This window comes from Mytilus californianus, unplaced genomic scaffold (assembly GCF_021869535.1).
Source record: "Mytilus californianus isolate M0D057914Y unplaced genomic scaffold, xbMytCali1.0.p SCAF_19, whole genome shotgun sequence".
Lineage (NCBI taxonomy): Eukaryota > Metazoa > Mollusca > Bivalvia > Mytilida > Mytilidae > Mytilus > Mytilus californianus.
Genome location: NW_026262667.1, coordinates 9,084,464 through 9,156,552, shown reverse-complemented (window position 1 = coordinate 9,156,552; position 72,089 = coordinate 9,084,464). Strand labels below are relative to the sequence as shown.

Here is a 72,089-nt window from a genome sequence, read left to right as displayed (position 1 = left end):
AAGTAAGATATGCTGGATGTCACTGTGACTCTGAGATGAAAAACAGCAATACAAGCGTTGTTCTTTTGTTTTTTTGTGGTTTCGCTTTGCTTTTACTGACAAGGTTTTATGGATGGATACCCCATATCCTTTTTTATTCTATTGTTACCAAATAACTATTTAATGATCAATACCTGAGTATGTATACAATGATATTTACGATGACCGCTGTAAAAGTCTTGTTGGGGTTCATTCATTGGAACTAATATTTCACGCGACGTCCCATCTATCATTCCAACGACATTAGGCATTTCATGCCATTTTCCCCTTTTGTCAAGCCACTCTTCCGGCGTCGGCCATACTACTATAGATGAAAAAACCTCCCACAATTTTATCCATGTATGCCTTATGATGTGACTGATGGTTGATACGCTAAGTCCGAAATTTAGCGAAAGTAATGCATAGGTAGGATATTGACGAAGCCAAATTAATGTCATTAAGATTCTATTGTTAACTGACAGGATCTTGTTACCGTGTCCTGTCATGTTGCCTGCTACTAATCCAACTAAATCATGGAATGAGTTTGGATTTTCTCCGGTCAGCATCCAGAAATCATATGGTCTTCTGATAATCAATGAATAAACATCATTTATAACATAGTTTTCGTGTTCCCAATTTTCTATAATTTTGTTTCGAATAGTCATGTTGTAAAATGGTAGGGGTCTTTTTCTTTGTTTTGAGTATTGGTAAAATAAATTAAGTAAAATAACAAATCCAAAATCATCAGTATCACGAAAAAAGCAAGGTGGTGGTGGTTTAAGCAGCATCTTATATCTCACAAACATCATAAGAATAATAGCAAACATTTTTTTTTCTTCTTTCATTCATGATGTGACGTTGAATTGTAATCTTCAGGCGACTGATAATCAACTTATTGTTAAGCGGTCAATTCGATTTGTATACATTAGGTTAACTCTATTATTTTTTGTGCGAGGTCGGTTTGGTTTTTTCAGGTCAACTCGATCAACTAAAAGCTTATAACACACTGACCGAATAGAAAAAAAATGGCAACCAAAAAAACGCACTTAGAGGTAACACCAACAGAGGTTGATTTAATTTTGGATAGCTATTCCAAAAAAAAGCAGCAATTGGGTGGCTAGTCAAGCCGACGTTAGACGTCAAGTACATCTTCTTCCACCATCTGCCAGGAATCTATACGAGAACGGGAAATTAGACAAGGTGAAAAGACGCATGTCCGACCAGATCAAAAAGGCCATGAAGGAAGGTTTTGTCAGCTCTAGTGAAGATAAAATAGTGAAAAAAATAGTGGAGGACATTAGAGCAAAAAACAAAAGATACCAAACAAAGGAGCACCCTAGGGGGAAATCTAAAAATGAAAAAAAGAGGTATTTGAAAATATTGGCACATCTTTATAATTTTACTAAAATCCATTTCGAAAAAAAAACCAAATAGGTTGCCTAATTTTGGTACATTTATATCAATATATTTTTCTTATCTACAGCTATTCTTTTAATGTTTATCTTTAGGAATTGACAAAAATGGTCAGATTTGAACCACATATTTTACTCTGAGTACACACAAACCTGTGCAAATTCAAGAGTGTTAAGGCAAGGCTGAACCTAAACTAATACAATTAAAATGGTTTTTGTTTTTGTTTTTTTTTTGGGGGGGGGGGGGGGGCTCAGTGACCCAGTGGTCTTAGTAGTTGAACTACTGTATCAATAGCTTGTCAAACTAAGGTTATGAGTTCAAATCCCACACGAGACAGGTGCGCTGGACTCAAATCTTCATTTACTTGAATTGTCAGTTTTCCTACCGAAGGTCGGTAGCTCTCCCCGTGCACTGTGGCTTCCTCCGCCAATAAAAACTGAACGCTACGAAACAGAGCAATAGTGCTGAAAGTGGAGTTAAACACCAGTCAATCAATCTTTTTTTTTACAATTATCATTTTTTTATCATGATTTATAATACTATTTGAATGTGTTGATTATTTTATGAGTCCTTTGTTAATCCTTCTTATCCACCTATGGTATCTACCCCACTAAATAAATTAAGTGCCCTTTTCTTCGGGATAAAATATGATAAATAAAACGTAATTCTTGTACTTTTTTGTAGGTTGCAGCACAAAAACAAGAAACCGACATTCGTCAGGCTGTCATCAATCCGGACGCCGATGCGGATGTGCCAGATTTGGAAGATGAGGTGGTTGAGGAGGATAAGGAGGATGCAGAGAAAGAGGATTCAAGCGATGAAGAAGTTGTGAGACCCAAAGAACCTGACAATCAGGAAAATGCAAAAAATAAAGAAAAGAAAAGAAAATCAACCACGGAAATGGCAAGGGAAGCCTATGAACGCTACCTTGACGATTCGGATCGTGGAAGGCCATAAGAGGCAAAGATGATGAGGTGCATGGACAAATTTTTAGACATGTGATCTGCAGTAACTTGTTTGTTTTAATTCCATATTGCTAAGTAAATCTGTATGGTTGGAATAAAATAATTTAATTTATAAGTTATGCACAAATTTTTTTTTTTATTTAATTCAGAAGAAGCTTCAAAATATGACAGTAGGCAGCCTATGAATAAAATACATTGGTTTATAACATTTACGTGTTATTTTGTATATGGTTGTGGCTACTTCTCTCCAAATTCTAGTCGACCCTTGCAAGAAATATATCTCATTTTGTTTAGAGTTTTATTTAACTTTATAATATCGTTCAGATAATCAATAGACAATAATTTCAAGGAGTATAAAGGAATGAAAATACATATAAAAAAAAAGAAACGAGAAACACCTTTGAAGCACACCTACAAACGACAACCACTGAACAACAGGCTTAGGACAGTTGCTTGTTTAGCGACAGTCTTGCCAAAAAAATAAGGTAGTGTGTTCCATTCGTTTTTGGGTCAGGATATAAGTGTACTCTGTACTCGGATCCATGTCGGAGTGTATAAGGAATAAATCGAAAAGAGAATGCATGATAAGCATACTAAAGCTTTGAAGAGAAAATAGAAAATATGTGATGGACAGACTGGCGGACGGATGCGGGTACAATATTTTGTCAGTGTATGTATCTTAGATGCTAGTGGTAAGGAAGTCTAAATCAAAAATGGGGTAGTCAGGAATCTGATTACAGTAGTTGTCGTCTGTTTATGTAGTTCATACGTGTTTCTCGTTTCTCGTTTTTATATAGATTAGACCGTTGGTTTTTCCGTTTGAATGGTTTTACACTAGTAATTTTTTGGGGCCCTTTATAGCTTGCTGTTCGGTGTGAGCCAATGCTCCGCGTTGAAGGCCGTACCTTGACCTATAATGGTTTACTTTTATAAATTGTAACTTGGATGGAGAGTTGTCTCATTGGCACTCATACCACATCTTCCTATATCTAATCTTTATTTGTTAAAATATTTTATACTATTTAGAATAATAATTGCATTTCTACTGAATATTAATAATAGCAAGTCACAAGGAGAATGGAAGCTATGAAACACCATTTTACAATAAAAACTGAGTTTTTTTATACAAAGAAACAAGCAAAAAAATCAAATAAATTATGCAACAAAAAGTGTTATCAAAACAAAACAAGTGTTGCTAGAATAATAATATATGCACATAAATCATAAAATATATAAACAGGTTTTTATTAAATATGGGATTGACTGGTAGCAGGCTAGCCTCGATTACGGGTTCAATTATTTTGTTGGACCCCCTGATCGAATAAATGGAAGACTGGATTTTTCGGCTTCTCCACCAAGCACGATGCATTCAGGAGTAAGAACAGGTATTGGTTTACTCGAAGAAAGACAAGTGTGTTTTTGTAGCGGATACGCTATCTTGTTACCTAGCATATAAAAATGCTACTGTAAGTGTTGGTCATGTACAAAAAGGTATATTCATTTATCATTATCATTTCATCATCCTTAATATATATGTAATATTTGTCGCTGGATATAAGACATACATCAGTATCATCATCATCATCATCATCATCATCATCATAAGTATTATAGCTTGAGGCTAAATATTCGTCGTAAGTATTATAGTTTGAGGCTAAATTCTTATCTGATATTTTAGCTAATTTATTTCGAGAACTTATTTTACGCACGCATCTCTATGCTATGCTACATATTTTTTATAAATGTCCAAGTTAAAGCCAATAGAGATCATAGAAGTATGTTTATCAAATGATCATGTCTACTGACAATTAAAACAGTAAGAAAAGGATTGACTCGTCCGACTGAAACGAAGCACAAAAACAGCAATTACTAGTATTTCCAAATAAACTCCATGTACCGATCTGAGAGTATTCACAGCTACTGAACACTATCTTAAAAAACAACTACAACTAAAAAATAAAGAACAATTATCCAGTCTAGAATATTAATCAATGATGTCATACTGTTACACCACTGTCCCAGGTAAGGGGGCCCGCTAACATGTTTAACCCCGCCACATTATGTATGGATGTGCCTGTCCCAAGTCGGGAGCCTGTAATTCAATGGTTATTGTTTGTTGCTGTGTTTTCGTTAATTTTTTTGTACATTAATTAGGCCGTTAGTTTTCTCGTTTTAGTTGTTTTACATTTGTCATTTTGTTGTGGCCTCATAGCTGACTATGCGGAATGGGCTTTGCTCATTGTTGAAGGCCGTACGGTGGCCTACAGTAGTTAATTTCTGTGTCATTTGGTCGCTTGTGAAGAGTTGTCTCATTAACAATCATACTTTTCTTCTTTTTTGTACATATCACAAATTAAGTATAAAAAATTCATAAACAGTATATAAAAGTAATTAGACCTTTTGTCATGTCAATAGCACAGAGTGTCTGTAGGACCATTAGTGTTCATAACTGTAAAGCAGATTATATGAAGTTCTCTATAAAATGAAATGATAATTTATCGGCAAAAGATACATGATGATTTGTTAGTGGAATTAAATATAACTATATAAATAAATAAATAATATAAGTGCCTATAAATAGCAACATATGACATACAAATCTATGGGAGTGTGGATTAATCAGTACAGAGATTAATACAATTACACAAATAAAATTATAGATTACCTAACAATGTAATTTTAACACACTATTTAGTATGTAAATATTAGAATGTTTAAAATATTTAAAATAAATAAATAATATATATATATATTTATATTAAAAGAAACATCAGAAACAAGAATATGTGTCCATTAGATTACACGTCAGTATCACATTTCCGTGTTAAGAGAGCTACTAAATTCAGGAAAAAATCCAATTCAGTATGTAGTCTTAAACTTTTAAATCTCATGCGAGATGTATGATGTTCAAACATTGTTGTTTTTAAAACATATTTATCAAAGTCAAACGACAATCATTTATTTTTTTTGTGCAATACAATTTGTGATTATGGCCGGATCCAAGATATTTGAAAGAGGTCGTAGTTCCCGATGATTGAATTTATACTGCCGAGCAGGGCGATGCGAAAAAAATTGGACGATTGTATACCAAAAATTTGTATATATAACGTAGAAAACATGAGATTTTCAAAATTATTTGGCGATCGAAAGGGGAAGGGAGTACGCCCTCTACCCACCCCTGTATCCGCGAATGCACGTTTAAATATACATGGACAAAAACCTCGTCCCATGCATTATTATAGTTAATGACGAATTGTACTATTTGATCAATGATTAATTTCTGCCCACGTCAAATTATTCTGAATTAAATTATAAAAAAATATTTTTTTTAAAAAGTTAGTCGCGTACACCTTTTACATTCGGGTGTGTTCGAATCTACTTTTTAAACGTTAAAACTTATAAAAACAAAAAAAAGATAACCTTCTCGCTTCGGAATTCATTATTTTAATATTTTCATGCTAAATTTTGACTTGGTAGTTTTTAAAATTCATATTTTGAGAAGAACTGAAATATGGGTCAAGTGAAATGACAAGAAATGATGGGGGTATTTGATTACAAGTTACTAGCTTACTTATTCCATTAAAATATTTTTGTCAATGAATTATTCAAAATTTAATAACAAAATATTTAAAGATTAAAAAAAGTAGTTGGGTTGATTTTTACTTTAAGTCTATTCCAGCAAAAAATGCGTGTTCAAAGAGCAAAATATGCATGCAGTGTATGCTCCCCTCCGTCATGCTTCAATGGAATAGGACGAAATACGTTGAGTTAGGTCGGTTATGTCGAGTAAAGTCATCTTATTGGAAATCTCTGATAGGACCCGACACTACTTTAGTGTTTCGGCAGTTAAAGCTTGGGATGGTCATCTTAAGATGCATTATTTTAATATAATCAAATATGAAAATTATTCATGTATATATTGATATATTCATATTTTAATTCTTCGTCAATAGATCTAGATATTATGACAGATCTGCCATCATCAGGGGTCCAACTGTCGAATTTATGTCAAAGTCTTTAACTTTGATCTGCAAAGCAAATTTCCTACACTTTTATGTTTGCTATAAGCAACTATTGGTGCAACATTGAATATGTGTACACAATCTTTGTCAAACTGCAATAAAACCCAGTGTTTCATGATACGTTTTTTTTTTATTTTACGTATATATGGGTTATGTTTAGTTATTAAAACTAACGGAATATTTTCTGTTTCTTTCGATTTATTTTGTTGTAATAATTCAGTACGGTCAATTAATGAAGCATCAGTAATACTATCATCTATTTCGACGTTATCTTTTGTTATTATAAAACACCCATACAACCACGCATCCCATATTGCATGATAAGACCCGACACTACTTTAGTGTTTCGGCAGTTAAAGCTTGGGATGGTCATCTTAAGATGCATTATTTTAATATAATCAAATATAAAAATCATTCATGTATATATTGATATGTTCATATTTTAATTCTTCGTCAATAGATCTAGATATTATGACAGATCTGCCATCATCAGGGGTCCAACTGTCGAATTTATGTCAAAGTCTTTAACTTTGATCTGCAAAGCATATTTCCTACACTTTTATGTTTGCTATAAGCAACTATTGGTGCAACATTGAATATTCGTACACAAATTAATGATTGTTCCACCATAATTTTTTTATATTTTCCTAGAACAATGTAGAAGTTTGCAAATATTTTGAAAAATAATAATCATGATATTATATACCTGTAGTAAAATAATTACAATGAGGTGTCGGGTATAATAATTGGTCAGTGAGAAAGAAACACAACAATCCAATAAACCAAAAGACACTTAAGTATTTTACATAATTTTTCATTATGGAATTCTAAGAGTAGTTTAACATTTATTTTGTGAAAGACTTAAAAAGTTATTTTTATTCTTAGCCCTTTTATACATTCATTCCAACTAAGTAAATGTATAGATTTATAATTTTATAATGTTAATGCTAAAATAATTCCAAGATTTACAAAAGAGAGGCGAAAGATATCAAAGGAATATTCAAACTCATAATTCGAAAACAAACTGACAATGACATGGCAAGGAGTACTTTCATATCATTTTAACAAATGTAAAATTAGCTCAGAATGTAGTATTATTTAACCAACTCGGCAATATATTTCCACAATGGACGAAATTTCCCTGTTCACTTGAAAATAAATTGGGATTGATCAGATTTCTAGGTGATTATACACTCGAGCTTTACAATAAATTCGCAGTGCATGACCAAGACGAAATATTCTTATCTCGATTCTTTGATAAATCAAGAGACTGGAGCAATTTTAAATTTGTGCCGGGACTGTCATTGCCCGTTCTCAGTTGTCTTGTCCACAGGAAGGGGCAGACAAAAGACTTTATTCTACAGTCTCAGTTTCCAATGAACCAAATGTTATTAGTAATTATAATTACAATGGTGGTTTTATAATAACTTCATCAGATACTAAAGCTTTATAACTTTGTGTACAGTAATTCTAAATAAGTCAAAAATTGTGGTTCTAGAATGGTTGCTTTTTTTCAACACAAGACAGTTTATACCCGTATTCATGATCTTAGCTATACTATTGAGCCAGTAAAATACACCCAACGCCATTACAGGGACAACACGGATTCTTTTTTCTGCATTTCCAAAAAGGAAAATTCATAAGTCGTTCAAACAAAACCCATACAGGTATCAAAATTGGTCAAATCTAGATGGTCCAGATATTGACACATCTGTTGAAGTGTGAAGACAATTCATTGCTGATCTGTATGACTCATAAACAAAGTTGAATCCGTACATGGTGAACCCAATGCGCAGAATGACGTCGGAGTTATCTGAAGGTATGCTTCTTTTCTGACATCATTCAGACAACAAATTCTTCGAGAGCTCTGCTCGATGAATGCTTATATTGCCAAACCACCATCCCGACCACCTTTCGAGTATGGATGAAGAAGGAGAGCTTGCTCTTTAGGTCCGTTATATTCCGACTTTTTATAGGAATTTGTTTAAACATTTGTTGTTAACATGACGATACTGATTGTAGAATTCAGCTAACTCACCAAACTTTTTCAAAAGTTGCTAAAAAGTATAATTACAAAAATACCGAACTCCAAGGAAATTTCAAAACGGAAAGTCCCTTATCAAATGGCAAAATAAAAAGCTCAAACACATCAAACTAATGGAAAAAAAACTGTCAGATTCCTGACTTAGTACAGGCATTTCCGTATGAAGAAAATGGTGGATTAAACCTGGTTTTATAGCTAGCTAAACCTCTCACTTGTATGACAGTTTGGGATATTGATTGATATGTATTAGAACATGTGCTCAATATTTCATTCATAGTTTAAACCTTTGACTTCAGTTTTCATACCTGTGCAACACTTAAGGTTTTATCGACGAACATTATATTTATCTTTAAAATAAAACCAAAATTAGCCTTGAGGTAGGTCTGTCCATTATTTTTTTGTTTACCCATCCTTTGTCACTGTACAATAACAGCAGAGTTTTTCTTCAAAAGCCTGTTAAGCCAAACATATCGAGCTTAAAATAATGAGCTTAGAAAGCAGGACAGTATAAAAGTATTAACAAAGTTACTGAACTGTTAGGTAAAATAAAAAGGGGGAAAAAGGTAGACTATGTCCACCAACGGAACAAATGGAATATGTCGTATTCCTGACTTGTTCGGGCATTTTCCGAACAAAATGGTAATAGCTAGATAAACCTCCCACTTGTATGACAGTTGTCTATAGTTCCGTTATATTAACAAAATTGGGTTAGCAACCCAAACAAACATAACTTGTTAATTACTTTCCGTTTAAACTTCCACTGAGGGTAAAGAAATATATCAGCAATTTAAAGTCATCAGGTTTGTTATATAATTTCTTGAAAGACGTATTGTTATTAGAACACAATTCGCCTTTTGTATACATGTGTATAAGTAATAAAGGAACTTCACAAAAATAGACACTAAACACACATTCTGTTTACTTTCTTATGACATTACCTTATACGAAAATGGACGTGAATAATACCAAATTGGACGACACAGATTATTGGAATGCCTACTTCATGCGTTTATATATTCCGTTAGATATTCTTATGATTTTGTTTATAATCACAGGAGTTACAGGGAATGGTCTTGTTGTATATATCTATGGATTCAAAAGGAAAACTATAAAAGACGGTCAGTACTTTTTACCATTTCTAGCTGTTGCTGATTTACTAGGAAGTATTATTTGTTCTCTGAATGGACTAGCAATGACTCTAATGCCATTGACGAATGAATTTGATTTACTTTGTAAATTTGGAGGGCTGTTGGGATCTGCGATAATTTGTATGTCTGTTTGCCTACTTATAATGATTGCAATTCAACGGTACTTGAAAGTTTGCAGGCGAAAGGGTCCTGTAATGACATTAAAATGGAGAAAAGCAATCATGATATGCGCTTTGTTTGTATCAGTTGTTCTCGCAGGGCCATCCATGGTTGCCTATGGCTCTATCCCGCTTCAAAGTATAAACAGAAACGTCACTGGAAAGATATGCGGGAAAATAACTGGTACTGTGTCTGCCATTTATGATGTTGTGTTGAGTGTTGCTTATATCCTATTCTGTGGGTTATTAATTGTACCGTACTGTTTAATAGCTCGGAAAACATGTACACACCTCAAAAAGGGAGTCCAAAGTGACCTCGAATCGCAGAAACGTTCTAAAAACGAAAATTATGAAAACCAAACACAGGGGTATTCAATTTCAACACTGGACACTGAACTGAAACCTGACTTTAGCATTTCTGTACCAAGTAACACTCAACAATCTAACAAAATTTTAGTAGATCTGGAAAACAATTCATTGAGAAATTACAGTAAAGTTTTACAACCAAAGACAAATCAAAGGATAATTAGCAAAGTTACAAAAATATCCCTGATCATCACATTAACATTTCTTATTGGTTCAATTCCTAAAATAATACTTTCAATACAAGGGATAGTTCCAACCACTTTCTGGGAGAATGCAACCGATGTGGAAATATTGGTTTTAATGTTTGTAAATCAAGGCTATATTTTGAATTATATTGCTAACCCTTTCATTTATACATTTTTCGATAAAACATTTAAAACTGAGATAAAGAATATTCTCTGTTGTTGCATATGCACGAAGAAACGGTAATATTGTACCTTAATTACTAGCTGAAAGAGGATGATTTTATTGATACAATATCCAAAATCTGGATTGTCATCAAAGACATAACAAAACAATAATTAATTATTAATATGATGAAAATAATAAGAATAAGAAAACTGTATTTTGTTTTTACAATTTAACTGCGGAGGTCAGGCTTAACGTAGAAAATAAAATATTAAATCAACACTTTATCACTGATCATATTATAATATTACAGTATAATAGTTAACGATAATTATGTTAATAGATATCTAATTTTTGCATCTTACTTATACCTTTAATTCAATATTTACTGGCATCAAAATCATTACTAAGAAATCCAAGTTGAAATGTTACAATAGTCGTAACGACCTCCTTTTCCCCGAATGTGACCTACCGATTTAGACTTACCACCGGGTTTGTACTTACATGAGTAACACTACGGGTAACATGTGGAGCAGGATCTGCTTACCCTTCCGGAGTACATGGGAACAACTCCAGTTTTGGTGGGGTTTGTTTTGCTCAGTCTTTAGTTTTCTTTGTTGTGTTTTGTATACTGTTGTTTGTCTTTTTGTCTTTTTCTTTTTTTTTTTGCCATGGCGTTGTCATTTATTTTCGACTTATTAGTGTGAATGTCCCTTTGGTATCTTTTGCCTCCCTTTTTCAAGGTATGAAAGATTATGAAAAGAAGGTATAATATCTATATAATCTATTTCTTAACTCTTAAGTACAGTGTATATACAAGTGTAATTCATCTTCCTCCTCAGATAGCAAAGTGGGCATCAACGGTTTTCTAAATATATTTATCACTAAATGAAAAGAGGAAATTCCTTCCAGTTCAGTTTTTTTTTTCTTGGAGATCGGTATTTTTGTTGTTTTACTTTTTGTTATGCTTGTCGTTTTTAATCAACAGCTTAATATTAGTTATTTTGAGTCTTACAACATTTGAAATATCGAATTGGGCATTATCTACTTTCAAACAGTCTTCCATCTCAAATTTCTTAATTTGTTTCTTTTTTTTCATTGATATTTTTTTAGAAAAGAGTAAAACAAAAATACGGAACTATAAGGGAACATTAAAACGGAAAGTCCCTTATAAAATGGCAAAATCATAAGCTCAAACACATCAAACTAATGGAAAACAATTGTCATATTCCAGACTTGGTACAGGCATTTTCGTATATAGAAAATGGTTATCGATTAAGCAAACACAAATCCGGGTAACAAACTAACACCGAGGGAAACACATGAACTATAAGAGGAAATAACGGAACAACAGAAACAATGAACTAAGCAAACGCCAACATACATAGAAACGGACTCTCTGATAACAACTGCCATATTCCTGACTTGGTACAGGACATTTTAAGACAAAATGGTGAGTTGAACCTTGTTTTGTGGCTAGCCAAACCTCTTGCTTTTATGGCTATGTTAAAAATACCGCTAAAATGACAACACTACGTGACAGGAATACAGTACAAACAAACGCAAGAACACTCAGCACAGAGAAATACACAAATAAATAATATGATATAATAGAACATTACAATTCCATTATATTGACTTCAATGTGTGAGCAAAAAAAGACATAATAGGTAAAAATGTCAAAAACTGGCCTTTGTTTGTCTTGTATGTTTTTTAATGTTAGTTCATTTATATGTTTTGGAGTTTACGAACTTTTTTGATCCAAAACATTCTTATTTGTTTCAAATGTTTAAAATACAATTTCACAAAATTAAAAAATTCCATCTTGATTGTTCCCATGGCAACTATTGGTGCAACATTAAATATTCGTACACAAATTAATGATTGTTCCACCATAAGTTTTTTATACTTTCCTAGAACAATGTAGAAGTTTGCAAATATTTTGAAAAATAATAATCGTGATATTATATACCTGTAATAATATAAATACAATGAGGTGGCGGGTATAATAATTGGTCAGTGGGAAAGAAACACAACAATCAAAGAAACCAAAAGACGCTTAAGTATTTTACATAATTTTTCATTATGGAATTCTAAGAGTAGTTTAACATTTATTTTGTGAAAGACTTAAAAAGTTATTTTTATTCTTAGCCCTTTTATACATCCATTCCAACTAAGTAAATGTATAGATTTATAATTTTATTATGTTTATACTAAAATAATTCCAAGATATACAAAAGAGAGGCGAAAGATACCAAAGGGATATTCAAACTCATAAGTCGAAAACAAACTGACCATGACATGGCAAGGAGTACTTTCATATTATTTTAACAAATGTAAAATTAGCTCAGAATGTAGTATTATTTAATCGACACGGCAATATATTTCCACAATGGACGAAATTTCGCTGTTCACTGGAAAAGAAATTGGAATTTCTAGGTGATTATACAATCGAGCTTTACAATAAATTCACAGTGCATGACCGAGACGAAATATTCTTATCTCGATTGTTTGATAAATCAAGAGACTGAAGCAACTTTAAATTTGTGCCGGGACTGTCATCGACCGTTCTCAGTTGTCTAGTCCACAGGAAGAGACAGACACAAGACTTAGTCTGCAGTCTCAGTTTCCAATGAACCAATGTTAGTAATTATAATTACAATTGTGGTTTTATAATAACGTCATCAGATACTAAAGCTTTATAACTTTGTGTACAGTAATTCTAAATAAGTCAAAAATTGTGGTTGCTTTTTTCCTCACAAGACAGTTTATGCCCGTGTTCATTATCTTAGCTATACTACGGAGCCAGTAAAATACACCCAACGCCATTACAGGGTACAACACGGATTCTTTTTTCTCCATTGCCAAAATTTATAAGTCGTTCAAACAAAACCCATACAGGTATCAAAATTGGTCAAATTTAGATGGTCCAGATATTGACACGTCTGTTAAAGTGTGAAGACAATTCATCGCTGATCTGTATGACTAATAAACAAAGTAAAATCTGTACATGGTGAGCTCAATGCCCAGAATGACATCGGAGTTATCTCAAGGAATGATACTTTTGTGACTTCATTCAGACAACAAATTCTTCGAGAGGTCTGCTCGATGAATGCTTATATTGCCAACCCACCATCACGACCACCTTTGGAGTATGGATGAAGAAGGAGAGCTTGCTCTTCAGGTCCGTTATATTCCGACTTTTTACAGGAATTTGTATGAAAATGTTTTGTTCACATGACGATACTGATTCTAGAACAGCTAACTCACCAAACAAAGAAGTTGCTAATTTGGGATATTGATTCATATACGTATTAGCACATGTGCTCAATATTTCATTCATAGTTTAAACCTTTGACTTCAATTTTCATACCTGTGCAACACTTAAGGTATTATCGAAAAGCATCATATTTATCTTTAAAATAAGACCAAAATTAGCCGTGAGGTAGGTCGGTACATTATTTTTTTTATTTACCCATCAGTTGTCACTGTACAATAACGGAATAGTTTTCTTCAAAAGCCTGTTAAGCTTAACATATTGAGCTTAAAATATTGAGCGTAGAATGCAGGACAGTATAAAAGTATTAACAAAAATTACTGAACTCTTATGTAAATTAAAAAGGTGGAAAAAGGTAGACTATGTCCACAAACGGAACGAATGGAATATGTCGTATTCCTGACTTGTTAGGGCATTTTCCGAACAAAATGGTAATAGCTAGCTAAATCTCCCCCGTGTATGACAGTTGTCTATAGTTCCGTTATATTGACAAAATTGGGTTAGCAACCCAAACAAACATAACTTGTTAATTACTTCCCGTTTAAACCTCCACGGAGGGTATAGAAATATATCAGCAATTTAAATTCATCAGGTTTGTTATATATTTCTTGAAAGACTTATTATTAGAACACAATTCGCCTTTTGTATATATATGTGTATAGGTAATACAGGAACTTCACAAAAATAGACACTAAACGTACATTCTGTTTACTTTCTTATGACATTGACTTATACGAATATGGACGACACAGATTATTGGAATGCCTACTTCATGCGTTTATATATTCCGCTAGATATTCTTCTGATTTTGTTTATAATCACAGGAGTTACAGGGAATGGTCTTGTTGCATATATCTATGGATTCAAAAAGAAAACTATAAAAGACGGTCAGTACTTTTTACCATATCTTGCTGTTGCTGATTTACTAGGAAGTATTATTTGTTCTCTGAATGGACTAGCAATGACTCTAATGCCATTGACGAATGAATTTGATTTACTTTGTAAATTTGGAGGGCTGTTGGGGTCCGCGATAATTTGTATGTCTGCTTGCCTACTTATAATGATTGCAATTCAACGTTACTTGAAAGTTTGCAGGCGAAAGGGTCCTGTAATGACATTAAAACGGAGAAAAGCAATCATGATATGCGCTTTGTTTGTATCAGCTGTTCTCGCAGGGCCATCCATGGTTGCCTATGGCTCTATCCCGCTTCAAAGTATAAACAGAAACGTCACTGGAAAGATATGCGGAAAAATAACTGGTACTGTGTCTGCCATTTATGATGTTGTGTTGGGTGTTGCTTATATCCTATTCTGTGGGTTATTAATTGTACCGTACTGTTTAATAGCTCGAAAAACATGTACACACCTCAAAAAGGGAGTCCAAAGTGACCTCGAATCGCAGAAACGTTCAAAAAACGAAAATTATGAAAACCAAACACAGGGGTATTCAATTTCAACACTGGACACTGAACTGAAACCTGACTATAGCATTTCTGTACCAAGCAACACACAACAATCTAACCAAATTATAGTAGATCTGGAAAACAATTCATTGAGAAATTACAGTAAAGTCATAAAGAAACAATCAAAGACAAATCAAAGGATAATTAGCAAAGTTACAAAAATATCCCTGATCATCACATTAACATTTCTTATTGGTTCTCTTCCTAAAATAATACTTACAATTGCAGAAATAGTTCCAACCACTTTCTGGGAGAATGCAACCGATGTGGAAATATTGGTTTTAATGTTTGTAAATCAAGGCTATATTTTGAATTATATTGCTAACCCTTTCATTTATACATTTTTCGATAAAACATTTAAAACTGAGATAAAGAATATTCTCTGTTGTTGCATATGTACGAAGAAACGGTAATATTGTACCTTAATTACTAGCTTAAAGAGGATGATTTTATTTTAACTCAATATCCAAAATCTGGATTGTCATCAAAGACATTACAAAGAAATAGTTAATGATTAATATAATGAAATTGATAAGAATAAGAAAACTGTATTTTGTTCTTACAATTTAACTGCGGAGGAACAGGCTTAACGTAGAAAATAAAATATAAAATCAACACTTTATCACTGATCATTTTATAATATTACAGTATAATAGTTAACGATAATAAGTTAATAAATATCTATTTTTTGCATCTTACTAATGCCTTTTACTCAACATTTACTGGCATCAAAATCATTACTAAGAAATCCGAGTTGAAATGTTACAATCGTCGTAGTCACAATCCCGTCCCCTTTTTCCCGGATGTGACCTACCGATTTAGACTTACCAACGGGTTTGTACTTACATGAGCAATACTACGGGTCACATGTGGAGCAGGATCTGCTTACCCTTCCGGAGCACTTGAGAACAACTCAAGTTTTGATGGGGTTTGTTTTGCTCGGTCTTTAGTTTTGTAAGTTGTGTTTTGTAAATTGTTGTTTGTTTTTTTTGTCATTTTCTTTTCTTTTTTTGCCATGGCGTTGTCATTTCATTTTCGACTTATTAGTGTGAATGTCCCTTTGGTTTCTTTTGTCTCTCTTTTTCAAGGTCTGAAAGATTATAAAAAGAAGGTATAATATCTAAAATTGTCTGATATAATCTATTTTTAACTCTTAAGTACATTGTATATATAAGTGTAATTCATCCTCCTCTTCAGATAACAAAGAGGGCATCAACGGTTTTCTAAATATATTTTGCTATGTTTGTCGTTTTTAATCAACATCTTAATATTAGTTATTTTGAGTTTTACAACATTTGATATATCGAATTTGGCATTTTCTAATTTCAAACAGTCTTTCATCTCAAATTTCTTAATTTTTTTCTTTTTTTTTCATTGATATTTAAAAAAAAAAGTAAAATAACAAAAATACCGAACTCCAAGGGAACTTCAAAACGGAAAGTCCCTTACTAAATGGCAAAATCAAAAGTTCAAACATATCAAACAAATGGAAACAATTGTCATATTCCTGACTTCCTTGTATAGAAAACTATAAGAGGAAAACAACGGAACAACAGAAACAATGAACTGCAACAAAAGCAAACGCCAACATACATAGACAAAATGGTGGGTTGTTCCTTGTTTTATGGCTAGCAAAACCTCCCGCTTATATGGATATGTTAAAAATACCGCTAAAATGACAACACTACGTGACATGAATACAGTACAAACAAACGCAAGAACACTCAGCACAGAGAAATACATAAATAAATAATATAATAGTACATTACAATTCCATTATATTGACAACAATGTGTGAGCAAAACAAACAGACATAATAGGTAAAAATGTCAAAAACTGGGATACAGCAGTCAACATTGTGTTATAATCTTAATCACTTTAACAATAAACAACTATGTAAACAAAGAAAAACAAAATGGCATATAGACACTCTAGTTTCCTTTCAAAATTTATGAAATAATGTCTCTGCATATAAAAAAAACTGAATTTTGATTTTTCAAATACAGGATTAAATCCAGCTTTATTAAATAACATATTTCATCTTAATTTTATATTAGTCTGAGTTATTATCAACACGTGGTGGGCATATTTTTTTATTTTAAACTATCTTAAATCACTACACATGATGCCATAAACCAACACAAAGTTTAATAGCATCTACAAAAAATGAAATCGTACTTAATTATCCAAGAATGCCAAAAAATATATTTAGCAATTTCAATTTGTACTTTTGCTCTTTGGAATAAAACGTATCTAGACTCCATGGTGACATTGTCTTTCAACAGAGTATCTAAACACATAATATCAGTACAATAAAGAAAGGCTTAACCAGAATAAAAATTAACATCAGATTGTCCGAATATAGTGTTTTGAAAATGCAAAATTATGCTTTAGTAAAACTCCCAAAAGGGTTAAACAATACTCTAAATATTTATATGCAAAAGCAATTTCTAGAACAGGTTTTTTGTTCTTCCAGAATTTTTTTAATATGTTAATCTTTTATTTGTTTATATTTACTGATAAAATCCATTTTACACAATAATTTGACAATTTATTTAAACAATATACATTTGGAAGATTCAGATATCATCTACATAGATAAGGCAATGTATGGGGTTTTTGTTATCCAATAAGAACATATCTGAATCTTTTTATTTATTCATATTTGATATATTTATTAATTGTTTAAAATATTTTTATAAAATTACAACTGAGGTCATTTCTCACATTTATCTTTTAACTGGCTTACCGACCAAAATTATGTGGTTTTTTTTTCAATAAATTATTTTGAAATAATCTGTGTTTTTTTTTCTGTTAAATTTCTTTTTATTTAAAGCAATCTTTTGTTTCAAATTCTTGTCCCGAGCATTATTACTCGAATTTTTTGTCAAGTGTTTTATATGTCTTTATTGCGCTTCATATTCATTTGCCATACCACAACTTTTTTCTTTTTTCTCACATTCATTGTCATACCACATCATTTTCTTTTTCTCTCTTTTTCTGATAGTTTGATTTACTTAAAATATTTTTCTGTTATTTATACTTCCTGTTGCAGACCTAAATATGAAAGAAGACAATTCAGAAACTTTTTCATCTTTTATACTTTCATTTAATTTATGGGTACCAGAACTTTGAGTCTCATGTCAAAAACAAAACTTATCAAGTTTAACTTCAAGGTAGCTTCTTTGGCCTCATTCCACTTAATTTTTCTAACATTTATTTTTTAAACAATCTTGTAAATATATAGAAAGAGACAAAGCCAGGTAAAAAAAAACAAAAACTCGCAAGAACTCCACAAGGAGCGAATCTGGGTGCGACGACAGGGTAAGCGTCTCCTGCCATGCAAATTCACACACTCCGTCACAATATCGCAATCGGGAATATGACAAATATCGGTAAAATTACAGATAAGACTACTATTCTGGAATCTTTAGTTCTAAGACCGCGAAAATATGTCGTTATTGGGTTGAAACCCCGATACATCGTATCGAATAACCAATTCGTGACGGTGACCATAACATATGTAGTGTCGATTGCAGTCGTTCTTCCTCATAACTCTGTTTGAGCAGTTTTGTGTGTATAGGACAGTGATTTGAAGGTATAGGTTTGAATTCACTAACATTAGAACTCGCACTTTTTTGTAAACGTTTTGTATTGTAAATGCAATAATATCGATTGAAGCTCTATGGTGGCCGGTTAAGGTCATTTCGCGTTTTCGCCCTATAGAATATAAAAGGCGAAACGGCAAAATCCCGAAAATGCAAAATGGTCTTAACAGGCCACCATAAAGCTCCAATATAGTTATGCTATGTTATAATCCCCCCTGAGTCACAAATGATTCAACCGTTTAAAATCCTTGGTTGCGCATCAGTGCATAATTCAAAAGTATTCTTTCCATATTCATTTTTATTGTGATGTAAATCAGTGTTTCGAAATTTTCAATGTTGTCTGAAACATAATAAAGTGGTTAAAAATTGTAAAGAACAGGATCCGAGTCCTTGACTGTATAATCTTGTTCATTCTGTAAGTGTAAACAATATTTTATTGTGACAATAATAACATAAACATTACGAATATGATAGTTTAATTAGGATTAGAAAACTCATAAATGTGGGCATTTAAATCCCCCCTTACCATTATATCTCCTAAATGACGAAATTTTGAAACACATCTCTTTTGTTTCTCTGAAAATTATTGAATCTATTTTTTTTTCTTTATTTGTAGGAAGTCTTTCGGGAAATACAAACAAAACACAAATATGGATTTTTTAAAAATTTGAAAAAGATATTTTGTTGAATCATAACATATCAATCAATATGATATCATGTGTGATATTTCTTTTAATAAAAGATGCAATTGGTTTCTGGGATTCATTTTCTCAACAGTTAGTATAACATTTAACAGTGACCTTCATTTTGTTTAACTTCTTTTGAGTTTGCATGTGGTCGGTCCTAATATGCATACTATATCAGATCGCATGAAATTTATAAAGTGTTTTCATTTTTTATTTAATACTAACATTATGTCCCTCATTTAACACATTCTCTGTTTATTTATATATCAACATTCCAGGAAATTATATAGGATTGCATGTTGACACTGTATTGCTTAATAAATAAGGCTCCTTAAGGTATGGCCGTTTCAACCACAGAGACAATAGCATGATATCTTGCACAATTGGACAAGGGTAATCTTTTTTGTTCCAGAACAATATATCTTTTAATTGATATCAACTGACACCAATTTGAGAAAATTAAAAGGTGTTATACCAACAAAACAAAGTACATCAAATCCGGGTTCCTATTAAATACTTTGGCAAATAAATATAATCCCCTTGAAATTAACAGTTGCGTAAAATAAAATCTGCATTTTATTGCAGTAAAATTTGAGTTCCTAACATACATCTAGGGTGTTTTGATGCACCATTATTTTTATTTTGTGTGTTGCTTTATAATATCACATGCGTTCATCTAGTTATTAATGCTTGTAAACACGAAAAAATAAAGCTGAGAAATTGTCTTGTTTACTTCCAGGAAGTTTACTTTGTTATATGCTGTTGTAAATAAACTCATCATAGATACCAGGATTGAAATTTTGTATTTGCGCCAGACGCGCGTTTCGTCTACAAAAGACTCATCAGTGACGCTCGAATAAAAAAAAAGTTAAAAACTGTGCACTTTACTCGGGAACTATCGGTTTACATTTACAACATATACCTTGTATGAAATATTTACTGTAGTACTGGAAGAGATCAAACTTTATTCATGCCAAGTATTCCTTTATTTGAACCAATGGTAAATGCTGCACATTTGTTTTTTAAATGCCAATATATCAAAGACGAACAAGGGAAATCAATGGTGGTACGACCCCTATGTAAGGAAACTGCACATGCTTCTTTGACTTGTATATACTCTCTTTTTTTTTAATTTCATGCTATTTCACTGAAATAATGGAATATTCCGAGGAGATTAAGTCTCAAAAAAACATTTGAGATGACAATTGCCTATTAATAGGGCTAACCATACCTTATTATTGTGCTTTTCCAAAGTCATGAGTCTGTTATTCAATGGTTGTCGTTGGTTACTGTCTAGTTTTTTCTTTTCGTTTAAATTGTTTTACATTTTGTCAATTCGGGGTCTTTTAGGGCTCCCTGTCCGGTATTGGTTTTGTCCATTGTTGAAGGGCATACGGTGATCTGTAATTGCCTGTATCCACGTTATTTGGACTTTCTTGGATAGTTGTCCCTTTGGCAATCATACAACATCTCCTTATTTTACAATGATATGTCATGTCGGTGGGCAGAGCAAATCATATTTAGTGTGTTGGAGTTTTTTCTTACTCTTTCTTCTCATTTCCTATTTAGTCAATACAAGTAACTATTTAAGAAATATACCTTAATAAGCAAAAAAAATGATTTGTAAAACACCAACATATTATTAACAAAAAGACCTCATAATGAAGACAAAGAGGAGTATTAGAAAGGGTTTTATTTCATCTTAGATTCTCCGTATGTATCCTATTCAAATGTTCTATGCAAATTAGGTGAATATGTGATCATGTTTTGGTCAACCCTGCATTTTTTAATGATGCGGCGTGATTTGGATTTTTCTACTCAACTCGCTGTATGATATTGTCTTATATAATACTTATGTTTTCTAATACTAGAGTAATTTATATGTCTTCTTTATAAGCAAAAAACAGACCAACAAAGTGATGAAATGATGATTTCGTATAACGTGGGTTTTTTTCTTTTCATAATAAACTTTTTATACTTTCAGAACTTTAACATACAGCATGACTGCATTATTTTGAAAATATATATGTAGGACTTTGAACCGCGATGGGTCACGCTGAAGTGCGATGGTTTGACGCTGAAGTGTGATGGTTTGACGCTGAAGTGCGATGGTTTGACGCTGAAGTGCGTTTTTGATCATGCTGGAGTGCGTTGGTGGTAACGCTAAAGTGCGATGGGCTACATAAAAACTTTAGTTTTAATGTTATTCATGTTCACATGTAAAAATTTACAAATATTTACAAAATTTATGAAAATTGTAAAAAATTGACTATAAAGGGCAATAACTCCTTAAGGGGTCAATTGACAATTTTGGTCATGTTGACTTATTTGTAGATCTTACTTTGCTGTACACTATTGCTGTTTACAGTTTATCTCTATCTATAATAATATTCAATATAATAACCAAAAGCTGCAAAATTTTCTTAAAATTACCAATTCAGGGACAGCAACCCAACAACGTGTTGCCTGATTGGTCTGAAAATTTCAGGGCAGATAGATCTTGACCTAATGAACAATTTAATTTCGTCAGATTTGCTCTAAATGCTTTAGTTTCAGAGATATGAGCCAAAAACTGCATTTTTCCCTATGTACTATTTTTTAGCCATGTCGGCATCTTGGTTCGCGGGTGGGGTCATCGGACACATTTTTTAAACTAGATACCCTAATGATGATTGTGGACAAGTTTGGTAAAATCTGTCTAAGTAGTTTCAGAGGAGAAGATTTTTGTAAAAGATTACAAAAATTTACGAAAAATGGTTAAAAATTGACTATAAAGGGCAATAACTCCTTAAGGGTCAACTGACCATTTTGGTCAAGTTGACTTATTTGTAGATCTTCCTTTGTTGAACATTATTGCTGTTTACAGTTTATCTCTATCTATAATAATATTCAAGATAAAGACCAAAAACGGCAAAATTTCCTTAAAATTACCAATTCAGGGGCAGCAACCCAACAACGGGTTGTCTGATTCATCTCAAAATTTCAGGGCAGATAGATCTTGACCTGATAAACAAATTTACCCCACGTCAGATTTGCTCTAAATGCTTTGATTTCAGAGATATAAGCCAAAATCTACATTTTACCCCTATGTTCTATTTTTAGCCATGGCGGCCATCTTGTTTGGTTGGCCGGGTCACCGGACACATTTTTTAAAATAGATACCCCAATGATGATTGTGGCCAAGTTTGTTAAAGTGATGAGAAAAGCTCACTTGGCCCTTTGGGCCAGGTGAGCTAAAAATGAAAATTGCCAATATATACATTTACAAGTAATTATATTTTCTAAACTGAACTACAATTATATGTCTCTGTGACAGATTTAATATTTGTAAAATATAAGTGCCTCTTTTAAGGCAGATGTTATTTTTCCAGCTAGTTAATATGATTCGAGGAGTTGTGCAGGTTACAATGAAGTAATTATTTACATAGGCAACAATGGTAGCCTTTTTGGTCCTGCGTTTTTACTATAAAAGATCCGTTGATAAAACTGTCAAATTCTGAATTATCAGCACCTTTGGGTGTGAATAAAACTGTAAAACACATATGGTGCCGCAGCTTTTTTTTTTTTAGAAAAATGGCATTTTAAGGGTCCTCTATGGTTCCGGAATTTTCGAAATAGTATGAATGAAGAACACCTCTTGCTTAATTTTGCACAGAAAAAGTTGCTCGTCACAGAGAGTTTCCTCCAAATTTCTCGCTATTTCTACACCAAAAGCCAACACTCATTTCTCACCGTTTCAATTTTGTTTTCTAATTAACAGGACAGCAGTAAATAAATTTACTTCTACCTATTATCTTGAGTGTAAAATCTAGGCGGCGCCAGTCATCTTTAATTACTTCCTTCTAACCTGCATGTCTCTCATCGTAAGGTAACTGATTGCCATCACTATTTGACTGAGTGAAGGTTGTGTTTCTCTGATAGTCATTTTGGTAACACCTTTCGTATCTTATTGTTGTTGTTGTTATAAGAGATGAGAATTATATTAATTGTTGCAATGTATCGTCATTCTGTCTTAACATCAACTCGGGAAATAATGCTTTTCCGTAGGTTCCCTACAAGTAAAAGTATTCCTTTTTTTTCTAGAGCACTTTGTGTTGTTGACGAATAACTGTTCAATTACTTTACCATTCATGGAGAATATTACTGTTATAGCACAAAGCACGTTGCGTTGTTGACGAATAACTGTTCAATTACTTTACCATTCATGGAGAATATTACTGTTATAGCACACAGCACGTTGTGTTGTTGACGAATAACTGTTCAATTACTTTACCATTCATGGAGAATATTACTGTTATAGCACAAAGTAATTTTGTCTGACCTTTCAATTTTAACCTTATGAGTTTAATTAGACATTTATAAGGACACATATGTAATTTAAGTATCCAATATAGTGAAGGAATATCCAGTTTTTCATCATTGTTTGAAATTCCAAAGGAACATAGAACATACCTATGATATTCTGGATTTCCTCGTTGGTAAGTGTCGTGTGGGTATATGTTGAGTTTTCAAGTGAATTGTCAATGCGCTGCAAATGTTAGGACACTCAGATTATAGATACCAATATCAATTTTTCAAAAAAAAAAACAAGTGAATTTGCTGACCAGTACAATAGCTTGTAAGTTGATCTCTTGTATTTTCTTTATAAAGTTGAATATTATCTATAACACGAACATCAAGGAATTTAATATATACTTCAATTCTACTGCAATTACACAAATAATTAAATGATTCATGTTAAAAATTTGAATTATTAATAATAATAATGTTTAATAAAGACAACAATGAATACAAATGATTTTTACACAATTATAACTTAAATGAAATCATAACCCTTTAAAACATAACTGGCAGCTGAACTGATTCTATATATTACCATCTGACACACGTTAATAAAGGAAAATGTAAGTCAAACCTTAACTTACTTCTTTAAAAAGAAATAATATAATTTAAAAAATTCTTTTAAAAATTAAAATTTCCCTATCATGTTACGGGTACTATCAGATACCAATTGATATCATGATGATGTTCAATTATTTTGTATAAGTGACACATTTTTTTGTGTTCTTGATTGTCGTAATTCGTTTTATTGTAGCTTGCTGTAGATATTGCATGCATTTTTTCGCAATGAAATCACAGATTATTCAAATAACCTACGACAATTTTGAAATGTTTGTTGTATTGCAAAATAAGAGGACAATTTAACCTCCAGAAAAATTGCCTTACAATATAAAAATACGATGTCAATGTAAACCCAACAAACAATGTTCAAAAGCATTGAAGATTTAAATCCCTCTTCACATGTTCATACAAACCGCATTCCAAGCAGACGTGTCTGCATATTTATACATCCCACACAAAGAAGACACCCCTTCGGTTCAGTAGTCTATTACTTAAATGTAGCCATATTTCTGTACTTGTGCTATCAAAGTTCTTAGAAAAAAACACTAACGATGGATGTTTGAATCATGAGAATATTCTATATATTAAAATATTCATTTTAAGTCATATGAAAGGAGTTTCTGGTAATTATGTTTTATAAGTATTAAACCAATGCATGTATATATATTTTGTGTACAAATTGTAATGTTGTACAAATTATAATGTGTACAGAATTTTTGTACAAGTTTTCAGTGTTTTATGAACCGCTTAACACAAATGGATGATACAAGCACACAGTCTTTTGTTTCGCTTATTTCTGTCATATTTCTATGACTACATGATACATGATACTGTCTAATACTGAGCTTTGATACAAAAAACATTATAAGAACACAAATAGACTTTTTATGGATATGATTTTGGTATAAGAAGAAAAATAAAAATAGAATTTAAACGTTTCAGGTGTCCTTATTTCCAGTTTAAGACAGGGAGAATAGCACTTAATGTTAGGTTGAAGTATATAAATTTGAATTTAAGACATTAAGCTGATTAATTTAAGAAGATAAACTTTTACAATCTGATGCAAAAAGGTATGTGCCAAAAACTTTATAACTTGTACAAAAACCCTGTACAAATTATAATGTGTACAATTTTACATCTTATACACAACATATATACGCCAATTAGTCATATGTGCACGGTTGTTTTTACATATATTACGAATTCAAACCGCATAATTGGCAAAACATATTTCATTCTGTGATTGTTGATCGAAAACTCTACCTGCTAATTAACTTTCAGGTTTTGTTACCGAAGTTTACCGATTGCTACCTTTTGATAAACAATCAACATAAAATACTGGAGCACGTGAAAAATAAGTGAGATGATAGAGCGATGTATATTTGTCTTTTTATACTTGCATTTGCGAACTGAAATTTGTCATAACAGTTGTTATATGATTTGGTGTGTTGAATATTTTCTGTCTGAATCGATTAATATTACATTACTTCCCCGTTTGTTCTCCTTATCTTTCGTCACGGTTATTTCCTCGCACTTTCGCAGTTTGGTTGCCGAATTTCAAATGATAGGTGACGGTTAAGATCGCTGCATACGGAAAAGCTGTCAGAAATTAGAGTACGGGAAGACACTAATTCTGAAACAGTACATTTCCATGATTTCTGAAGATATTGATAAAATAAATGATTTTCCTTTAAAAGGAAGTATGTACACGTGTTTTATAGTAAAACGTAGCCCGTCAGTTATATAAAACATACTCAACGATTTTGTTTAAATTAAAGTATCATATGACTTTAAAGTGAAATTAAGAAAATGAAGGTAATATCACGTGTCTGTTTTATTCTCAAATATATATTTAAATAATCACTCCATTACACATTTTCCTGGTTATAATTTACAATAGACATATTTATTAGCAATCTTATAGGGTAAAAGGTCAATCTACAAAATAAAGGTAAATGCACACCTATATCATATGTAAATGATAAGCAGATAGCATGTTGTAAATACACAGTATACATTTAACCTACTTATCTGATAAATAAACAACTAAATCTAATAGGTGAAATATACGGGTGTACACAAACATGGAAGACGGACGCACTATCGTTGTGGCATTGGATGGCAGTCATCATTCGGATTATGCATTTGATTGTAAGTTATTATTCAGTCCAATCGCTGACTATTTTTTTACCTATTGACAATCTTTTTACATGACTAGCATCTTTTAATCTTTATGACATCGGTAAAGTTCATATTAAATAGTGTGACCTACGTTTAGAATCCTTCCAATACGATGATTTTGACATTATACGATTGACTATCAGTTATCCCAATCAGCTACAGTACGATTGACTGTCAGTTATCCCAAGGTTCAGCTACAAATACTTAGTACATATCCGTATGTGTACATGTCATTTTGCCCATCAACGGCCCTTGATTGGAATAATAAATATTCTATTCTATTCTTTTCTATCCGACAATTCGGGCTTTTGAGGAAATTGCCTAAGAACGACGCACATAATTGTCTTACCTATTGTAGTAATTTTTGATAAAACAGTATAAAATTTGAGAGAATATTCGAAATTGTACAAAGCCAGGATGCGAATCTTCTGCTATGTATACACTACGTGGGATGTGTTCGCGTCTGTACCATGACAAAACGGGCATAAGATTATTTCTTGAAGTCATTCATTTAATGAACGCAGAAATCAGTGATTGTTTTATAAAATTATTCAAGGGAAAATATTATGCAATGAATGTTCACTGCTTTCAATTTATGCTTTCCAAAGAATTAATTCTTCGGGGTTAACTTAATCATGAAAATAGCACTTTGTATTACAATGTAAATTATTTATTTCATTCTTCGAACGTAAGGTTTTAAAACTGTTTTTCCTAAAATGTTGAAATATAAATCATTAAAACAGAAGAAAATCTCCTGACAATGTATAATGATTTTTAATGATGTATGTATAAAGCCCTGCGGACACGTAAAATATGTACATAAATATGCAAATATAGGAAAAATAAAATTGCTTTCCCCGTTTAACTGTTATTTGACTAGATGATGTAGATGAAATGCTAAGACAATTTCCAAAGTGTATAGATCCATTTCTTTTCAATATTAAACACGATCTGTTATATTAATCGATGTTATGTAGTCATGTGCCTAACATTTAATTATAAAAGTAAGAAGATGTGGTATGATTGCCAATGAGACAACTCTCCACAAGAGACCAAGGGCGTGTTTTATTGCCCTCTTCTGTACATCTCAAGAATGTCTTCTGGTGTAGAGTCAAAAAAAAATGAATCTGGATCTCTTCTGCAGATATTCTGTAGAAGATGCAATAAAACAAAAAAAAATAATTTGCTGTTGAATATAGCAGATTTTTTTTATGTTGGATGACATACTAGTAAATGAAGTTTACGATAATTTATTAGAAAATTAAGATACGTTAGTTCCGAGACATGACTTATAATATATAGTGTTCTCTGTTTTGGTAATGATGTATTTATATACCGTCCCTTGGTGCCTCCTGCAGTTAAGCTAGATATATTTAGCCTACTCACAGATTTTTTTTTTTTTTTTTTTTGTTACTTTCTAGAGGTGTGCCTGAGACGAAGGTTTTATATATACGCCTATATATATACGAATATGTGAAAACTGTTGTTCTTATTTGTGTTTGTAACTATGTATACTGTATTGTTTATTATATTTGCAAAAATAATATTATAATGATATTATATAATGCTCCTTGTGAGCCCATTTGATGGAAAAAAAGCATCTTCTTCTTCTTCTATATATAATAAATGTAAAAACAAAGAAAAATGGTTGGAAGAAATCGCTGTGTTCGTGACATGTTTTTTTTTAGGCTTTCCTAACTCAATTTTGCTAAACAAATCCGGCTTAAAGCCCCGACTTTTCAGGAATAATCTTAAACTGTACAAGAATTAGTCAATGTTTGTCTGGTATATGATCGAAAAAGACATCTTGTCTATCAAATTTTATTAAAGTAACCAAACTGGATTATTTTTGTATAAAGCAAAGATATCGCAGAGTTCTCAAAATCTTCAGTTTTCCATGCAGGTCCTTGAAAAAAATCTGCTGTTCCTAACTATTATTTCTACTGCAAAATGTGGATGGTCAAAACCTTCGGACCACCACTTTTCGAAAACCTTAATTCTATATATGCATGTATACAAGGTAAACAAGGTCATGGCATGTCTCAGACTACCGTTGGTTGTGTACTGATTGATACTTTAGTCTGGGAGAACAAGATTTATTTCAGTTTTATATAGATGTTATAAGTTTTGAACAAACAATTAGTAACTGCAAATAGTGACATACTCTTATTTTGGTGATTTGTGTCTATTGTCTTAATGTTAGTTGTTTTTGTGTCTCGTACCGATCTTTTGAATTTATCTAATTGCAACTGATTTTTATAGTTTGTTCTTATGTTGTACTGTTACACCACTGTCACACAAACATGTTTAACCCTGCAATATTCTTTATGTGTCTGTCCCAATTGTAAGTGAGGAGCCTGTAGTTCAGTGGTTGTCGTTGGTTCATGTCTGTCGACTTTTATTTGATATTTTGTAAATTGTTTTGTTATATAATATATATAAATAACAAGTCTAAAAGGATACAACATCACCAAAAAATAATAATAAAATGAACAAATGTTAAATATTTCGGATAACAGATATCCTTCATCAGTATGAATACGATGTAAAATGAATCATATCAATCTAGTCTGATTATTAAACTAAAACAATCTTGAAATTTATACATTAAAACAGTCAAAACTGAACATCATAGAGACGCTTGTATAATTATATTTTTTTAAACACTACGTAGGGTATGTAGCTATTTACAACATAGACTGCAAAGATATGCTTCAAATAAAAATAGTAATGTGCGATATGAACTGGTACAACTCTCAAATTTCAAAGGTGACGACAGTTAAGATGTTACAACAACGATTGCGTGGAAATACATTCCCAATAAACAGCACTGACCGATCCAAGCTAGTATAATATTTCAAATTTGACAACGGTAGAGTAATTAAAACAGAGGCTGCGTATTTAAACATCCCAAAAAGATAGCAGTTTGATAATGATTAAAAAAATAATACTGGAAACAAGTGATGGTAGGAAAATTAGTGATAGTAGGGAAAATGAGTGACTCATTCTATGTTTTTTTCATTTATGCCCTCTGGGGAAACTGTTCTTAGCTTTCTTATCCAAAACCTTTCCCTAGCGAGTCTGTCGGCCCTTGACCAACACTCATTTTCCCAACTATCACTAATTTTCCTACCATCACTTATTTCCAGTAACTCAGGCTTCCGTACTGGACTCTTACAGTTTTAAGGAATTTTTTAATTACACTAGTTTAAATTACAGGGTTCTATTCATTTGGGAGGGATGTATAAGTAGTCAGTCACGTTCAATTATTTAACCTTAGTCAAAATTTATAATTTTTTTTTTAATCATTATCAAACTGATATCACTTTGGGATGTTTGAATAGGCAGCAGGGTTTAAGAACATCAGTTGTTCGACCTGTTAGTCAAAAGCTTTTTGTTAAAATATACTTTTATCCATGTTACATCTGGTGATCAATTTATTTGGCAATCGTCAATGGCAGTCAGCAGGGTTTAAGAACATCAGTTGTTCGACCTGTTAGTCAAATGCGTTTTGTTAAAATATACTTTTCACTTTTTGGTCTTTTGGAAAATGTTGTTTGTGCTGGATTTAGACCCCTCTACCAAGAAATTTGTTTTACATGCACACGTATAAAAATTTCGGTTTTTATCCAAGGCAATCATAGGTTTGAACGTTGTTTTCAATTTAGATACATTTATATTTTTTCGTTTGGGCTTGTATTATATTTTTCTTCGGGCTAATATGATCCGTTCATCCTATTTCGACTCTTTAAAATTCAAGAGTCTATCCTAAATTGAGGTAAATTATATGGCCTTCCAAATACCGTTTCGATCCCTAACATCACTGAAGAGACATTAATTGTCGAAATCCGGATATGGTTTACAAATTTTTGCCCCTCATGTTTGCGGTATACCATCTTCTCCGCAAGTTTATTGTTTTCTGTTTGGTATTAAATTAAATATAAGATCCATGTTACATCTGGTGATCAATTTATTTGGCAATCGTCAATGGCAGTCATCAGGATTTAAGAACATCAGCTGTTCGACCTGTTAGTCAAATGCGTTTTGTTAAAATATACTTTTCACTTTTTTAGTCTTTTGGAAAATGTTGTTTGTGCTAGATTTAGATCCCTCTACCAGGAAATTTGTTTTACATGCACACGTATAAAAATTGCGGTTTTTATTCAAGGCAATCATAGGTTTGAACGTTGTTTTCAATTTAGACACGTTTATATTTTTTCGTTTGGGCTTGTATTATATTTTCCTTCGGGCTTATATGATCCGTTCATCCTATTTCGAGTCTTTAAAATTCAAGAGTCTATCCTAAATTGAGGTAAATTATATGACCTTCCAAATACCGTTTCGATCCCTAACATCACTGAAGAGACATTAATTGTCAAAATCCGGATATGGTGTACAAATTTTTGCACCTCATGTTTGCGGTATACCATCTTCCCCGCAAGTTTATTGTTTTCTGTTTGGTATTAAATTAAATATAAGATCCATGTTACATCTGGTGATCAATTTATTTGGCAATTGTCAATGGCAGTCAGCAGGGTTTAAGAACATCAGTTGTTCGACCTGATAGTCAAATGCGTTTTGTTAAAATATACTTTTCACTTTTTTGGTCTTTTGGAAAATGTTAGTTGTGCTGGATTTAGACCCCTTTACCAAGAAATTTGTTTTACATGCATACGTATAAAAATTTCGGTTTTTATCCAAGGCAATCATAGGTTTGAACGTTGTTTTCAATTAAGACACGTTTATATTTTTCGTTTGGGCTTGTATTATATTTTCCTTAAGGGCTTATATGATCCGTTCATCCTATTTCGACTCTTTGAAATTCAAGAGTCTATCCTAAATTGAGGTAAATTATATGGCCTTCCAAATACCGTTTCGATCCCTAACATCACTGAAGAGACATTAATTGTCGAAATCCGGATATGGTGTACAAATTTTTGCCCCTCATGTTTGCGGTATACCATCTTCTCCGCAAGTTTATTGTTTTCTGTTTGGTATTAAATTAAATATAAGATCCATGTTACATCTGGTGATCAATTTATTTGGCAATCGTCAATGGCAGTCAGCAGGGTTTAAGAACATCAGTTGTTCGACCTGTTAGTCAAATGCGTTTTGTTAAAATATACTTTTCACTTATTTGGTCTTTTGGAAAATGTTGTTTGTGCTGGATTTAGACCCCTCTACCAAGAAATTTGTTTTACATGCACACGTATAAAAATTTCGGTTTTTATTCAAGGCAATCATAGGTTTGAACGTTGTTTTCAATTTAGACACATTTATATTTTTTCGTTTGGGCTTGTATTATATTTTCCTTCGGGCTTATATGATCCGTTCATCCTATTTCGACTCTTTAAAATTCAAGAGTCTATCCTTAATTGAGGTAAATTATATGGCCTTCCAAATACCGTTTCGATCCCTAACATCGCTGAAGAGACATTAATTGTCAAAATCCGGATATGGTGTACAAATTTTGCACCTCATGTTTGCGGTATACCATCTTCTCCGCAAGTTTATTGTTTTCTGTTTATTATTAAATTAAATATAAGATCCATGTTACATCTGGTGATCAATTTATTTGGCAATTGTCAATGGCAGTCAGCAGGGTTTAAGAACATCAGTTGTTCGACCTGATAGTCAAATGCGTTTTGTTAAAATATACTTTTCACTTTTTTGGTCTTTTGGAAAATGTTAGTTGTGCTGGATTTAGACCCCTTTACCAAGAAATTTGTTTTACATGCATACGTATAAAAATTTCGGTTTTTATCCAAGGCAATCATAGGTTTGAACGTTGTTTTCAATTAAGACACGTTTATATTTTTCGTTTGGGCTTGTATTATATTTTCCTTAAGGGCTTATATGATCCGTTCATCCTATTTCGACTCTTTGAAATTCAAGAGTCTATCCTAAATTGAGGTAAATTATATGGCCTTCCAAATACCGTTTCGATCCCTAACATCACTGAAGAGACATTAATTGTCGAAATCCGGATATGGTGTACAAATTTTTGCCCCTCATGTTTGCGGTATACCATCTTCTCCGCAAGTTTATTGTTTTCTGTTTGGTATTAAATTAAATATAAGATCCATGTTACATCTGGTGATCAATTTATTTGGCAATCGTCAATGGCAGTCAGCAGGGTTTAAGAACATCAGTTGTTCGACCTGTTAGTCAAATGCGTTTTGTTAAAATATACTTTTCACTTATTTGGTCTTTTGGAAAATGTTGTTTGTGCTGGATTTAGACCCCTCTACCAAGAAATTTGTTTTACATGCACACGTATAAAAATTTCGGTTTTTATTCAAGGCAATCATAGGTTTGAACGTTGTTTTCAATTTAGACACATTTATATTTTTTCGTTTGGGCTTGTATTATATTTTCCTTCGGGCTTATATGATCCGTTCATCCTATTTCGACTCTTTAAAATTCAAGAGTCTATCCTTAATTGAGGTAAATTATATGGCCTTCCAAATACCGTTTCGATCCCTAACATCGCTGAAGAGACATTAATTGTCAAAATCCGGATATGGTGTACAAATTTTGCACCTCATGTTTGCGGTATACCATCTTCTCCGCAAGTTTATTGTTTTCTGTTTATTATTAAATTAAATATAAGATCCATGTTACATCTGGTGATCAATTTATTTGGCAATCGTCAATGGCAGTCAGCAGGGTTTAAGAACATCAGTTGTTCGACCTGTTAGTCAAATGCGTTTTGTTAAAATATACTTTTCATTTTTTTGGTCTTTTGGAACATGTTGTTTGTGCTGGATTTAGACCCCTCTACCAAGAAATTTGTTTTACATGCACACGTATAAAAATTGCGGTTTTTATCCAAGGCAATCATAGGTTTGAACGTTGTTTTCAATTTAGATACATTTATATTTTTTCGTTTGGGCTTGTATTATATTTTTCTTCGGGCTTATATGATCCGTTCATCCTATTTCGACTCTTTAAAATTCAAGAGTCTATCCTAAATTGAGGTAAATTATATGGCCTTCCAAATACCGTTTCGATCCCTAACATCACTGAAGAGACATTAATTGTCGAAATCCGGATATGGTTTACAAATTTTTGCCCCTCATGTTTGCGGTATACCATCTTCTCCGCAAGTTTATTGTTTTCTGTTTGGTATTAAATTAAATATAAGATCCATGTTACATCTGGTGATCAATTTATTTGGCAATCGTCAATGGCAGTCATCAGGATTTAAGAACATCAGCTGTTCGACCTGTTAGTCAAATGCGTTTTGTTAAAATATACTTTTCACTTTTTTAGTCTTTTGGAAAATGTTGTTTGTGCTAGATTTAGATCCCTCTACCAGGAAATTTGTTTTACATGCACACGTATAAAAATTGCGGTTTTTATTCAAGGCAATCATAGGTTTGAACGTTGTTTTCAATTTAGACACGTTTATATTTTTTCGTTTGGGCTTGTATTATATTTTCCTTCGGGCTTATATGATCCGTTCATCCTATTTCGAGTCTTTAAAATTCAAGAGTCTATCCTAAATTGAGGTAAATTATATGACCTTCCAAATACCGTTTCGATCCCTAACATCACTGAAGAGACATTAATTGTCAAAATCCGGATATGGTGTACAAATTTTTGCACCTCATGTTTGCGGTATACCATCTTCCCCGCAAGTTTATTGTTTTCTGTTTGGTATTAAATTAAATATAAGATCCATGTTACATCTGGTGATCAATTTATTTGGCAATTGTCAATGGCAGTCAGCAGGGTTTAAGAACATCAGTTGTTCGACCTGATAGTCAAATGCGTTTTGTTAAAATATACTTTTCACTTTTTTGGTCTTTTGGAAAATGTTAGTTGTGCTGGATTTAGACCCCTTTACCAAGAAATTTGTTTTACATGCATACGTATAAAAATTTCGGTTTTTATCCAAGGCAATCATAGGTTTGAACGTTGTTTTCAATTAAGACACGTTTATATTTTTCGTTTGGGCTTGTATTATATTTTCCTTAAGGGCTTATATGATCCGTTCATCCTATTTCGACTCTTTGAAATTCAAGAGTCTATCCTAAATTGAGGTAAATTATATGGCCTTCCAAATACCGTTTCGATCCCTAACATCACTGAAGAGACATTAATTGTCGAAATCCGGATATGGTGTACAAATTTTTGCCCCTCATGTTTGCGGTATACCATCTTCTCCGCAAGTTTATTGTTTTCTGTTTGGTATTAAATTAAATATAAGATCCATGTTACATCTGGTGATCAATTTATTTGGCAATCGTCAATGGCAGTCAGCAGGGTTTAAGAACATCAGTTGTTCGACCTGTTAGTCAAATGCGTTTTGTTAAAATATACTTTTCACTTATTTGGTCTTTTGGAAAATGTTGTTTGTGCTGGATTTAGACCCCTCTACCAAGAAATTTGTTTTACATGCACACGTATAAAAATTTCGGTTTTTATTCAAGGCAATCATAGGTTTGAACGTTGTTTTCAATTTAGACACATTTATATTTTTTCGTTTGGGCTTGTATTATATTTTCCTTCGGGCTTATATGATCCGTTCATCCTATTTCGACTCTTTAAAATTCAAGAGTCTATCCTTAATTGAGGTAAATTATATGGCCTTCCAAATACCGTTTCGATCCCTAACATCGCTGAAGAGACATTAATTGTCAAAATCCGGATATGGTGTACAACTTTTGCACCTCATGTTTGCGGTATACCATCTTCTCCGCAAGTTTATTGTTTTCTGTTTATTATTAAATTAAATATAAGATCCATGTTACATCTGGTGATCAATTTATTTGGCAATTGTCAATGGCAGTCAGCAGGGTTTAAGAACATCAGTTGTTCGACCTGATAGTCAAATGCGTTTTGTTAAAATATACTTTTCACTTTTTTGGTCTTTTGGAAAATGTTAGTTGTGCTGGATTTAGACCCCTTTACCAAGAAATTTGTTTTACATGCATACGTATAAAAATTTCGGTTTTTATCCAAGGCAATCATAGGTTTGAACGTTGTTTTCAATTAAGACACGTTTATATTTTTCGTTTGGGCTTGTATTATATTTTCCTTAAGGGCTTATATGATCCGTTCATCCTATTTCGACTCTTTGAAATTCAAGAGTCTATCCTAAATTGAGGTAAATTATATGGCCTTCCAAATACCGTTTCGATCCCTAACATCACTGAAGAGACATTAATTGTCGAAATCCGGATATGGTGTACAAATTTTTGCCCCTCATGTTTGCGGTATACCATCTTCTCCGCAAGTTTATTGTTTTCTGTTTGGTATTAAATTAAATATAAGATCCATGTTACATCTGGTGATCAATTTATTTGGCAATCGTCAATGGCAGTCAGCAGGGTTTAAGAACATCAGTTGTTCGACCTGTTAGTCAAATGCGTTTTGTTAAAATATACTTTTCACTTATTTGGTCTTTTGGAAAATGTTGTTTGTGCTGGATTTAGACCCCTCTACCAAGAAATTTGTTTTACATGCACACGTATAAAAATTTCGGTTTTTATTCAAGGCAATCATAGGTTTGAACGTTGTTTTCAATTTAGACACATTTATATTTTTTCGTTTGGGCTTGTATTATATTTTCCTTCGGGCTTATATGATCCGTTCATCCTATTTCGACTCTTTAAAATTCAAGAGTCTATCCTTAATTGAGGTAAATTATATGGCCTTCCAAATACCGTTTCGATCCCTAACATCGCTGAAGAGACATTAATTGTCAAAATCCGGATATGGTGTACAAATTTTGCACCTCATGTTTGCGGTATACCATCTTCTCCGCAAGTTTATTGTTTTCTGTTTATTATTAAATTAAATATAAGATCCATGTTACATCTGGTGATCAATTTATTTGGCAATCGTCAATGGCAGTCAGCAGGGTTTAAGAACATCAGTTGTTCGACCTGTTAGTCAAATGCGTTTTGTTAAAATATACTTTTCATTTTTTTGGTCTTTTGGAACATGTTGTTTGTGCTGGATTTAGACCCCTCTACCAAGAAATTTGTTTTACATGCACACGTATAAAAATTGCGGTTTTTATCCAAGGCAATCATAGGTTTGAATGTTGTTTTCAATTTAGACACGTTTATATATATATATATATATATATATATATAATAAGGCCGCTAGTTTTTTTTTCGTTTCAATGATTTCACATTTTTCATGTCGGGGCCTTTTCTAGCCGACTATACGGTATGGGGTTTTTACTTTGTTGAAGGACGTACGGTTGCCTATATTTGCTTACATCCACTTCATTTGAAATCCGGTAGCAATCATACCACTTCTCCTTATTTTGATATTATATACCTGATTTTTAAACACGTGCGAAGTTTTCCTGAACATGCATGAACTATTTGCCACTAGACGTTAAATATAAGCAAGCAACAATCAATCAATTTAAACTTGTGTTAAATAAGGGGATTTTTTAAGGGGGATAAGAGGACTTTAGATAAGATTATGGTGGGCGGGTCAGTAAGAGTTGAAAAAATATAGGAATGATAAGCGGCAGATTAAAATGAATAATAAATCCGAAAAAAATCCTCCTTCCCCCTCCCCCTCCCCAGAGTATCAAATAGGCGTCCCTTGGCTGTTATTGTCCGTGTCGTTTTTATATTTACCCAGCTTATTGTCCTACAGGGATGTCCTACTAAGGCTGCCATACCATTAAAACGGTTATCACACAGCTCACATTTTAATATATCTCCATTCATAAATTTATTATTATCATTTTGACTAAGCGACGCCATGTTTGTTTTGTGTCTCTGCCGTCTAAACAACCTATTTAAAAGAAAGAGGTAGAAGAGAGCCAGAAGATCTTCCCAATGCAAAAAAAAACATAAATGGACCTCTTCTGGCTCACTACCAAAGAACAAAAAAAACACGCCCAAATGACACAGAAATTAACAACTATAGGTCATCGTACGGCCTTCAACAATGAGTAAAACCCATACCGCATAGTCAGCTATAATAGGCTCCGAAATGACAAATGTGAAACAATTCAAACAAGAAAACTAACGGCCTGATTTATGTACAAAATAATGAACGAAAAACAAATATGATATATACAGCAACAAACGACAACCACTGAATTACAGGCTCCTGACTTGGGACAGGCACATACAGAATGTGGCGGGGTTAAACAAGTTTGAAGGCGCGCCAACCCTCTATATAAGGTCTGTTATCGAGTCTTGCTACACAAAACTACTACACGTATCGTTAATTTTCCTTTCAACCGATAGTTGAGGACTTGAATGTGTAAACTTAGCTGCTTTCACAAGTTTGAACTTGTTTTGACCAATTATTTTTTATTCCAATTTTGCATGCGATCAATACATTTTTTTTCAAGAATGATTTTTGTACTGGTGAGTTGATGTCCTATTTGGGTAAATTAAACTTCTTTGGTATATAATTTAGAACGTCAGAATAGTATGTAATTGTAGTCATGTATATGAGATTATATAAGTTATATATATTGCTATTTTTAGACACTATATAGCCTTAAAGACTTGCTGGTGAGAGCTGATTTATCCTCTAAATCGGCTCTTCGTCAGTGGACTCTTTTAAGGGGTGTGGAAACAAACGATGTCTGACTTGCAAGCAAATACTAAATACCCAGACTTTTAACAGTCACTCCACTGGTACGGAATACACCATATTTTGCAATGTTAATTGCAAGACTACAAATGATGTGTATCTGCTACAGTGTAAATGTGGTAAACAGTATGTTGGTGAGTCAGAACAGCCATTTCACAAACGTATGAACGGCCATCTCAGTCGACATTTGAGATCCCCTGGCCACACTAAGGCAGACCTCAATCGACTGACTATACCATCATAGACCACAACACTGCTTGGTTTAGACTCACTCGGGAAAGATTTTGGATAAGACAATCAAAAACGTTGACACAAATGGGATCAATGAAAAGGTGTAGTTCTAATTCGCGCAGTGCTTTTCATTTGGATTGTATAACTACGCAGTCTCTGTTGCTATTTCTTTACCTTTGTCAACTCTAAAATTCTAGAATTTAAATCAGTTTAAATCGCAGGGTGCTGTTCATTTTGGGATAGATAAATACGCAGCCACGGTGTAATTGCTTAACCTTTTTCTAAATTAAAATTTAAAAATTATACCAGCTCAAATCAAACTGCTATTTATTTGGGATGTGTAAATACGCAGCCTCTGTTGTAATTACTTTACCGTCGTCAAATTTGAAATTTTAGTACTATACCAGTTCAAATCGGTAAATGCTATTCATTAGGAATGTATATCTATGCAGTCTCTGTTTATAACTTAACTTTCGTCACCTGTGAAATGTTAGGATTGTACCAGTTCATATCGCACATTTCTGTTCTTTGAAATTTTTTGAATTTAGAATTATACAAGCGTTGTTCGATTTTTTATTGTATAACTGTAAAGATTGTTATGATTAAATCAGAATAGATTGATATGATTCATTTTCCATCTTTATAATCATACTGATGAAGGATTTCTGTTATCCGAAATGTTTATAGATACTTATATTGAATGTTTCCTCTTCTTAATATTGGTGTTGTTTTGAACACTTTTTAGACGTATATATAATTTGTTTATTGTGTACAGGTATCGTTACTCGTAACGACCCAGCGCCCTCGTAAGAAAGATCGTTGACTAATATCTAGACGTTTTATATATATATATATAAACTGTTACAATTATAATTTATATTATTGTTGTAAGTTTGTGGGAGCTTTGTTCCAGTTATTCTTCTTTAGACCAAAATACGGCAAAGTTCCTTTAAAATGAGCCATTTTACTTAGAAAATTTAAGTCGACCTGAATGAAAGGTCCTGCAGTAAATAATTTGGACTGCTGCTGGAAAATGAGGGTATGTTGGATAAGCCAACTACGGTTCCTCGGAGAATTGTTGAAAGGGTATTTTAACGTGCAGAGAGTGTGTTACTGTCTCTACATGAGGCATGGCATTAACGTCCCATTCAGACCCGACGTGACAGCGTATTTATACATCCCACACAGCCAAACGACTATAAGCAATAACATAAACGGTAAGCAAGTGGTTTACTGTCGGACGGGTGAAGTTCAGGGCTGACCATATTTCTATACCCCAGCTAATCCATAGGTGCAATCCTTGAAGCTTGTACAATTTGGTAATAAATGATGAACAGTAACATATAATATACGAGTTTTGACCCAATTACGTTCATGCATTTGACTAACATACCAACATGAAAATGACTGTGAATTTAGGAACATCATTCTGATATCTTGTACATGTAATTTGCTTGAAATTGAGTTTACTTCTTTTTTAAATATCAGAATGATGTCAATAATTATATGTTATATATGTATGCTTACTGCCTTGTGATAAACATATAGGATTAATTTTCAGATTATCTCTCTTTGACTGAATAGTCAATAAATATAAAGATAAGGAGATGTGGTATGATTGCCAATGAGACAACTATCCACCAAAGTTCAAATGCATTGGACTTAAGCAATCATAGGCAACCGTACGGCCTTAAACAATGATATGCCTTATAGTCGGATATAAAAGGCCCCGAAATGAAAAATATAAAACATCTCAATTGAGAAAACTAACGGCCTAAACAAAATAATTCACGAATAACAAATATGACAGACATGAACCAAAGACAACCACTAAACTAAAGGCACATACAAAATATGCCGGGGTTAAACATGTTCGAAGGCACCAACCCTACCCCTAATCTAGGACAGTGGTGTAACAGTACAACGGAACAAACTATAAAAAAAAACAGTTGAAAAGGGCTTTTAACTCATCAGATCGATACAAAGCAGAAAAACAACTAACAAAAACGCAGACCAGACGTGGCCTGTATTTGCAAACAGTTTATCAGTATTTGCATTGCTATATAAAAATCAATAGATTAACAACACAATAGTGTTTAGATATACAGCAAAATGTAATTTTTGTGTGTCAAAACAATTTTCCAAATACTGGACTTTCTGCAAAAGAAGAATTTAGTTACATGTTGAGAACTCCATTTCATTTAAAGATAGTCAAATAAAAAATTGTGCCTTTTATTGTTATTCACAGGCAGGCACCCTTTCCATTTTCCAGAACTTAATAGTTAAACTTGTTGTTTAACAAGGAAGAGTGTAATATTGTTCATTGGACGCTAGGTATGCAAAGATCAGTCAACTCTTTACCCTTCATATGGTACCGAAAATAGGATTTTGATATTAAAAACATTTATCTTTATTTCAGGGTATTTGAATAATAGCAAACGAGATGGTGACAATGTTGTTATTGTGACTTGTTTTGACAAACATCATGGACATCATCACGGACATGGTAAGTAATCATTTAATAAACAATGTAATTATTGTGACTTGTTTGACAAACATCATGGACATCATCACGGACATGGTAAGTAATCATTTAATAGACAATGTAATTATTGTGACTTGTTTTGACAAACATCATGGACATCATCACGGACATGGTAGTAATCATTTAATAGACAATGTAATTATTGTGACTTGTTTTGACAAACATCATGGACATCATCACGGACATGGTAAGTAATCATTTAATAAACAATGTAATTATTGTGACTTGTTTGACAAACATCATGGACATCATCACGGACATGGTAAGTAATCATTTAATAGACAATGTATTTATCGTGACTTGTTTGACAAACATCATCATTAAAAAGGCAATGTTATTATTGTGACTTGTTTGATAAACATCATCGACATCATCACGGACATTGTGAGTAAATTTTAAATAGACAATGTGGTTACCATGTCATTGACTTGTTTTGACAATCATCATGGACCTCATCACGGATATGGTGAGAAGTGATTTAATACAGACGTCATGTTTATAGCCAATAGTATGACAAGGATGGATAGGACTTGACACGGAGTATGTTTACCTTGTAACATTTTAGTGATACGAATTTAAAATAGTGACGTTCAGATTGAGAACAAGAATCATGTACGCTTACACAATTCGTCACAAAATCGACTGTATTTTACATAGGAATGGAATTTGATCAGGAATATGTACCATTTTTACTCTTTTTTATGATGTTATAAAAATAAGAAGATGTGGTATGATTACCAATGAGACAACTCTCCACAAGAGACCAAATGACATTGAAGTTAACAACTATAGGTCACCATACGGCCTTCAACAATGAGCAAAACCCTTACCGCATAGTCAGCTATAAATTTGATTTTTGATTTTTGGTGTTTTAACGCCACTTTTAAGCACCGCTTTTGGGCTATTTCGTGGCGGCCAGTTTTTATTGATGGAGGAAGCCGGAGTGTCCGGAGAAAACCACCGACCTTCGATAGGAAAACTGACAATCCTAATCAATTAAGATTGCAGTCGAGTGCACCCGCACGAGTGGGGTTCGAACTCACAACCTCAGTGTTGACTGGCTAGTGATTACAGTAGTAACTACTTAGACCACTCGGCGACCGAGGCCCCCTAGTCAGCTATAAAAGGCCCCGAAATGTCAAATGTAAAACAATTCAAACGAGAAAACTAATGGCCTGATTTATGAACAAATCATGAACGAAATGCAAATATGATGTACAGCAACAAACGACAACCACTGAATGACAGGCTCCTAACTTGGGACAGGCATACAGAATGTGGCGGGATTATACATGTTTGCGGGCGCCCAAACCCTCACCCTAACCTGAGACGGTGGTGTAACTGCACAACATATGAACAATCTATAAAAATCAGTTGAAAAGGGCTTACCTCATTAGATCGATACAAAGCAGAAAAACAAGTAACAAAAAGACAGACCGGACGTGGCAGGGTATTTATACATCCCCACAACAAAAAAGACACTAAGTACAGATCTGAGAGTACTCGCAGTTACTGACAGCTTTTCAAAGTCAATAACAACTTAATAAAAGAAAAATCATATATCTAAGACTAAAATATCAATCAGTACACATCCAATATGTAATGGATTTAGTGTAAAGACATCATTAACAGTCGGAAAAAAACATGACCTTGTGCAATGTCAAAATACAGGTATCGACAGATTGTAGAACCGTGAATGTGCATATGTATTTAACAATGATATTGTTTAAGTTTAAATTTACTGATTACTAAATCAATATTTATACCAATAAAAATAAGACTCAAAGATATAATTACACTTTTTTAGACGTATGTTTTATTTATTTTTCGTGTACTGTAACAAGTCAACGCTTTCGTAAGAAGAAAGAGAGAGGAGATACTAAGTGAGAAATCAAGAACCATAAATTATATGATAACAGACAACACTTTGGCCAAAAGAGAAAAACGACAATAAGACCAACAGTCCGCATTAAACTATAATTTTAAAGGTTGAGCAACACGAACTCCACCAAAATACCTTAGGTGATCCAGAAAGGTCATCAACTTATGTTCCAGTAGTTACACTGTGTTCTTGGTAGAACTGCCATAATCTGTTCAATGATAGAACTGTCCAAAACTGTATGCTTGTACATTTCATAAGCAGAACCCAACGAAACATTCCATCAAGTAAAAGAAAATTAACAGTACTGTAAGAAAAGGCAATTCGTCCTATTCGTCATAAATCTTGGTATGAAACGACTATGTTACTTTATATTTTCGCATCTATTTGTTATAAACTTTGTGGTTCTTGCCTACTTTTGTTTATTTGGAAAAGGACTGTGGTTCTAGATCATTCTGCTGTCATGTAATGTAACAAGTACAGCTTGATTATATGAAAACTTACGTTGATTTTCAATTTTAGGAAGTGGTGACGTGCATGAGACTACAACTAAACTACAAGCAGATATAGATTCTCATAAATCTCAAGCAGATGAATTTAAAGAGAAATTAAGATTGGCTGGGGTAGGTTCTTAACGCTTTTGATTTAATTACGATGTATATATATAATATTCATAACACGTATCATTTTATGGGTTCGTATCCACGAGGTAGACTAGATAAAGATCTATTAACAAGTATATATATATATATATATATATGTTATCCTGTAATATTATTAATCGAATATTTTTAAGGATTTGTGATTCGTTAAAACTTTAACACATGTACATTTGTATTTACTCAGTTTGCACGCCAATACTGTTGTGATTGAAAAATACATTCTAGAAATCCCCAGTTTTACATTTTTCATGCATTAGTTGTTGATTAATAATATAACAATTGTAGCCTTTGGTTGAGGTCAATACGATGTTATATCGACCTAGAGAAGCATATCGACTTCGGACTTCGTCCTCATTCCATATGCTTCTCTATGGTCGATACAACCTCGTATCGACCTCATACAAAGGCTATAATTGTATAGTACAAATTTCAATAATATATTTATTTTTTGGGCGAGGAGGAGCCTTTACTAACCTATTGTCATGAGGTTATTCCGGAAATATGTGTTGTGCGCACGAAAATTCTATCATACGTTCCTCTGTGTAGTAATGAAACAGTTCCAAGTATAGAACTGACCTCAAATATGTCTTGATGCAGAAACTGGATTTTGGTTCACGTATTCTATATTGTGATTCGCATTATTTTATTTGCATTGACTTCGCCGAAACCTTAATGAATACAATCATAGAAATTTGATGAAAATCTTTATTCTAGGTAAAAGGAGATGTTGTGGCCAGTGCAGGAAAACCAGGAGAAGTTGTGGTTCATGTGGCATCCGAGAGGAACGCTAGTATGATAATTTGCGGGTCACGAGGTCATGGTGCACTACGAAGGACCATCATGGGTAGCATCAGTAGTTACATCGTCCACCATTCAATTATTCCTGTTGTAGTTTGTAGGAACAAAAGCCACCACGACCCAGCCAATGAGCACCATAATAAACATCACTGATAGGGTAGTTTTGTCTTCAACTGTGCAATCTTCATCAAGTTATTAATCATTTTTCTGAGAGCTCAGGGTCAATCATTACATCGGTGATTGTTTATTTAAAATATATAGACAGTTTGAATTGCAGAGGTAATCCCAAAACCAGATGTCTAAGGGTATCCGGTGGTTTAAAGTGTATCTCTGCTCTCAGAGTTGTCTTTCATGTCATGCTCGATGTACATTTAAACATGACTATGCCTTGTTTTACTCATTTTAATCAGATTTAGGATTATGAAAGATAAACTTTTTTGACGTTTTATTAATAGCTTGTTAAAAATATGTTTTCAGTATTTGTATTTATTTACAACTCTTATTAATTTCCTGTACAGAAAAAGAGGTATTAATTTAGTTTCAAAAAGTGTTAATTGAAGCAAGTTAGATAAGGGGATTCAACTTTTGAAAAGAAATTTTTTGACATCATTTTGTAAGTACAAAATAGACAGACACCTTCCGATACTCTTGTTAATGTATTCTCAACTACTGCGAAATAGTTCAAGGTACTTTGCCTATAAGTATTTTTAATGTACTATCCTTCATTTATTGTTTAAATGTATAACTTATTAGTTGTACTTGTTAGGGGCACGCCATTTAATATACTCTGTGTACATGGAAGAAAGCATTAAAACCATCTATTACAATAAGTCAGTTAGTTTGTTGTCTATGATACATAAAATGATTACAAGGATTCACCAATTATATTAGAAATTACACCAAAGCATACCGACCATCAACCTCCGACTCCTCCGAGAAAGTTGTCACATGGAATAAAATCTTCATGTTTCTAAAGTCTTAAATTGCATTTTAACATCGAGATAACAACTCAATTTTATTCGGTTTATGTTTTTCCTAGAACAGTATATGCACTGGACGATGTGCTTAATATGTAGCCTCTTCCATACTCGATTGGTTGACCTATCAAACTCCTGTACCAAACATTAAATGTGTCTGACGTATTCAAGCGATATATGGGTTGTTTTCTGTTGTTTTTCCTTTGGCCATTTTTTTTCTTCTATTTTTGCCATTGCGTTATCCGTTTGGCATCAACTTATTCCTTTGTCCTTATACTATTTTGGAACAACATCAGTACTGCATGAATAGAAATAAGTTACATAGTTTTATCAGAACAACCTTCGTCACTGTGACACAGTTATTCCATAGCGGTCAGCCAACTCGTGATTGTGTCTATTAAATTTTCGAAAAAAAAGTATTAACAAAAAATACCGAACTCCAAGGTATATTAGAAAAGGAGGAAATCCATAAAACCTGACAAAACCATACACTCGACTTTATCAACCAACAAAACGAATGGAAAACAACTGTCATTCTCCTGACTTGGTGGGTTAAACCTGGTTTTATAGTTAGCTTTCGAAGGGATGACTTTAACTTTACCACTTGGAACCCTTGGTACAATAGCTTCCTTGTAAATAGCAACTCTCTATCAAAGGAAATCATGGTAGGGAACGCAAGCGCTGAAATATCGAATCAACTGGGTGATGTATACTCCATATGCAGGCGCTTCTGGGATGTTGCTACTTATAAATGGAAAAGTAGTTTGTCGTAACGTTTTGTTATCAACTGACCGTTCTTGTCAATTCCTAAATGCAAGAAAAACTATGAGGCAGATATGATCCCTATTTTCATGTAATTACAGAGGACCTCAACATCGTTCCAGAACGCGAGGTTATAAACTTGCTGAAAAAAAGACCCAAAATATCGTCCACCGTCGAAAATAACTTGGAAAGTGTGTCGTCAGGTCATTAAAGATGCTCTTTCATCCTATTGTAAAAACTTGGTGTAAACGGGAGAAATCTGACAAAAAGTCACTCGATTCCTTTTTAAATAAATGTCTGAATACTGTTGATATTCGCATAACACGTTTCGAAAATTATACATTCAAATACATGCACGGCCGTACGCCCCACAAAGAGTCTCAAAAGAGAGGCGAAAGATACCAAAGAAACATTCAAACTAATATTTCGAAAATAAACTGACAACGCCATGGCTAAAAAGGAAAAAGACCAACCAAACAGAACACAGAACACAACATAGAAAACTAAAGACTGAGCAAAAAGAACCCCACCAAAAATTCGGTGTGATCTCAAGTGCTCAGGAAGGATAAGCAGATCCTGCTTCACACGTGGTACCCGTGGTGTTGCTCATGTTAGTACAAACCCTGTGATAAGTCTAATTCGGTAGGTCACATTCAAGGGAAAAGGGGCTGGATTGTAGTTACGACAATTGGAACATATTTGTTTTCATCTGTTAAACATATATTCCATAACGGTCAACCAACTCGTGATGCCATCCGTAAAATTTACGAAGGGATGATTTAAACTTTCCACCGACCCTCATTGTCAATTTCTAGATGTAAGTCAATATATGCGGCAGATTTAACTGTATAAGTTGTATCCTTTATCTCATGTTCGGTGGGATAGATGCGTTCAACATAATCACCAAATTTTGAATTATTTAGTGAGAGAACATCATCTATATAGCGGAAAGTGAAGTTAAAGGATACTGCTAACTTCTTTTCTTTCTTCCTAAGAAGTTCTTGTATGAAGTCAACCTCACATGAATAAAGGAACAAGCCGGCAAGAAGAGGAGCACAGTTGGTTCCCATGGGAATGACGATTGTTTGTTGAAAAACACGTCCTCCAAACGTAACAAATATGTTGTCAATCAAGAAATCAATCATCATGATAATGTCAGTTTCAGAGATTTTTTTTGTTTGAATCAGAGTGAATTTGTACAAAGTACGATTTATCCCTCCATAAGACAAGATACTTGTATCTACGTTGGCCATTCTTTTTTATAAAACAAAGCAGGACCAACTCTTTCAACTTGTCTTTTAGTTTGGAATGGGGAATACTTGTGTAAAATGTAGAAACGTCAAATATTTTAATTCTATTGCAAGATGAAAGAGCCTTAGATTGTATGTACTCTTTAGTATCCACATCTGATTCACGCCACATCTAGAATAGATAGTTTCACAATAATTTTGAAACCCGGCTTTGATTGCTGATAAAATTGATGTTAATAATTTAGAAAGAGGTTTCGTGGAGCACTTGGAAGACCCAGCAATATAACGTTGTCTGTAAGGACACTTATGTAGTTTACGTATCCAATACAGTGATAAAAGATCCAGTTTTTTTCATTTTTGGTTCAAATTCCAAAGGAACATAGAACAGACCTATGATTATCCAGGATTTCCTCCTTGGTAAGTGTTATGGGGCATATGTTGAGTTTCCAAGTGAATTGTCAATACATAATTCATTTATCAAGCAGTTTGTGTAATTTGATTTACACACCAAAATGATGTTGTTTGGGGCTTTATTAATAGTAAATAATAATGGCACTACTATAGTTCAGTTTAAGGCCCCCTCTGAACATGTGAAGGTCCCCACTAATTATTGGTTACATAAACTACAAAACAAATCGTAAAACATAGGTTCATCTCGGCCTCTAGTAAGTGTTCTTCTACTAATCTGTCGGTGCTTTTACCTGGTTCCTTAACTGATTTTAAAGAATTAATTTGTAATAAAACATGAAAATGGTGGAATTAACTACTTTTGGAGTGTGAATGTTTTACATAAATTACGTGCTTTTGATGGTCCTTTTGATTTGGTTGACAGTTTTGACTTTTCCACTCCTTATACTACACTTCCATACAATCTTGTCAAACAAAAGATTTCCTATTTTATTTAATGGTCGTTTGAAAAATCTGGTTGCAAATTTATTTGCTGCAACTCATATAAAGCCTTTTTCTCTAATGAGAAAGGTAAATATAAAAGATATACTTACTTGAGGTGTGGTTAGATGATTAAAGCTGAAAATTTTCTCCTTGATACCATTGATGTACGTTTCGGCAATAAATTTTATCGACAGGTTGTAGGTATTCCTATGGGCACCTATTGTGCCCCTTGAATAGCAGACTTGTTCCTGTACTTTTATGAATCACAGTGTATGGTCAAACTCAGTAAAGACCCGTCTAAATTCCATTTAATTGATAAATTCAACAACACTTACCGTGTTCTTGACGATATGTTTTCGTTAAATAATCAAGAATTCTCAAAATATACTGCCGAAATTTACCCAAAGGAACTTACTTTAAATAAATCAAATATTAACAGCAATAACTGTCCTTTTCTAGATTTATATATTTCAGTTTTACACGAGAAAATCTTCACAAAAACTTACGACTAAAGGGACGAATTTTCCTTCCCTATTGTTAATTTTCCTTTTTCGGACGGTGATGTTCCTTTTGTACCGTCTTACGGTGTTTAAATATCCTAACTCGTTCGCTATGCCCGTGTCTGTAGTGACGTTTCGGATTTCAATGAGCGTAATCTATGTATTACTGTTAAATTATTAAATAAAGAATTTCGTTACCACAAATTACTTAAAACCTTTAATAAATTCTTCCAAAGATAAAAAGATTTGGTTTCCAAGTTGACTGTACCTTCTTGAAAACTTATTTCAAACGGAATATAACAGCCTAATTGTTACGGTGATGCTGCATGTATGTGTTTACCAAGCCCGGAAATTTATTTACGATAGGGGTAAACTTAACAATCTTTAAATAAACTTATTCTAAAAGGTTACCTATTCAACACTATGATTATATCTTTGATTATTGTTTTATTGGTATAAATATTGATTTTGTTATCAGTAAATTAAAACCACACTAAATGTTATCATACACATTCATGGTACTACAATCTGTCGATACCTATATTTTGGCATTGCACAAGGTCATGTTTTTTTTCTGACTGTTAATGACGTATGTACACTAAATCCATTACATATTGGATGTGTACTGATTGATATTTTAGTCTTAGATATATGATTTTTTATTAGTTGTTCTTGACTTTGAACTAGCTGTCAGTAACTACGAGTACTCTCAGATTTGTACCTTGTGCCTTTTTGTCAGGGATGTATAAACACCCTACCACGTACGGCCTGAGTTTTTGTCTGATGTTTTTCTGCTTTGTATCAATCTGATATGTTAAGCCCTTTTCAACTGATGTTTATAGTTTGTTCTCATGTTGTAGGACATTTGTAGAAATTGAAGAAAATTACTTGTTTATTCTGTTTAAAACATAGACGTATTTAACAGGATAAACGTATATACATAAAGGCAACAGTAGTATACCGCTGTTCGAAACTCATAAATCGATAGAGATAAAAACAAATCCGGGTTACAAACTAAAACTGAGGGAAACACATCAAATATAAGAGGAGAACAACGACACAACAAAAAGACAACATTAAAATGTAACACACACAGAAACGAACTATAATGTAACAACTTGCCATGTATTTTGAACATTGTATCCCGAATATGTTGCAAACAGTAAATGTATAAAAATGACTATATAATAGTTATACATATTAACACCGAAGTGGTGACTAACTACAGAATAAAAACGAATACCTAAAACATCCTCAATCAGCACATAAAAAAGGCACAGCCGAACAACGTAATATAATTATTAAAATTTGCGCTAAAAACCTCACTGAACTTCTGCAAAAGGTCTTTAAACTGGGTTTTAATAACTGGACTAAATTATCGGGGTCTACAGAGACTTGATTTGGAAATTGGGAGGTATGCGTTTGATCTATATACGTATTTTCATTGATTTCATGGACGTATACAAGAGCCTCAGGGGACTTATCGACGGTTGTCGTGAACCGCACTCGACATAAATGTTCATTTCGTTGTATGAACTGTGGCTCCGATTTATCATTCATAAGGCGTATTTTTTCGGCGAGTGATTGAGCAAATTGCGGACTATGCCAATCTTTTGAACGAGACGGGTCGACATTAGGCTCGATCGCGAGTATGCTATCCGGTTCTATGTCAGATTGGACTTCGTATTCGCCGTAGCAACCTGGCCAAACTACTGAACTAGAAGAAGGAGCTCGGAGAAGAAAAGCCAGAGTTCTACGTACGCGCGATTTCTACTAGATATGTGCTCCCGCGTTAAGCCACCATAGTTGACGGTAATCTGACCGCGTATAACGATTTTATGTTTGCTAGGAAAGATCGCAATGTCATTCAATGGCATGAAAGGGATACCGGCGAGAATGTCTACGTCTAAGTCGTTAACTACTAGTACCTCAAGTTCTAGATCTACTACGTTCTTCGAAAGTGTGAAATGGCATTCACCAACTATTTCTAACGGAGTAACGCAGTCTGCTAGTAAAGCGGAGTGGTTGATTTCTTAATCGTAACGCCTATGTACTCCTCGGAAGATGCCTTTATCATACTAACCTCAGCCCCGGTATCTAGAGTGAGTTGGTGGGGAACATGTTTGTAAAATGCCTTAAAGTAAGGTGTTTAGTGCTCACCCGTATCAAACAAGAAACAACTCTAAGCTTACTAGGTACTACATTTTCATTTAAAATTGATACTTGTTTATTATTATCAAAATCGTCCTCAGAGTCGCTATCACCTACTTCGGTACAATTAGATTGCCTAACTCTGGACATATATTGTTTGTCTTCTTCTGGTAAGTATTTACAAGAACTTAAAAAATGTTGATAAGAACGGCCTGCCTGCTTACATAAAATACAACACTTTGTTTGACGCAGTTTCTGATATTACCTGACTTCCTTGCACTTCTTGTCCTTTAAAGATGTACGTAAAAACTTAGCGTCGGCGGCCGAATGGATTTCATCCAGTAAACTATCGAGTGCCTGCGAAATTTCAGGTTTTAATGAAGCTAAAGTTTTCGATTGCAGATCTGTTCCATATCGCTGTTTAACTAAGTTTGGCAATTCACGATGAATAAGTCTAAGTCAAGTAAGCACAATCAGACTTTCCAGAGAAGGTCAGGAACATCTCCATGGTGCTGTATAGTACAACTGGCGCGAAGTAATTTACCCTCAGTGAAACTGGCAAAACCGCTGAAATAAGTCCTCTGGACGTGCATTGGGTTCAAAATGGATGCTATTAAAGTCTAGAAAGTGTCCACCAGTTGATTGAAATCCGTAGTGAAGACGAAGTGATTGCCAAATCGAATTGATAGACGTTGAATTTTTTATTATAGTATTTCTTGAAATGATCGGGCAATAATTTGCTATTTGCTCCAACATTAAGTCTAAATGAGTGCACTTTTGGGCGGCTGTTCGTCTGTTGGCTTGGGCAACCGCCTTGTCGTTATCAGAAAATCCATGCAAAGGATGGGCGTTGGTTTTTTTCTGCCATATGAATCCATCCACTAGAAATTCTGCAAAATTTTGCGCAACGGATAATGTATATTGTAAGTTTTGTCTCCATGATTAGAACGAGGTAATAGTTTCTTGTTTTGTGAGTGCCTATTGTTTTGGAGTAAGTGTGCCTGCCATGTTTCACAGATCGATGAGTCCAACAATAGAAAATGTTGTCTGTGTTCGTTTCAGATGACAAATTCTCCTGCTTACCTTTTCGTTAATTGAAGAATGTCCAAGAGCTTTACTATTTGAGCTTTGGGTAAGCTTTTGACCGCTGCCACCACGCCAATAAGCAGAGAGAATAGAAACACAAATGATCGCTATGAAGACACATGTATTACTGATCGTGAGGCGGGAAACGATAAGGGGAAATAACCCATCAATAATCATACATGTACATGAACCATGGAGAAAGGGAGATAATTCAAATCAATACATATAACAATCAATACCATATACTGGCGTTGAGGATTCTAAAAGTTATAAATATAACACTCGGCATTAGAACTTAAAATTATGAAACTAAAAACAATCATGGATCTTAAGATGATATTCAAAATCAAATCCAAAGTAAATTTTTAAAAATTAACATATAAAATTTTTATAACAGAATTGGATATTTTTGTTTTTGTTTTTCGTTTTGTTTTACATTTCAGACGTTAAATATAGTTTATGGTTGATATAAACGTACAATGAGGACGAACGTCAACTGTGTGGACAATATTTACATAACAAATCAACTGAACTTGTCTAAAAGGCGAATGGAAATGTAAATTTGCTAGATACATATTTGAAAATTTAACTATCAATAAAGCCTAATATTTAAATGATACATGTTTTAGACAAGTTAACAAAAAGATTATCGTTGCACTATCATAGTTTTGTCTAAAACTATTTAGGCGGAGTTTTGCTAAAAGGAAAGCAGTTTCAGATGTAATCAAAATGTGTCCTTCATTTTTATTGTACCATTTTCATATAATGTAAAAAAAAAATGCTTGGTCTTGTCACCTTAGAATACTAGTACCTCCAATACTATAGTAAAATCTTGGAATTCTATAAGTCCTTTTAATAAAATTAATTACTTGATGGTGCGAAAGTAGTCCCCTTTCAGAATAACAAATTTTAGCCAAATTGATAATTAATCAAATTTTATTCGTAGTTAGTATCTTTATGGCGTAATATTCATATGACCATTATATCAAGAAAAAAATAAAATATATCATTCATTTACCAATAGGATCTGTAAAATTGGTGATCTGATGGAAAAGCGGATAATTTGAAAATAGGGTATTGGGTAAGTCCCGAGGACGCTTTACAACAGGTAACATACGGGCGTCCTCGAACATGTTTATAATACAAGGAATGCAACAAATTCCTAACAAGAGCATGTGTTTTCATTCCCGACATATTGGACGTGGGGCGTATTTATGCATCCAAATCAGACTTGCCTCGTAAATGTCTTACTGCTACATTTTGTAGGTAGCCATATTTCTATACCAAGCTACCTTTGGGTTTACACCTGCTTTTCAATATGAATTGAATGTGAAAAGTAGGAGGCAAAAGAATTATCATGATCTTTCGTTAACCGTCTATTGGCATAGTGTCGTATGACCTACTCTGATTCTGGCTTATGTTTCTATGAACTGAAAATACTTTAAAAACTGTGTTTTAATTAAACGATTGGCAAATGTATACCATCATTCTGTAATACAACAAACATGTTTGCGATAAAAGGATCATGACACAAGAAAACACTTTTTTTCTACTTAAAAAAACAACTTTTAAATTGAAAAACAAAAGTCACAATGAAATTATACCCTGCTTGATGTATCAATTTATTCTCAAAATGAAGGAAAATATAGTATTTTAACTTCTAACCTTGATAGATCGAATGATATTCATGGATTGCTAACGGCACAGCTTTGGTGAGGTATCAGGATTTTAATTGAACCTGAGCAGCTAATAAAAGTGAAGTATTCAAAAGAGTGTTTACTTTGTTAAAATATCGATGAATAGAACTATACATTTATTAATAATGTTTATAAGTATTAGATGTAAAGAACTATTGATGAAATATTACCATTCATCTCGATACCATTTACATTTAGATAATATGTTTCCGGAGTATCCTTTTCCTTCCTCGTTTTTGTGCCTTATGCACATTTAAAACACATGATTACTGATTTTTTTATTGTATATCATGTTTTTGTAGCAGACACTTGATGCTCCGACAGGTTCATACATTTTAACAGGTCAGATATAATAATAGTATTACATAATTAGTGACGGACTAAAATTCAATAAGTTAAGTCAATATTCATTTTCGTTTTATGAATTATAACAAATAATCGTTTCATTTATTTAATGTTTTAATAGCTTGAAAAAAACGTAGTTTCAATCTCTGACCTTCATAGATAATTTTAAATACGATGTTGTCCTTTGTCACAAGTTGTTTGTATAAAATGTATGTATAGTATTCAATGACGAATAGTCGGGGCGAAAAATAGTTTCATTTCATTTTTTTAGTTTTGCTCAGGAATGACGATATACGTCATTTTAGTTCCATTGATAAAATTTGAGTTTTTTGAAAATACTCTGTGCTCAATGATGCGCATTATTTTGACTTAATTAAGTACCATTATTAGGATACAACTGTAACGGTCAATATTGTTTTTATATCAAGAAATACCTAGAAAATAAAGTACTTACCTATTATGTGCATTTCACCGACTGTTCGCGTTCGCTATAACCATCTTCTTATTCATCAAAATACTATCACTTCGAAGTGTCATGGATTTTGCTTGCATGCATTTTTCTATAAATCAGTTATCATTCATGGTATTATTACTGTTTATATTATCAAAACTTTATCGCATATATTGGAATTGATTTTGGTCTTCCTCCGTTAACTCCTGCTTCTTTATTTCGCCTGGCTCTCGACATAACATATTTACAATATATGTACATTGTCGAAAAACATAAAATGCATCTGTATGAGCTTATGAAAAGCGAGGCTCTCCGAGAGCGAGTTAAGTGCTTTGTTAATTTTCAGAATAATAACACAATTTAAGGCACATTATGTACCTTATATGATAGCATAGTATGATGCAATATAATTAATCGAACTCGGTCACTTTTTGAAGCTTAGACGTAACCTGTTCAAATAAAGGAATAAAACATATTTACTCAACATGATTTTTTTTCTAGCAAGACAAGTGGTCATTTGCATGCCTTCGCTGATCTCGTATCTGGTTATCAATACGTAAATATAAACATGCATTCCTAAATTACCTGAATTTTATCAATATCTATAGCCTTGTAACTTGTATTTTTATAGATGTCACAGCTCGCATTTACGATATAACCGTACCTGGATCAGCTGTTTTATAACTGCAATAGGAAAAGGATGGCTGGTGAAAATGAACGGACTGTTGTGCTTTGTATGGATGGGAGCTATCATTCAGAATTAGCTTTTGATTGTAAGTATCCTTTATTAGTGACGTCTTTGTCTATTTTTAATCTCAAGGCTATGGTTAAAGTGTCACTGAGTGTTTAAATTTATTTTATAAATTTAAATGAAAGTTTCCGACTTTGGAAAAAAGTCTGTAATATTGAAGTATATTTATCAGCAACTTCTGGAATATGAAACGGCGTTTTTAAGAAAAACATTTGAAGTGGTACATGGGATAGACATGTGATCAAATGTAATAAAGTCAAGAGGTCAGTCATATCTCATAGAATTTGTTCTATCCTGTACAGATAGGCGATAATTTGAAAGAATTAACTTATATTAGTGGACATTACTTGTTTCTATGCATACATTTCATGCAAAAATAGGATGCTTTACATGCGATACGAAAGAATGAGCTTCCGAAGGATAACGAATGCATGTTTTTATAATGTCTCTATCCTCTAAACCTTTTTGTCAGATTTATTTGTTAAACTGTATGTACTATCAACTACGATAACTTTTTTGTTGATATAGTCGAGAGTTTGGTTTTGTCAGATTTTAAAGACTTCCTCCTCTTTGATTTTACCTTGAAGTTCAGTTTTTTTGTTAATACTTTTCCTACTGAAAGTGTTCAAATATCTATTGTAATTAGACATCTGTCACAGGTTTGTAATTGATCAAAGAACAAGTTTCACATGTTTTATTTAAAACAAAGTAAGTGCCAAAAACTTGTTTTTTTCTAGAACATTTTCTGATTTGAGCTGTCCCGCAGAATGTATCGCTGGGCTTCTCTCCTCATTTTGAAAATCCTTGATATTTCATTGGTTACAACTACCTTGTTTATTAGATTGAACAAAATTCATAGTCGTCAGATCTTTACAGGCATAAAAATAACACACTAACAAAGTAACGGGGGAAAATACACATTAGTGTCAATGCACCAGGTTTATGTAATAGGTCTATCCTGGACAAGGGTGTGAAAAACAACATTTGATGCTGACAAAGTTGATGCATTAATGTTGACACAAAACTACTTATGTGTATAAGTTTTCAACAAAAAATATATGTTAACTGTCGCGCCAAATGTTCCACTTGATGATGCATTCTTGTTGTATTATTTTTTATTGGTGAAGTATGTTGTTATGTAATTGTACTAATGTTATATCAGCAAAAACTGACTTAAGATGATTTCGTTATTCTATTTAGATCCTTGTCGGTTTGAACATTTAAATGTTTTATGTTTGGTCTTCCCAAACCTTCGGTTTCGATCGAACATGTAAAAGTTACAACAGGAACGACGTCTTCCTTACTGAAATCGGACCTTTCTGATCTTGAATTGAATTGCCTAAAGTTATGGAAACGCTTTTTTACATACTTTAGAACGACTTTGACGTCTGTCGTCAGTTCGTTTTGACTTTTGTGATTGTATAAGTCAGTCGTGACGTATTATTGTATACCTATGTCCGTCCGTCATTCCGTCAACACATCGTACCATTAATGTCCGTCCGTCATTCCGTCAACACATCGTACCATTAATGTCCGTCCGTCATTCCGTCAACACATCGTACCATTAATGTCCGTCCGTCATTCCGTCAACACATCGTACCATTAATCAAATTTGCTGTAATTATTTTTTTCGTGTTATTTAACACAACATTAGACTTAACGGAAGAAATCTGCCGTTTGGTTTTGTCAATTTTTGGTTGTGTCGTTTTAGAGTTATAGGACTTCAACCATTTGAATAAAGGCAAGTTTTCACATATCTTTCACTAACTCTATTATGCCTGGATTTATTTACTCAAAACTTTTATTATTATTCGGATTGTTTAACAGAAGCTCCCTTTCGATTTTTTTTTCTTTTCTTGTTTGTCGTTCCAGAGTTATTGGACTTTAATTGTCAGATTAAATTGAAATATTTACATGTTGTACCATAACTTGAGTTTGCTTGGATTGGTTTATATGAAACTTTACATAATTGTTGGAATTTGTGAATTAAACACACTGTTTGATTTTAAAAAATCCTATATGTCATACCAGATTTATACATCTTGGACTTAGATGAATAAAAGGCATTTTTTTAAATGTCATGCACTAGTTCTAGTATGCTGGTTCAAATTTTTACGAACCCAAAAACACTGTAGTTGGGATTGGTGAATGTAGACTCGCTTTTGATTTTGAAAATTGGCTGGTTTATCATCTCAGAGTTTTGAGACTTTTAACAGTATTATTTGATGCAATACTTATACTATAATTGTGTCATCCTGCATGTTTTTTCTACATAGCCTTTTTATTTGTTTTCGATTAAAATGCTTTCTTAATAGCCCATTTTATCTTGTAACAATTCAATATGCACAATAAGGGTGTATCATGCGCTCTTGGCGCCGCTGCTTATTATTGTTATAAAACCGAACTTCTCCCAACCTCATGTAAAAAAGTTGCGCTCTATTTGGCTGCGGGATGTATGCATACGCAGTCACGTCTGGTCTGAATTTAGACGTTAAGTCCAATGTATTGTGGCACATTACAAGTTAAATTGCAACAGCGCAGGAAGGTGTATATAGGTGGCATGTTGAAAGTCTGTTTTTATCATTGTCAGTCAATTCTTCTGCTCTTCATCCGGGTCGGCTCACTTTTCAGGACCTGTATTTATTGCATTTATCGTTAATTTGTTCTTTCCCAATGAATGCATTGATTATATAATTAGCAATAACTGGAAATAAAGCAGACAATACGCAAGAAATCAATTGATCAATCCCTCTTTGGCTGTCAAAACTTCTGCTCTAAAGCTAAGTTCATGTGAAATCATCAAACACGCGAACTTTTACTGATTTAATGTAACAGCGTTGATGCTTTTGGTGTTTATTATTTTTCAGGGTACAAGACTCATATAAGAAAAGAAAATGACTATGTCATAATAGTGACCTGCTTCGACAAACATGCCTATGGGATTTACGGTAACAAATATAATTTTAATAGCACGACGGGTTTCTGTTCTCCGTGGTTCATGTTTAGCGTCAGCGTACAAAATTGGCAATTGGTTATAATACAAATACTTCATGATTTAGAATGGCCTTTTTGTTGAACTCGAACAGATTCAGTTTATCCAGGATTCTGGCCAGTTAAAATTATACCAAGTTACATTGCTACATTGTTCATGTGACAAATGAAAATATATACGAGATTATGTAGTAGCTTAATAGTTTTTTTTTAAGATAACAGCATTTCAGATCGATAAAAGTATTTTGATGGATTTCATTTTTGTTGGTTAACGTTTTATTTTAGGCTTAACATGTCATCTGTCTCATTATTACGATTTCCCCCCTTTTACGTTTATATTTTTAACAATTTGAACTTTGATTATTTGTTTTCATTCATTCTTAGATGATGTAAAAATGAAATTTTCTTTTTTACACATTGCATGTGTAAATAAAATTGGTAAATACATGCTTAATACACCGCATGTATTCGTGTAGCAGAAAATGATAACTTCTCAAGAGCGCCATTTGTTTTTGTTTAAGTTAGTAGGTTGATCCCTTGAATTAAAAAATCGCAAACTATTATAAATCTATCGTTAAACATCCTTCAGATGTTCATTAAACATTATTTTGTTTGTAAGATGACAGTATTTCATTTATTACAAAACCGTAAAAGCTGACAAAGTCTGCTGATTTTGAGATCTAGTCATTTAGATATGAGCTAAAACCTTATCCAAAAAGATACTTTGGTACATGATGTCTCATACAAAGATGTCAAGGTAGCATTACACAGTTAGGAAAAAACCATAAAGCTGACACTCATAATTTTTAACCACCCTCTTTCTCTTGCTTTCCATAGATTTGATTTCCAATAGTTAAAATGGTAAAATATAATCTCTTTTTGATGTAACCATGGCAACAATCTGCATTTATCTGATACTAGTACTTAATATTGCAAAAAAGAGAGTGAAAATGTCACAAAAGTCCCTAAAACTTGGTCCAAAGTAGAATTTGAATTCATTTGAGTGGTACCTTTTCTGAAACCATTGCCATTTATCTATTAAGAGGTCAAATAAAAATCATATACATTTAACCTCATTTTTCCATAAAATTGAATTGAAAAGTTCAGGCGTAAAATATTTGTTGGAAAACACTACAATAATTTCTGGTCCCATGGGCGGTCTGGATATGAAAATACGGACTATCAAACAGAAAATATCCCATAAAACATATAAAAAAACAAATTTTGATGTTCATTAACACACTTTCAAGGCTTGATTAGTCTTCAGCTGTCTAAAAATGAAATTTATTACACAATAACTATCCTAATTTAAAAATTCACCTAGCCAAAACCATACTCCTGTGTATTGCTACCTAAAGCAGGTGAAACACGTTTTTGGCAAGGCCTTGACCAAATTACTAATGTCACCAAATGTCCATTTTAGGTCTGATACTTCATCTTCAACATTATTATGATGTCATAGTGACATTAAAACTGATGTGTTATATCATTCCATTGATTAATCAAGTAAAATAACAATTTTGAAAGAATTGAAGAATTTTGACCACATTTGCAATTTCAGGGGCCAAATAATTTCGCCTATCATACCCCCCCCCCCCCCTTTTTTTTATATATGTTATGGTCCCATTTTAAACGTGTGTTCTATCTTAAATTCATCGTCTCTACGACTGATTTAACATTAATATCTCCCTACTACAGACCTTGGTATTATTTGTTTTCATTTCTATTTCTTATTTTTCTGTAGCATTCGGGACAGCTGATTCTGCCGAGTTAGCTTCGCAACTCCAAAGAGATATTGATTCACACAAAGAGCATGCCGAAGACCTTAAGAAAAAGTTAGCTAACGAAGGTGTAAGTAGCAAATATTAATTATTATCATAGTTCACCTTACATCTGAAGAAAACTTAAGAGCGACATTTTATAATAACGATTTCAGTGAACACGTCACGTGAAAGCACGCGCCTCAAAGTTATAAAGCCAGTCAATCTAATTAAAACATAGTTCTCTGATTTCGTTATACTCATATATGAGTACGAGCATACGAGTTGATATAGGTCTGAATTTTAATCCGATTGTAAAGCCAACTACATAAAAATGTTCAGGAGCAGTAAATCCAGAAGAACCTAATCAGAACGAACAAAGCAGTGTATGGTCGACTTTGTCTTCGGGTTGCAACTGTAGCTCTAGAACAATTATAGTTCGTATGAATTATGTGATAAATGAAAAACAATCTTCAAAATATATGATTAAAAATTCAAATTTCATATGTGGATGCAGATAATTTATATCCTATATTTGCCTCATTATTATTGTCCGTAAGTACTGTATAATAAATACATATATCACAATCGAAACTAAACAGAGGGCGATATAGAGTATATTGCCAAAAGATTCATTCAATTGTTATTAGTTGTTCCATTCACTCAAATGAAAATGAAAAAATGTTGACCAAGATTATCTTCATTAATGCCTAAATTGTGTTGTTTTTTAATATGAATTCACTCCATTCCCTTTTATATACATTGTTAATAAATTGTTAACATGAGATCTAAAGGAAAACCTTTTATCTACTAAAGCGATCAGAAAAAAATAAATGATCGTTTTTTTTAAATTATTTCAGATGAAAGGAGAAGTTTATATTATTGCTGGAAAAGTCGGTGAAAATGCAATCAAAGTAGCCCATGAAAGAAACGCTGCAATGATAGTGTGTGGTGCTAGGGGTCATGGCACTGTGCGACGTACTATAATGGGGAGCAATAGCGAGTATATAATGCACCATGCCGACATACCAGTCATAATATGTCGACATAAACCTCACCAGAACCCTACGGCGGAACATAAACACGAGGACAAACATAAGCATTAGTCAATATACACGTGAACGTCAGGACAAATATGACCATAAATCAATATACATGTGAACGTCAGGACAAACATAAGCATTAATCAATATACATGTGAACGTCAGGACAAACATAAGCATTGAATCAATATGCATGACATATGTGCTCTTTTTTTTTATATGCATTGGGGGACGTTTACAGTGATAATTGATCGACATTAATACTTGTAATAATAAATGCTTTTCAATGATTGTCAGAGTTATCTTTCATTATACAAAGAAGAAAATTATCGTGGTCCTGTAGTGAGCCCTCTAGAGAAGGCAAAAACACACGTTGATAACGTTCAGTAAGGTACAATCCAACAACCAATCCATTAGTGCAGGTATATAAGGCACAAAAACAACCAATAACAAAACAACAACTAAGTGCCAAACATGCTGCACAGATGTGCTAATGAAACACGTATTAATTATCTTCCAATGTAACATTATGGCAGTGGCAAATATTTCAGAAGTTATTCCGACTCAACATATGATCTCAAAGACTTAATGTCAGGTCTTTGGAGAAACGGGAACAGTATGCTAACAAATAATCGGATTTCTTAACCATGCTTTTGTATCAGAGTTGTCTCGCTTTACGTGTTCAAAATATTTCTCCCCAGATCAGATGTCTTGGATGAAAAAAAAATGTTAAAAAGATATATCCGCTCTGGTCATATTCGTGTGACTTGATCTTCCAGTAGACTTTTGTATTTATTTCTCTCGATCTTTCCCTTTTAAAAAACAACGAAAATGAAATGGGTTTTTTGTTCTTTGAAACGATTTTTCTAATGCGTTTAACGTACTAATATATTGGGCATATTCTCTTTTTCTTTTGGTTATATAACTAGCTCTTGTCGTGTTTTTAAGTACTTATCATTTCTGGTTTTCACATTTTTTGTTTGAGCGTTTCTGCTGAAAATGAACCCTGAAAAGTACTTTTGACGCACGAAATTGATTTAGTGTTAATTTCATTTATGGTTACAGCATTAAAATATAATTATAATAATGAAATGCATGTTTTTGTAATGTAAGGTGCGTTGATTTGTGCGCACGTATTTAGTACCGCTTCCGCGCTTCATATGAAAAGTGCTTCGGAAAACGATTTTACTACTCAATTAAAATACAAAAATAAGACCATACTGTTTTGTGCGAGTTCTTCCTTTCATACATGTAATGACGATTCATAATTCTAAAGAGTCCCTGAAACTCGAATGGTTATTTATCGTAATAATGTTGTTTTGCTTATATCTACGACAAATCCCACTCCTTAGATTTGACAGTTTTGGTTATAATAGACTAAATATACTTCCGATACAATGCACTAGTAAGTAAGCACATCTTCTTATATCTACAAACAATGTTGTTTTTTTTTAATAATTCAAGTAATATATTGATGTATCTTTAACATGTAAAACATCATCATACTTGAAATTGTAAAGGAGAAGGTATGATAAGGCAATTTTTTACCCTTTGAATACAAAATCTCTGATTACACACACAAAAAGATACGAAATCCCTGATTACACACAAAAAGATACGAAATTCCTGATTACACACAAAAAGATACGAAATCCCTGATCACACACAAAAAGACACGGACTACAACCAAGGAGAATCAAAGCTCATAATTTGAAAAGAGACCGATAAAACCATGGCAAAATACGAAAAACGACGAAAAGAAGATCACCACGCTACATAACACTACATTGAAGAACTAAAGACTGATTGACACGAACCCAACAAAAACGGAGTGATCTCAGATAAATAAATCCGAAAAAGTAAACAGCAGATCTTGCTCCACGTGTGGCACCTGTCATGTTGCACATGTAAGTACAAATTTGGTTACAAGTTTCATTCGGTGATGTCACAATCGAGGTAAAGATAACAGGATTGTCAAGTAAGATTAAAGTCGAACACACCTTGACATTAGCGGGGTTCGAACTCACAACATCAGTGTTGACAGGGTAGTGATCGCTGTAGATGAACTTCTTACACCTGTTTTCTACCGAGACCCTTATGTTATTTGTGTCGGGTTGCTGTCTCATTGATGAATACCCCACATCTCCTTTTGTTCATATATAGATGTCCAAAAACGGTCTTCAGCGTAAGAACAAATGTTAATCATCTATACCGAGATTATCAAAAATCTACAATTAATACCAAATTCCTAAATAACAAAACAATAAAATAAGAATAGAATAAGAATATTTATTATTCCAATCAAGGGCCCTTGATGGGCAGCATAACATGTACACATAAAACAATACATCATGATTTGTAACAGAAAAACATTTTTATATATTAAAATGAAACATTAAAAAGTTCAGACAGATGTTATTATCATCATTCTATAAAAAATCACATACATTTAATTCCAGGCAGGATCAGAACTATAAAATCATTACAATTATCATTGTTATTACATACATTAATTAACATTTCGTCTGACATCTAGACATGTAATAATATAACTCCCTAAATATTTAAGTATAGACAAATTTTCATTAGTAAATAACCAAACAAATTTTGCCTCATTTGAAAGATATATAAAATTGGGACAGATACAGTTTATCTCCTTGAAAAATATCTCCCTATCATTATTATATGCTGGACAACTAGTAATAAAATGTTGTTCATCTTCAACCAGATTTGGAGTACATTTCTTACAAAGCCTTTGGTCTCTTTCTATAAGATAAGAATTTTATTAATCTAATCAAGAACCCATAAAGGGCATCATTTACAACAATATTAAGCACAATATGATTGGAAAAAAGAAAAACTATATCCTAATATAATACTATCATATATTGGACAGGATCAGAGCCTAACACATCATGTGTCTTACATAACATTAACAATAATTGCATAATAATTTTATATATTTTGTATCCACCTGGATCTTATTTCTAAACACTTAATTATATAATTGCCTAGGCACATAAGAGTTGGTAAATGCTCATTTGTGAACAGCCAGAAATATTTTTTATCCTTGGGTAATTCTTTAAAATTATTACAAAAACTGTTTACTTTATCCCATAATAATTTTCTCTGTTCGTTATATAAAGGACAACTTACTATGAAATGGGTCTCATCTTCAATAGAATTTGATCCATGTGATAGGCAGTGATGACATAGACGCTGACTTCTCTCTATGTATTTTTTACTATACCTATCTTTCTCAATTTTAAGATCATGTGCACTTATTCTCAATTTACATATAGCTCTTCTTATATTAAAATCTTTAATTGATAAATAAGCCTCCTTTACGAAGTCAGTCTTGAGGTTGAAATAATTTTCTAATTTACTATTACCTTGTGATAAGGTATCAGATCTTTTGACCCCCCAAAATGTTTTAAAACTGTTACAAAGTTTACATTTTACAAATTTAATTAATCTATTGAGCTTTGTATTCAAATTTTGTATATCAAGTGATTGAAGGACATATCTCATAGATGAATACCAACAATTAATGTTTCCTGCATCTAAAATTTTATTACATAAATAAAGTATATAAAGTTTTATACCTGTCTCTTTCTATTTTGAGATCATGTGCACTGATTCTGATTTTACATATGGCACTTCTCAATTGAAAATTGTTTAAAGATAGATACATTTCTTTCGAAAAACAATAAGTTAAGGTAACCAAGTAAAAAGCATACAATATGTATTCACGAATTGCACAATAACCAGATTCTTGATTATTATCACTTTGACTGAGTATTTGTTCTAGACTTACACTTGTTTTTCTCCTTTTACTTTCTACATCATTAACAGTAACCCTCAGCTGCAACAATCCACAACTCAAACTAAATGTTATCCTTTATTGTATATACTATCTACCTTAACTTCGGTTAAATAGTCAAAAATAAAGAGATGTGGTATAGTTGCCAATTTCAATTCTCCCTCATAAATTCGTCCGAATTTAAAACTTTTTCTAATCTATCTACATGGCTAAATAAGAGGCAAGTCAAAATGTAGGCTTGGTTTGCTTGCCAGTAATTTATTAGTTTCTGTACGATGCAACATTAAGTACAGATAACAAAAAACTTTACAAAAATCTCTAAACAAACACACGTCTAGCTATTCTACACTAAATCAATATAATATACATTTTGTAACGTAAATGATATTCTATGCAGAACGTGTTGTACTTATAAGTTACTGTGAGCACCTCGATATATACTTTACAAGTATCGGACTTGTATATGACTATAGAACCCCACCTGCAATACCGCCAAAGAAATATCCGTGCAGTACTAACAAAAAGACATAATTAAATACTGATCAAACTATACAATTATACACTGAAAATTTAAATTAGTCACTATGACTATTCAGTTAGTCAAATATTAGCAGAAAGGTAGTCAACAGCATATATGACTACCAATCAAGTCATTATGACTACCTGCATAGTCAATTGACTATGTTAGGTGGTCACAGCACCACGTGGTGTAGAGTTTCGGTTTTCACGCGCACTCTTTCGCGTTCCCTTTGTTCCCTAGATCGTGTAGATGTTAACAAACCAGGAGGCACGAAACTGCTATTTTGTCAATTAAACCAATTGTTTAAAGTAAGTATCATGTACATTTGTTTTAATTCTAACTTACAAAAATTAAATTTGAGAAAAAGAAGTGTAATGAATGTAATATATCTGCACATGTTGACGTAAATTAATGACAATACAAAACAGAGGGAGATATGTATACGGGATATCAATTTTGATACACATACAACGTATTTTCGATTGAAAAGAGTATTTAGCGATATCTATTTTTTACCTGATCAAAAACTGTTAAAAATAAACACTGCAATCGATATTCACAACAATGAATTAAAAAAAACCCTCAGGGTAGCTGTCAAGATCCTGGTGCTTACATTACAATGCTGTGATATAACATGGGTGGCTGTCAAGATCCTGGTGCTTACATTGCAATGGTGTGGTATAAGATGGGTGGCTGTCAAGATCCTGGTGCTTACATTACAATGTTGTGTAATAAGATGGGTGGCTGTCAAGATCCTGGTGCTTACATTACAATGTTGTGTTATAAGATGGGTGGCTGTCAAGATCCTGGTGCTTATATCACAATGTTGTGGTATAAGATGGGTGGCTGTCAAGATCCCGGTGCTTACATTACAATGTTGTGGTATAAGATGGGTGGCTGTCAAGATCCTGGTGCTTACATTACAATGTTGTGGTATAAGATGGGTGGCTGTCAAGATCCCGGAACTTACATTACAAAATAATGGTATAAAATGAGTGACAAAATCACTAGATCAAAGATTTTAAAATTTGTTTTTTCTTTTAACTTTAACATGACTGATATACTTGTTTATTGTTATATTTTAGCTTCTAAAATGATATAATTATATTTTTCAGCAAATGAAGACATTGCTATTTGTATGAACACAGCTGAGAGATTTTTGACCAGAGAGACTATTACATGTACACTGACACAGTTGATACCGAAAAAATATCTGAAATAAACACTTCAAATTAACAATGAGTTTATAATAAATATATTTTCTTTATTTGATTTTTAGACTTTAATATATGTCACTGAGTAATGGTAACACATGAAAATCATGAAGATATAGGAAGGTTTTGAACATTGAGCACTTTGTGGTCCTATACGGTTTCGATGTTAGTTTTGCTGTTGTGGTATTTTTAATGATATTATATTCCAGATGTATTTGTCAATCATATGGAAGAGAAACAACAAAAAGTAGAATAACAGAAGAATGAAACATAAAAGTACAAAACGGATAGAAGCACACACAAAGTAGATTGGTGGAACAAAAAACACAACACAAATTAAAATAACAGTCTACCAGTCGTGACTATTCACAGTAATCATGTTGACTAAACAACATGGTCACTTTCGACTATTTCAATAAGTCATATGGACTGCATTCAATTGTCAAACTGACAAATGTGCATAGTCAATTGAACAATCCAATTCGTCATAACGAGTATAACATATCGTCATTTTGACTTCCAAACATAGTCATAATTACCACCCTACTCAGTCAAATGTGACTACCCATCTAGTCAAACGACAAAGAGCATAGTCAAAATGATTAAAGTGCATTGTCATCTAGAGGACAGTCAAAATGACCAATTAAATTGGTCAAATTGACTAATTTATGTTTTCAGTGTAATTATTAAGCAATTATAGGCAACCGAACGGCCTTCAACAATGAGAAAAACTCATACCGTATAGTCGGTTATAAAAGGCACCGACATGAAAAATGTAAAACAATTCAATTGCGAAAACTAACGGCTAAATTTATAACAAAACAATTTACGAAAACAAATATGACAGACATGAACCAGCTGCTACAACCACTAAACTAATGGGACAGGCACATGAAGAATGTGACGGGGTTACATATGTTTGTGATCGGTCAACCCTTTCCTAACCAGGGACAGTGGTGTAACGGTATAACGCAAGAAAAAACTACAAAACAATAAACGAAAAAGAGAAAAAGCAATAAACGACAACCACTCAATTACAGGTTCCTGACTTGGGACAGGCACATAGAGAATGTGGCGGAGATAAACATATCTGAAGGCGCAAACTTGGGACAGTGGTGTAATAGTACAACATAAGAATAAACTATAAAATCAGTTGAAAAGGGCTTAACTCATCAGATCGATACAGAGCAGAAAACCATCTAACAAAATCTCAGACCGGAAGTGGCAGGGAATTTATACATCCCTAAAAACAAAAAAGGGCAAAGTACAAATCTGAGAGTAATCGCAGTTACTGACAGCTAGTTCAGAGTCAATAACAACTAATAAAAACTCGTGTATCGAAGACTAAAATATTAATCAGTTCACATCCAACATCCAATGGGTTGAGTGTAAAGACGTCATTAACAGTCAGAGAAAAACATGACCTTGTGCAATGCCAAAATATAGGTATCGACAGATCGTAGGACCGTGAAAGTGCGTAATGGAGATGGAGAGTTGTCTCATTGGCACTCATACCACATCTTCCTATATCTATGACAATAATATTTGGTATGAACATATGCCCATATTTGAGGAACAGATTTGTAACAGGCAGTTAACATGTATTTCACTGTATCTTTGTTTCTGTTTAAGAATTTTCAAATAAATATAATTCGGTATTTCGGTAGTGTTAGTATGTTTAATATCATGAACTGTGTGCGAACGTTTTTAGTTACAAGGTTGAAATTTTTTTATCTTTTATGGACGACAGAAAGATTTTTAATTAAGAATTGAATGCTTCATTTTGTAAATTCATTGGGGTGTAAAAGCGTTGACCGAAGTACATTTTGTATGAAGCGTGGAAGCGCTTCATTCTGAAAATGTACGCACGGTCTACGCTTTTACAACCCTATGAAATTACTAAAAGAAGCATTCAATACTTATAATTACATTTTTTCGCTATGATCATGACAACACGATTACTATCAAGTTTTTGTTTCATTTACCTGTGCACTTTATTGTGGAAACGTGTGTCATCATGTATGTTACAATTCGTGCAATTCATTTTGAAATGAAGAATGACGCGAGATTGTTGTTAACCAATCAAAATAACGTATAATAATGAAACATACATCTAAAGTTATTATTTATATATGAATATGAATTTGTTACTGTAATGTACTTTTACGAAATAACCAATGTATTATGTTATTTTAGAGTTAATGTATTTATTAGACTTTTAAATATTTGCAAGTATCTTGTACAATTTCTACAACAATCATATAATGTTGTTTGTAAATACTGTGTTGATGACGCAGATGTCAGTACCCCGCTGGCACTTGCCCCCGTTGTAAAGGGGTAGTTTCACAATAAATTTATTTACAAATTTCAGAAAATCAACATTCCAGTTTCTATTTTGTTCTGATATTGGCTTTACATGTATGTAAGACTTGATACTTTTTTAGTTCGTCTAGTTTCAAATTGTACCTCAGCTGTTACAGTTCATGGCCTTATAAAAAAATTTAGAACTTAATCAAGAAATACGCCGCAAATAATGAAAACGATTATACTGTTCTGCAACATGCTTTACGTATGACAGAAATTGGTGTTTTAACTGCCTCAGTTCCTGCCTTTTCAAAACATCGGAAATGCCAAATTCATATTTGTTTATATCGATATATTATTTTCTTATCTTTTCTGGGAGAAATTCAAATCTCTGCACTGGAGCAATCTACGCTTGGCTATCATAGTTCTGGCTTGTTGTACAGCCACGTTGCACTAGAACGTTGTAGTTTCAACACGATTCTAACCATCGGATGACTGTCATTTTCAGTTCCAAATTATGTATGGCTATAAGGATAAATTAAATATACAATGAATTCTATAAGACGTATAATTTTCAACGTTATTCAAAATAGTAATGTTCAAGTATTTGCATACAAAATTACCGGACTCTATTGTTAGGGGAAAGAGTAGGACGTTCAAGATTAAACTTTCGTATTGTATACTTTTTAATCATTGCAAATTGCGAAATACATGAATTCTCATGAAGAGCTGTTGTTTCTATTCAGGTGAAGAGAGTTAATGCTCGTAATCTGACGTGGTGGCGTATATATATATATACATTACGAACATCAAAACGAAATCAACCCTGAACAGAATTGTAATAAGGGTTCTTTTACTGGACGTGAATATGTATTTTTACATCTGCAAAGCCAGGGCGACGCCCTTTGTCGAGAGTTGTTGTAATAATTAATAAGACGAAATATTATCGTAATGACAAATATTGTGGAACAACAAATGGCCTTCGTCAGTGTCATTACCATATTAGTTCTTCTTATTTGTACATAATATTCTTTTATCAGTATCGTAGCACACATTTTAGGAATTGTATGCATATAAATGCGCATATATATATATATATATATAAATTATAACTACGGAACTATGGTAATTATTAAAATTGAGAATGGAAATGGGGAATGTGTCAAAGAGACAACAACCCGACCATAGAACAGACAACAGCAGAAGGTCACCAACAGGTCTTCAATGCAGCGAGAAATTCCCGCACCCGGAGGCGTCCTTCAGCTGGCCCCTAAACAAATATATATACTAGTTCAGTGATAATGAACGCCATACTAAACTCCAAATTGTACACAAGAAACTAAAATTAAAAATAATACAAGACTAACAAAGGCTAGAGGCTCCTGACTTGGGACAGGCGCAAAAATGCGGCGGGGTTAAACATGTTTATGAGATCTCAACCCTCCCCCTATACCTCTAGCCAATGTAGAAAAGTAAACGCATAACAATACGCACATTAAAATTCAGTTCAAGAGAAGTCCGAGTCTGATGTCAGAAGATGTAACCAAAGAAAATAAACAAAATGACAATAATACATAAATAACAACAGACTACTAGCAGTTAACTGACATGCCAGCTCCAGACTTCAATTAAACTGATTGAAAGATTATGTCTTCATCATATGAATATCAGGCACAATCCTTCCCGTTAGGGGTTTAGTATCATACCATCATAACATATATGAGAAGAACATAACCCGTGTCATGCCAACAACTGGTTTTTAAATAAATGTGTTTAGTGCCGATGCAAAGACCCTATAAGTAAATCAATATTAACGCCAAAATATGCAATCTTTAATGACCTGACAACAGTATCGTAACTATATCCCTTCTTAATAAGTCTATTTAAAGGTTTTGTTAGCTTCAGAGGTGAATACTGACATTTTTGTGCTTTATAAAGAATATTTCCATAAAAAATTGGATGTGAAATACCTGAACGTATAAGAAGTCTGCATGTTGAGCTATATTTACGAATGATGTCCTTATACCGATGATAAAATTTAGTAAATGTTTTGACTAGTTTGTGATATCGAAAACCCTGGTGTAATAATTTTTCAGTAATACATAAATTTCTCTCGTTAAAATCTAAAACATTGTTACATACACGAGCGAATCGTACAAGTTGAGATATATAAACACCGTAAGATGGTGACAAGGGAACGTCACCATCTAAAAATGGATAATTAACGATAGGAAATGAAAAATCATCTCTTTTATCATATATTTTAATATTAAGCTTTCCGTTAATGATATAGATATCAAGATCGAGGAAAGGGCAGTGGTCATTGTTAGTATTAGCTTTATTTAAAGTAAGTTCAACAGGATAAATTTCTTTAGTATACATACTGAAGTCGTCATTATTGAGAGCCAAAATATCATCCAAATATCTAAAAGTATTATTAAATTTGTGTATCAGATGTTGTTTCGATGGGTCTTTGCTGATTTTTGTCATAAATTGTAACTCATAGCAATACAAAAAAAGGTCCGCAATAAGTGGTGCACAGTTAGTCCCCATTGGAATTCCGATAACCTGACGATATACGGAATCTCCAAAGCGAACAAAAATGTTATCTAGTAAAAATTCAAGGGCATATATAGTATCAAAGCATGTCCAATTGACATTTTTTTTTTTGTTTATTGCTACTAAAAAATGACCTAAAAGAGTTTGAACATATATATTCACATTCTGACTTTTTAAATGCCCATTTAATTAGGTGTGTGAATTTTTTCTTAATGAGAATGTGAGGCAATGTGGTATATAGGGTAGAAAAATCAAAACTTTGAACAGATTCAAAATCACCAATGTATTCTTGTCTTTCATAGATTATGTGCTTGTCTTTCTTTGTTGACATATTTGTTTGTTTTTATAGTGATTAAGATTAAAACACAATGTTGACTGCTGTGCCCCTAATTTTGACATTTCTACCTATTATGTCTATTTGTTTTGTTCACAAATTGTTGTCAATATAATGGATTTATTTGCGACTGTCATACAAGTGAGAGGTTAAGCTAGCAACAAAACCAGGTTTAATCCACCATTTTCTACATAAGGAAATGTACGGAAGCCGGTTATTGTTAGGGTGTAGTTTTATTTCTATGTTGTTATAACGAGTAACTACGTCGTTATAACGAGTTAATAAGTCGTTATAATGAGTTAGCTAAGTCGTTACAACAAGTAAACAAGTAAGCTAAGTCGTTATAACGACTTAAAAATAAAACTACACACTGACACTAA

The 72,089-nt window shown here is 33.0% G+C and overlaps 4 protein-coding genes across 8 annotated transcripts in view; 3 read left to right on the top strand and 1 right to left on the bottom strand.

Moving 5' to 3' along the window:
* The window catches only part of LOC127727247 (40S ribosomal protein S21-like), a 1,096,693-nt gene extending 1,093,801 nt beyond the window's left edge, over positions 1-2,892 (bottom strand). Inside the window, exon 1 of the mRNA XM_052234735.1 lies at positions 2,883-2,892. The gene's annotated coding sequence lies outside the window, so the exon portion shown is untranslated. The remainder of the gene's footprint in view (positions 1-2,882) is intronic.
* Positions 2,893-14,304: 11,412 nt separating this feature from the next.
* On the top strand, positions 14,305-15,920 carry LOC127727234 (uncharacterized). The gene has a single exon (XM_052234714.1). It carries the CDS (start codon positions 14,478-14,480, stop codon positions 15,633-15,635), a length of 1,158 nt encoding a protein of 385 aa, XP_052090674.1. The 5' UTR covers positions 14,305-14,477; the 3' UTR covers positions 15,636-15,920.
* A 10,461-nt stretch (positions 15,921-26,381) lies between these two features.
* Positions 26,382-45,130, top strand: LOC127727233 (universal stress protein in QAH/OAS sulfhydrylase 3'region-like). The gene is made up of 4 exons (XM_052234713.1): positions 26,382-26,569; positions 40,836-40,922; positions 43,363-43,463; positions 44,217-45,130. The coding sequence occupies exons 1-4, from the start codon at positions 26,503-26,505 to the stop codon at positions 44,451-44,453; spliced, it is 492 nt and encodes a 163-aa protein (XP_052090673.1). The 5' UTR covers positions 26,382-26,502; the 3' UTR covers positions 44,454-45,130.
* An 8,724-nt stretch (positions 45,131-53,854) lies between these two features.
* LOC127727232 (uncharacterized) lies at positions 53,855-61,246 on the top strand. 5 transcript variants are annotated; one of them, XM_052234709.1, is made up of 5 exons: positions 53,855-53,956; positions 55,042-55,183; positions 58,029-58,109; positions 59,897-60,003; positions 60,773-61,246. In XM_052234709.1, exons 2-5 carry the CDS (start codon positions 55,111-55,113, stop codon positions 61,016-61,018), a joined length of 507 nt encoding a protein of 168 aa, XP_052090669.1. In that variant the 5' UTR covers positions 53,855-53,956; positions 55,042-55,110; the 3' UTR covers positions 61,019-61,246. The 5 variants fall into 5 exon arrangements, with proteins under 5 accessions (XP_052090669.1, XP_052090671.1, XP_052090668.1 ...); XM_052234711.1 differs by lacking the exon at positions 53,855-53,956 and adding an exon at positions 54,461-54,542; XM_052234708.1 differs by lacking the exon at positions 53,855-53,956 and adding an exon at positions 54,782-54,804.
* The last annotated feature ends 10,843 nt before the right edge of the window (positions 61,247-72,089 follow it).

Excerpts from the sequence above, each read along its gene's own strand:
- LOC127727232 (XM_052234709.1), top strand. The coding sequence starts at position 55,111 with ATGGCTGGTGAAAATGAACGGACTGTTGTGCTTTGTATGGATGGGAGC. Across the intron at positions 55,184-58,028 it reads TTCAGAATTAGCTTTTGATT|GGTACAAGACTCATATAAGA; the intron begins GTAAGTATCCTT and ends ATTATTTTTCAG. Across the intron at positions 60,004-60,772 it reads AAAAGTTAGCTAACGAAGGT|ATGAAAGGAGAAGTTTATAT; the intron begins GTAAGTAGCAAA and ends AAATTATTTCAG.
- LOC127727234 (XM_052234714.1), top strand. The coding sequence starts at position 14,478 with ATGACATTGACTTATACGAATATGGACGACACAGATTATTGGAATGCC.
- LOC127727233 (XM_052234713.1), top strand. The coding sequence starts at position 26,503 with ATGGAAGACGGACGCACTATCGTTGTGGCATTGGATGGCAGTCATCAT. Across the intron at positions 26,570-40,835 it reads TTCGGATTATGCATTTGATT|GGTATTTGAATAATAGCAAA; the intron begins GTAAGTTATTAT and ends TCTTTATTTCAG. Across the intron at positions 43,464-44,216 it reads AGAAATTAAGATTGGCTGGG|GTAAAAGGAGATGTTGTGGC; the intron begins GTAGGTTCTTAA and ends TCTTTATTCTAG.